Genomic DNA, 72,089 nt, shown 5'->3' on the forward strand with positions numbered 1-72,089 from the left:
ATGTGAGCCATTGTGGGTTCAGTTTTGGAAGCACTTCAAGTTTGCACCTCTCTGCTTGTTAATATTTTATTATGTGTCATCGGTTGTGAACAATGGTGACGAGAGGGCAGATTATCCAAAATACCCCCTTGGATACCTTTTGTCCACTTGGAGTGGCCTCCATATAGGGAGTTAAAGAGAAAGAAATTTATTTATTTCTGCAACACAGCCTGGCCTGAGTATAGAATTGGGGGTCAGGAACAGCAGCCGCTGAATGGCTCTCGCTTCCAACACCATTTTGCAATTATACTTGTACTGCAACTGAAAGAGAAAATGGACAGAAATCCCCTCTACTTTATGCGTCTCCATCAAAATTCTGATTGCAAGAAGTCTCAATGGCAGCCTACCTCAATGACTTTATCCAAACGTTCCTCTTCAAACTCTGATTCTCATTCTGTACATTGTTGATTTGCTCCTCCACCCCATGAAAGCCAATCCTCACCCCAACCCCAACCTCCTGTCATATACACCCTTCACTTTCTCCTCAAGCTCTAGACTGATTCTGGGGCCTCAGCAAAAGGGTTGAAGTCAGGTAATAAGGTAAGACACATGAAATATGTGAATTTTTCCATTGCTCCAGAGGCTGGATTGTATCTCGTGATGGGATTCAGCTGCTTTGCACTGGCTCAGGAAAACCATGACCTAAGTTTTTGTTGAGTTCAGCAAATCGGTTGTCAAAATGACACTTGTAATCGGAGTTCTCTCTAAGATTGGTTTACAACCCAATGTGGAAATCACAAATTTATATTCCTTACTCTTTTTTTTTAGCTTTCATCTGTGCAAGAATAGTGTGCTGATTTGTTGAAATAATAAACTACCTTTTGGCATATCCTTTTTTAAAGCTTAAAATAGTCATTAGGGCAGTGAACTGGTTATTAAAATATTCAATTATCACCACTGGCTGAAGCCCTTAAGAAAAATACATGGACTTCCAGGAGTAGGGAGTACCAAGTGTACATGCCCCCTTTTCTATGTCAGACCTAAACCAATGCCAGGAGAGATTATGAAGTGTCTGTGGACCCAGAAAAGTTTAGAGACAAATTTCAAAAACTAACCCTTAAGCTTATTCTTACCCAGAGAGAGATTGAGACATCCCAATCTTTTGTTTCTCTACTGATGAGAAAAGCAGAACTAGAGTCAAAGCTAGGGAGTATGTGGATGAGATACACAAAATTCATCCCACTTCAGACATTTTAGTACCAGGGTTGGTTGAAGTGTCAGATAATAAACTAGAGTGGGAACGTGTCATGGATGAGGACTTTGATAAGGGCAAGTACCTAGTAACATGCATACTTCAGGGTAGTATAAAAGTGTTCAAAAGCTATTAATTATGAAGAAGTTAAAGAAGTCCAGGGAAAAGATGAAAACCCTCCAGTGTGGTAAAGCAGGCTGTGAGGCGTTAAAGGAGTGTACGAATGTGGATCTTGAATCTGACTCAGAAAACAGTACTCTGCGTGCATTCTTTGGCGCAGGCATATCCAGACACTAGGAGGAAATAAAGGAAGAATGACATGAAATCTGATATACCTTGGCTAAATTAATAGAGAGGACAATAAGGTCTTAAACACCAATGATAAGGCAGAAGAAAAGAGAGGGGACAGGACGCTAGAGAAACAAGAGCACTGCTGGTTGCCACTTTAACTCTGCTGGGAAACCTCAGTTCTCTTCCATTTCAAGACAATCCTTCTGGCTTTCAAAGCAGAGGAAGACGGGACGGATATGGGGTGTGACAACCTCCATTAGTGGTAGAGAATCTCAACTGACCAATGCCAATAGCGTGGACAAAGAGGGCACTGACAAAAGAAGTTTCTGGAACACCCTGATGCAAGTAGAACTTTGGCCCCAATGTCCCAGACTCTAAGCCCACACTATTTCTCTATTCTTCATGTACTCTCTCAAAGAGAAGAGGGCATGGACTGAAGGTTCCTAGAGATTGGCTGTGCTCCTGGTCCAGAAAGCTTTATCATCATTACTACCAAGGCCATAGTTTACAATTAGTATTCCTTCCTTTTGTTTACAACACTCACATCTCAATCACCCTTAATTAACAATGCACTTTGATGGCCTGTTTAAGGGGGAAAAGCTGGAAACAGAGAAGTAGGAACAATAGTTAGAAAGTACAGTTTTGGTGATAGAAATGAAGCTGGAGATCACATAATAGAATTTTACCATGTGGGCTTGTTGATTCTCTGCTAGATGGCCGCATATTTAACTTCAAGACTTTAAGACCCCAGACACTATAAATCTTTGATAGCTGGGCACCATCAGCTTTCTTCACCACATTTGCTTATACACCCATTTTGTCTTCAGCAATTGTGCTGGGAGGGTGAGCATCACAGAATGCCAGGTTGTGGGGAAAAGTGTTCTTGCATTGATGCAAGGCATGTGCAGAGGCCCAAAGTCCATCCACTACCCCATCATATTGCCATATAAATATATGTGCATAGGCCAATTCCTCTATTTTTATGAATTAATGTATTTACATATGCACACACCTATGTTTATACCTCTATCCATAGCTTTGCTTCCTAAATCTTTCTTCTGTTTCTTTTTACCTTCCTCCTCCCCGACCATGATGCTTGCCCTTCTTCTGCCTCTCAGTAATTCCTTTCAGCTAGATTGCTGTTGCTCCAACACCCCAGGAGCTCTATGTCCTCCTTGTTGTTGATTTTAATTCCCTAGTTCTTCCCCTGTCTATGCTGCTGTTCCCTCACCACTCCCTTCCTCCAACCACCTCCTCCCCCAAGTCCTCAGGAACCATCCGTACAAACAAACCCCACTACATTGATGGGGTCAGAGGAGAGACTCAAACCCCATCTATAGACAATGGGACATCCCCTCACAGAAGACTCACAAGGAAGGGATGAGTTAACCAGGGCATAGTACAGCACCAATGAAACACAGAATATTCCTCTGGTTCTTGAGGCTTCCTCACACCCATTATCATGATCCCAGTCCTGCCTTTCACTTCAGGCTAGACTGGAGCAGGTACACAGGTACAGATAAGAGTTAAGAGCTCAGGACACACAGAATCCCAGAACAGGAATGGGAGTAGGGATAACAGGAGGGTAGGAGGAAGGTGGGGAGGAAGAGAGAACAGATTGCAATGATCAGCATATCACCACCGCCACCACCACCACCACCACCCAGGAGGATGAACAACAAAAACCATGGGGAAGGGAGACAGCGGTTGGTGTAAGATATGAAAATAATAATAATGTATAATTTATCAAGGGATCATGATGGTGGGAGGGTGTGATGGAGGGAAAAAAGAGGAGCTGATACAAAGGGCTCAAATAGAAAGTAAATTTTTAGAAAATAATGATGCCAAGTACAAATATACTTGATACAATTGATGTATGGATTGTTATAAGAGATGTTGGAGCCCCCAATAAAATGATCTTTTAATTTAAAAAAAAGTTAAAGAATTTTACAAGACCAACAACTTCATTGACAATATCTTTTTTAACAACATAAATAACAACTGTATGCATGGACATCATATGGAATACTCAAATCAAGTTAACTACATCTCTGAGAACAGATGATGGAGAAGTTCAATATCATCATTCAGTATGATGCCAGGGGCTGGATGTGGAGCAGACCATCAATTGCTCCTATGCAAGTTCATGTTGAAGTTGAAGAAAATTAAAACAAGTTCATGAGATTCACTGAAAAATGGGGTGAGAGCACAGAATTATCCAGGATTCTGATTGAAGTTTGAAATTTCTTCTACTTCATCTAAACAAAAGAAATGGAGTTAGAGTGTTTAAGAAACCAAGAACTCCCTCCCCCGCTCTGTCCCCACAGAGTAGTAGCCCTTGAAACCAGAAGTAATAAGAGAAATCGAGTCATCCACAACGTATTAGCATCTTTACATTTTAAATTTTTATTTTCAAAATTCATGGCTTGTCAACCTTATTGGTGATCCTCTCTACAGCCGTGGAGCAGGGATACCACCCTCTGTAACCCTTTAAGAATATCTTTTTATGTAGCTATACAGCTACCCCTGAGCGTACCCCTGTGTACCCATCTGAAGAAATACATTAATGCAATTTTCATGTTCTATTCTTTTTGTCCTCACTCATCTCTATGCCTGTCTCTGAGAATAGTCATCCCCTCTCAAATTGATTCTGCTTCTATCGCTTCTATAATGAAACCCAAGTCATACCGTAGTACTCAATGATGCCAAATAAACTTAGGAAAGAGAGAACTTTCATTGTTTAGAGAGGCCAAATGGTGATATGGTAAATAGAAATATAAATTCAGTTATTTCATAAAATGAAAATTGCTCAAATGCTATATTTAAAAGACAACGATTTAACTGAATTTACAAACAAACCCCCTGATAATATGTGATTTCGCATGTAAATCATAAAACAGGAAATCTGAAAGTAAATAGCAGGAAAGACCACGAGGCACAGCCAGTAGATGTAAGTAAAAATTATTGCCACCAGGCAGAAGGCTGGCTCATAAAGTGGGTGGCCTTTGGGCTTTTATCAGTGCTAAAGAAGTTTAGCACCACTTGCCCAATCAGGGAAAAGAGCAAGGAAACATTGCTGAGAGGTCTAGGTCCAGAGAGAGACGTGCCTGCCAACATCGCTGAGCAGAAATTCTGCAGACAAAAGAACTTTTCCTTAACATTTTTTAGCTTATCAGCTTGCTTTATAAACCTCATAATCATGAGTATTACTTGTGAGTTCTCTGTTAACTAACCCATCAGAGGAGGGACAGGCAGTACCAGAATGGGTAAAGAATGTTACAGGGTGGAGACATGTCTGACCTCTGCCTCTTAGGATCATCCTAGGGCTGATAGGAATTGGATTTTCCTTCCCCTTTGTGTATTATAATGTTACACATTGGCTGACAACTTCAAGGACCCCAATTCAACATCACAAGCCTATGTAGAAAGATGAAGCTTTCTACTCCGGTAAAAAGTTGCATCTTAGAAACGCACAGGGGCAGTTCTAGCCTGTCTTATAAAGACGCTATGAGTCAGAACTGACTCAATGGCAATGAGTTTGGATTTTTTAGTTCAATCCCCCTTGTCTAACTAGAGGCAATCACATGTGGCCCGCAATCCCATTTCCTCAATAATAACAAAAGTTTAAATTCACCGGGAAGAGGTAGTAATTAGATTTTATATAGCGGTAAAGCACATGGAAATAAGTAGAAGACGCATGGAAACAACTAGTACAATGGATGATGAAGCACACAAATAATTCGTCTCCACACCTTGAGATCATTTTACCAACAACAATCTGCTCTGAAGAGGATCACATTGAAAGGTCATATAAAGAGCGAGAGGAATATGTGGAACATAAAAGCGATCGGGCTTCTCAGTTGCATGGGGCAGGTGAGATCCTGCAAACTAGGACTCTTATCCTTCAAGCCTGGAACTGATCTCATCTTCTCGAAAGAATGTTCAACCATTTAATATGAAAAATGTTAGGATTTACCCAAGGAAAGAAGTTAGTTAGGAAGAAAGGATATGTGTTAATCTGGGTGGACTAGAGAAACAATTTCATAGACACTCTTATGTGTATAAGAAAGAGCTTTATGTACAAGAGCAATTGAATATTGAGAAAACATCCCAGCCTATTTCAGATCAAGTCCATAAGTCTGATATTAACCCATATGTCTGCTACCAATCTATAAAGTCCTCTTCAGACTCAAGAAACGCATGCGATGACACTGAATGCAGGACAGTCACAGGCCAGTGAGTGAAAAGTGTTGTGGATCCAGCAGCGGTGTAAGCATATCAGTGCTGGCAAGGGTCTCCATGTGGCGTCTCCAGCCATCAGCCTGTCTCCATGTGTCTTCTCAACAAGGATGTGAGCAGAGAGAGAGAATGTCTCCCGCCTCCCAGGAGGAAATACAGGAGTTCCCAGAATCCTCAGGAGAAGGTCATGCCCACACAGAAGCCGCATTGGCTAGGAACTGATTGACAGGCCAGACTCCACCCCCTCACTCTTAATCCTCTGAAATTGACAAATGATTCTATAACTACCACAGATGGAAACAGGAAATACAGAGAGGAAGTGAGATAATTGATGGTACATGGAGGGGATTGCAATGCATGAGCTGAATCAGAATTTTTATGAAATGTTAGATATATCCACCCACCTCCCACCCAGAGGATTGAACAACAGATACATGGGTGAAGGGAGACAGTGACCAGTGTAGTATATGAAAATAATAATTTATAATTTATCAAGGGTTCATAAGGATGGAAGGGTGTGGGAGGGAGGGGAAAAAGAGGAGCTTATAACAAGGGTTCAAGTAGAAAGAAAATGTATTGGAAATGATGATGGCAACATGTGCAAATGCGCTTGATACAAGTGATGTATGGATTGCTATAAGAGCTGTAAGAGCCCCCAATACAATGATTTATTTTTTTAATTTTAAATTTAGAACTATTGTCTGCTCTGTAAACTTTCACCTAATTTACAATATTTTTAAAAGAAAATAGTTTGAATCTCTAATTCACCATCATAGCAGGAGATTTTGATATGTAACTTTTAAAAGAAAAAGGACTAGGAAAAGAAAATTAGTAGTATAGTTACCAAAAAATACTTTTAACAAAATTGACCCAATTGATATCTGAGGGGCTTCAAAAAAAACTGTGGTAAAGTGAATGGAAAGATGTGAATTTTTCCATAATTTTTGAAGTCCTCTCATATATGGAACCCTACAAATAGCAATCGTATAACAGATATTTATTTCAAGCATATGTAGACAATCACAGAAACCAATATTCTGTCTTCCTTTGTTGCTGTTGGTAGGTGCCAATGAGTCTGTTCTCACCCATCTAGAATCTATGCACAACAGCATGAAACACTGCCCAGTCATGTGCATCCTCACAATTGATGCTACACTTGAACCCATTGCTGCAACCACTACATCAATCCATCTCCTTGAGGGTCATCCTCGCTTTCCATGCACCTTTACTTTACCAAACACGATCTCCTTCTCCAGGGACTGGTTTCTCCTGAGAACACATTCAAAGGACGTGAGTTGAAGTCTTGCCACCTTTGCCTCTAAGAAGCACTCTGGCTGTACTTCTTTCAAGACAGATTTGTTTGTCCTTTTGGCAGTCCACAGTAATTTCAATATTATTCACCAGCAACACAATGACAACATTTGGATTCTTTTGTAGTCTTTTTTTATTCAATGTCCAACTTTCCCATACATAAGAGACATTTTGAAAATACCATAGCTTGGACCAGACATACCTTAGTCCTCAAAATAGCATCCTTGCTTTTCAACATTTTTAAAATGTCTTGTGCAGCAGATTTACCCAATACAATGTGTCTTTTGATATCTTGACTGCTGCTTCCATGAACATTGATTGTGAATCATGAGCCTTGATTGTGGATCTTGGGAACTTCAACGTTGTCTGCCCTTTATTTTGGTGTTACCTCTTGGTCCGGTTGTGAAGATTCTGGTCTTCTAGACACTGAGCTGTGACCCATCCTGAAGACTACAATCCTTTATCAGTCAGTGCTTTCAGTCTTCCTCACTTGAAGCAAACAAGATTGTGTCATCTGCATATCTACAGGTTGTTAATAAACCTTCCTCCAACCCCGATGCAAAATTCTACATCATAAAATCCAGCTTCTTTGATTATTTGCTCCAGATACAGCTTCAATAAATGTGCCAAGAGGATACAATTCTGACTCACACCTTTCCTGATTTTAAATCTTGCAGTAATCTCTTTTTCTGTCTGCACAACTGCCTCTTCATGCATGTGCAAGTTCTTCATAGGCACAAAGAAGGGTTCTGAAATTCTCATTCTTATCAAAATCATTCATAGTTTGTTATGATCCACACAGTTGAATGCATTGTCAAGTTTACAAGTAACCGACTTTCTACTATGCTCTTCTCTGAGCCAAGATCCATCTGACATCAGCCACGATATCACTTGTTTCATGTCTTCTCCTGAATCAGGCACAAGCCTCTGGTAACTCCTCATCAAAGGAATGCTGCAATTGTTTTGATCTTCAGCAAAAGTTTACTGACATATGATATTAATGATAATGTGCTATAATTTGAGCATTCTGTTGGGCCACCTGTCTTGGAGTGGGTGTAAGTAGGGAACTCTTCCAGTTGGTCAAGTAACTGTCTTCCAGATTTCTGGCATAGACAAGTGAGTACTTCCAGGGCTTCATTAGCTTATTGAAGCACTTGAGTAGAGATTCCTGAATTCCTCCATCAATTGCTGGAGCCTTATTTTTGGCTAATGCTTTCAGTGAAGCATGGACTTCTTCCTTCTTGCTCATACGCCACCTCCTGAAATGGTGGAATGTCGACTAGGTCTTTTTGATACAGTGACTCGGTGTTTCATTCCATATTCTCTTGATGCTTTCAGCATAATTCAGTATTTTCTCCAAAAAATCTTGCAATATTGCAACTAAAGGCTTGGATTTTCTTAGTTCTGTCTGTATAAGACAGCAGTTCTCAACCTGTGGGTAGCAACCCCTTTTGGAGTTGAATGACTCTTTCACAGGGGTTGCCTGATTCATGGCAGTAGCAAAATTACAGTTATGAAGTAGCAATGAAAATAATGTTATGGTTGAGGGATCACCACAATATGAGGCACTGTATTAAAGGGTCAGGGCATTAGGGAGGTTGAGAACCACTGATTTAAGATATGCTGAGCATGTTCTTCTGTTTGGGTTTTATAACTCTAGATCTGTAAATATTTCTTGATAATTTACTTGCCTTTGTTTGATTGAGCTGCCTTGAAAGTATTCTATCAGAATTTAACTTTGTCATTTCTTCCATCTTCCCTAGCAGCTCTGGCATAAAAAGTACGTTTCAGTGTCTCTTCTGACATCTGCTTTGATATTTTCTTTTCCCCTGTCTTTTTAATGACCTTCTGCTTTCTTTATGAATTATGTTCTTGATGTCCTCCCATGGCTAATCATGTATTTTCTCATCAGACTTAAATACAGCAAATTTATTCTTGAGATGTTCTCAAAATTCAGGTGGGATAGACTCCAGGTCATATTTTGGCTATCGTGGACTTGTTTCTTCATCTTCACCTTGAACTTACATATGAGTAATTGATGGTTTATTCCGCAGAGAGATCCCTGCTCTGGTTTTAGCTGCTGATATTGAGCTTCACCATTGTCTCTTCCTTAAGGCGTAGTCAATTGAATTCTGTGTATTCCATCTGGAGAAGCCCATGTACATAGTTGCCATTTGTGTTGTTGAGATAAGGTATTTGCTATGAATAAGTCATGGGTCTTGAAAAACTCCAGCTTAGTTTCTATCAGCAAGACTTTATGTTCCTTCCTCTTTGTTTTCCACTTTTGCATTTCAATTGCAAATAATTGTCCATGTATCTTGATTGCACATTTGATCAACTTCAGACTGAAGAAGTTGGTAGAATTCTTCAATTTCTTCATCACTAACATATTGATTTGATTTCCTCTAAAGTGAATAGATACAATCCTATCACAGACAAGATTTTTCTCAGGGTATATCTTGAAATGTCCTTTTGACAATGAATGCAAATATCATTTCTCTTGATTACGTTACTCCTGGCATAGTAAATCACATGATTTTCTGACACAAAATGGCCTATGCAAGTCCATTTCAGCTCACCATTGCCTAGGATATTAATCTTTATGATTTCACTTTCATGTTTGACTACTCCAGTATTCCTAGATTCATACTTCAGACATTCCACGGTCTACTTGTTACTACATCCTTTCAGCCATTTCTTCTTTCCTTGAGTTTTGTCCCAGCTGTAAATGAAGATCCCGAAGCCACCGCTCTCACAGGCTTACTGCATTCACGGCTCCACTTTGAGAAAGCAGCTTCTCCTCTGTGTGTTCCTTGGAGTGTCTTCCAACCCAAGGGCACGGCCTTTGACGCTATTTCAGACAATGTTTTGCTTTTACTCATTAGACTTTCAGTATCTTATGATGTTTCCATTCAGTGCATAAGCTTTTCAGTGTCTGTTTCCTCTGAAATTGTCAGCTGATTCCTTCTTCATAGTCTGCTTCCAACCTGTTCTTCAGCTGGAAGCTCCAGTGAAACCCATTCACTTTGAGGGCCTGCTTCCATTTGATGTACCAGTGACAGAGCTTCCAGTTTCACAGGGATACCCAACTTCCACAGTACCACAGCATGGCAAATTAACAGAGAAGTGGGGTCTGTCTCTCTTTAGAGCCCTCAAACGAAGGAACGGACATAATACATACCATATAGACTCGAGTATAAGCTGACCCAAATATCAGCCAAGGCACCTAATTTTACCACAAAAACTGCATAAAAATGTGCTGAAAAACAGTTTATACACGAGTATATACAGTAATATATTTACTGGCAAAAAATGCTCTTCATTTAAAGTCCCAAAGCAAACAGATAAATAAGAAATCTCAATATATTTGAAGCTAAACAATTATTTCTAATTAACTAATGAATAAAATAGTCACAATGAGTATTAAGTAATTTTGAATTACCTTGAAAGATATATGTGTCAGTTGCAAAATCTACTGTCAACTTGAGGGGAGGGTGAAGTTTAGCCTGTAAATGAGGTCTCTGTTTGGGCATGACTTTCTCCTGAGGATTCTGGGAACTCTGGTCTTCCTCCCTGGAGGAAGGCCACACATTCTCTCTGCTTGACAGACTGGTATCGGACATATGGGCTAATATTGGGCTCATGGATTTGATCTGGACTGGGCTGAGATGTTTCCTCAATATACAATTGCTCTTTCATATAAAGCTCTTTATTATACATATATGAATCTTCCTGGATTTGTTTCTCGTCTACCTAGACTAACACAATATACATATATATTTGGTAGAAAATATTGAAGGCTGAACATCAGATAATAAAGCAGTAAAGAATAACACAATAAACTCTAAGAAAATGGAAGGAAGAAATAGTTAAGGCAGTGATTCTCAACCTTCTTAATGCCACCACCTTTTAATAGAGTTCCTCATGCGGTAGTGACCCCCAACCATAAAATTATTTTTGTTGCTACTTCATCACTGTAATTTTGCTACTGTTATGAATCAAGAGACCTCTGTGAAAGGGTTGTTCAACCCCTAAAGGGGTCGTGACCTACAGGTTGTGAAATGCTGGGTTAAGGAAATAATGTAACTTATTACATAGAGTGCAATTTTAAAATGTTATTGTTAGGTCTGCTTTAACTCAATAGATCCATGTACAACTGAACAATTGTAAAATAGCTCTTTGACAAAGGAGAGATCACGATATGAAATGAAGAAAAGTCAACAGTGTGGAAAACTTATGCTAACAGATATTAACATTTGGATTAAAAGTACACACACCTTGCCCAAAAAATGTAACGTACCTCTCACATGCTGTTAGAAGCTATCTATTTGGTTCCGACTCTTAGTGACATTATGTACAATAGAGTGGAACACCATCTGGTCCTGAGCCACCCTCCCAATTGTTGTGGTTGAGTCCATGGTCGGAACCAGTGTCAATTCATCTCTTCAAGGGCCTTCATCCTTTTTTCTCCCTGCCCCTCTATTTAACTAAGTATGATGTCCTTTGCCGGGAACTGGTCTCTTCTGATAACATGTCCAACGTCCATTAGATGAAGTCTCACCATCCTTAGAACTGTGGGTTCAAACATGAGAACAATTGCAAAGCTGGTGCAGGACCAGGGGGTGTTTTGTGCGGTCGTATATAGGGAACGAACCCTGTGGCACCAGCAACAACGGTCACTAGTGTCCTTGCTTTGCATGTCTCTTAAGCCATTGCACTTGGCTTTACAGGAGAGGAGAGTCTGTGATATGAAAGACAACTGAAGTATACATTTTACAGGTGTCACTAGTTAGTGTACAATGTCACCCTGCCTGTCATGTTCTCTTAGTACCTGTGACACTCCCTTCCAGGCATTATCTTTGCAACCTGTGACTTCTCCATAAAGTGCCTGCCTTCTTGGTTAATTTCATTTTCATAGCCATTGTTCTTCGCCTCTCGCTCAGCCACATAGTAACTGTAGTAGTGACAGAGATATGGATATAGATATAGACATCGGTGGTTCTGTGGTTCATTGTTTTCTTCGTTTCTCTTCAAAGCAGCCACCATCTATCAGTGAAGGCTTACTTTTTGCTGTGATGCTGATCAGATCGAAGTAGAGCTTACTAAATTGAACTAGGTAAAGCAGCCTGATGATCTACTGAAAATCAGTTCATGGTAACCCTACAGATTACCAGAATCAGATTTGCACTCCTGAGAGCTGCAACTGACCGTGGGGATGGTGCAGCACCTGACAACATGTCTTTCTGGTGTGCGTGGGATTGCAATAAATTGGGGTCAGCAACAACAACTATAGATATAAAGGGAGAGAGAGAAATAGAAAGGGATTTGGTCCATGAGCTTGGTCTTATGTATTAATGACAGTTCATTTGACCGTGTTCTAAGGCTGTATTCTTCACATCTGGTTCGGGAGCTTGAAGCCGGTGGGTAGGAGTAAAGTAAGGCAGAGGAAGAACGAGCTAGAACCCAGACATGCGACCCAGAGTTCACATAGTGAAGCTGTTTCAGTCCTTCTCTTGAGCCATAATGGTAGGAGTGTCCAGCAGAAGCTGAGACTTTTCATATTGGAGCTAAATACACACTTCCCTGACTCAGGTTTCATAGAAACTGTAGAGCAGCAGTTCTCAACCTGTGGGTCGTGACCCCTTATTTCTGATGGTCTTAGGAACCAAGACACCACTCTTCTATCCAACTCTAGGCGGGTCTGCCCACATGCAGATATGGCTACATAGGAGTACTTGGCATGAAGACTGTTACCCATGCTACACCATGCTCCAAGACAAAATTTCACTTATTTGTAATTAGAAATAAATGTTTTACAATATTGAATTATATATTGTTTTTGTGATTCATCACTATGTTTTAATTATGTTCAATTTGTAACAATGACAATACATCCTGCATATCAGATATTTACATGACAATTCATAACATTAGCAAAATTGCAGTGATGAAGTAGAAATGAAAATAATTTTATGGTTGGGGGTCACCACCACATGAGGAACTCTATTAAAGGCTCACGGCATTAGAAGGTTGAGAACCACTGCTATAGAGGGATCCCAAGAGAGAAGAAGCCGTTTTAGGTTTGGCTGCTGTCTCAGCCTAGAGACCAGCCATAAAGGACCTGTATAAATTACAGAAAGGCTGAAACTTCACTGTGGTCTTCAGTTTTCCTACTAGAGCCTTTTGTACATCCCTCAAGAAAGAAGCTTAGTGGTATTAAGTTCTTTCTGATAGTTTCCACATCTTTGAACTTGTGGGTATGTTTCTGTTGGTGATTGCTTATGCTGATTTGTATGTTATTGCCTATGTGCTTCATAAACTTTAATTGCCTTCTGGAAACTTTATTTGGTAAATTCATTTCTGAAGTAATTTGAGAACTACAGGCTTGTTCTCTTGTGTTAGAAATTATTTTATTCTATTTTCTCTTTTCCAGGTTCCTGAGAAGCTAACTGACTTGGGGGAGGGAAATGCCAGAATTTACTGGGCTACTAAGAGGATCAAAATATCATCCAAACTCTACTCTGTGATGTAGCTTTCCAGGGTTCTTACCTGGAAATCTCAACTTCTAAGGAGATTTACATTTAAATCTATCCCCTCAATTTTAGGGGTGTGCTTCTTGCCTCCTGACATTTAATCTAGGTTTGGCAGCTAAAGAGAGAGTCAAGTAGTAAAAGTAACCCTGAGTTTTGGTAGCCAAATTAACTCTGCCTTTAGGGAGATCAATGGTTAGTCCGAGAAGGTCTGGCGGTACTTCTGCTAAGCGTGGGACTGCTAACCTCAAGGTTACGGGTTCATACCTCCCAACTAACCCATGGGGGAAAGATGAGTCTCTCTGCTCGCAGAGAGATTGACAGCCTCGGAAACCCAACATGGAGTTGCTGCTGTTATGAACAAGGGTTTGGATCTATCTGCCACTGTTTCATCCAAATACAGAGATCAGGTTGATTAAAAAAAAAAACTCTTGTTTTTATTCTACAAGTTAAAGACAGAAAGAGGTCTGTTACCTCCAAACTGCTTTCAAATCAAGCAAATTATATACCCTAAACTATGTAACAAATAACAGATTTTTTTCCATGAATACAGGAAATTAGTATTCCACACTACTTAACAGAAACACTTATTTTTCAATGACCACAGGGAACAATGTTGCAAACTACGTGACAAAAAAGCATGTGTTGCAATGCTTACAGGAAACAATGATCTATACCTACATTTCTTCAGAGGTTACCAGACCGCCACTCCCTGAAGCAATACATCCCATCGCTTATCTAAGTGAGGGATGTACTGTAACTGACTACCTATCTTAATGGATCTGTTTACCACATTCCTGAGTGAGAAGATCATCCTAAGGATTAAGCTTAAAAGGAATTTTTACTACGAGAGGGGTCTATTACATTATGAATGTCTAATAACTAAATTTTAAATTATGTTTCTAAAATGTTTATTAACATCAGGCTAATTCTTTCACCCCATCTAGTACTGTGAACCAGAATTGACAGGAGAGAAGTTGGATTGACTTGGGGTTTTTTTTCTCTTGTCAGTTGGCAGTTCATATTCCCGAAGGAAGAGTAGTATGCTGTCTGCTCCCATAAAACTTTACCATCTTGGAAATACTTAGGAGCCGTTCTAGTCTACCTTACAGGGCCGTCTCTACCATTAAGAATCTACTCCATGACGCTGATTACTTTTCATTTATTTCTAATCTACTTTGGATTGGCACAGTGGCTGCAACAATAGGCTCAAATAAACAGTGATGAAGATGGGGAAAGCATGGGCCGTGTTACTTTTTATTGTATGTAGAGTAGTTAGGAATCAGAACTGACTCAATGGCACCTAGCAACTGCAATAACAATTTACTTTGTGTATATACTCCCTAGGTTGGATCAATTCTGATTAAATTCTTTTTATATATTATCTACATCTTTTCTGGAAATTTTTCACTATCTTGCAGATTTTTGATACAATAAAGAATCTTTAAAAACAAATTCTTTTAGTAGTAACTAATGGAGAGCTTAATCCAAATTATCCAGTTGGCTGTTACCCACCACCCACCCCTGCTTTCTTAAAATATCTGTCTTTTCTACTAAAAGGCTCTTTTAAAATATTCCAATAAGAAGTAATTTTTTCACTCAACTTGAAGTTCTTTTAGCCTCAGATTGGGGACCTAAATATGTTCTGACACTCCTTTAATCATCTCTTGAAGATATAAAAATATGTTTACAATCACAGTTACATCAAATTGTATGATTCTTGAAGTTCGCTCACTTTTATAGACTATAATATCAATAACCATAATAATAATGTACTGGTAATAATTAGCCTGATAGTACTGGTAATAAATAGTTGTTATGTATTAGGCTGCTAACCACCAAGTCAGCTGTTTGAAACCACCAGCAGCTCTGCCTGAGAAAGATGAGGCTTTCTACTCCTGTAAAGAGAAACTCACAGGAGCAATTCTACCCTGTCATATAAGGTCAATATGAGTCAGAATTAACTTGCTGGCACTGAATGAGTTAACACTCTTTCAGAAATCTCCATTTATATGGCTCTCAGAGCTTAAGAAACTTGTCCCAAGTCACTCAGTTTAGGTGGGAGAGACAGAGATGGACAGATCTGGCTCCAAAATCTATTCTGTTAACCATTATGCCATTCGTTTATTCAAATTAGAAGCAGGAGTATTTCACTTACCACCTATTTCTACTTTATGGCACAATGCCTTTCATACAGCATGAACACAATGTGGTGGAACCCAAAAGAACTTGGTACTTGGCATAGGAGAGGCTCCTGCCAGTGATACGGGCCAGGCTCCTGTGGTTGTTAAATAATCTGGTGTGGAGTCTGGCTTGCCAATCAAGATATAACCAACGAGGCCTTTGTGTGGGCATGGCTCTCTCCTGAGAATTCAGAGAAATCCTGTATTTTATCACCTTGGAGGCAGGAGACACTTCTCTTTCTCTGCTCACTCGGAGAGATGCTCTACTGACAAGACACATGGTGCTACACCTTGGGAGCTGGAGAAGCCACATAGAGATCCCTGCCAGTGCTGAGATGCTTACAATGCCACTGATCCATTAGACTTCCACTGGCCTGTGATCCTCCTGCATTCAGCATCACTGCATGCATTTCATGAGTCTGAAGAGGACTTTATATATTGGTATCGGACATATGGGCTAATATTGGACTTATGGACTTGATTTGGACTGGACTGGGATGTTTTCTCAATATTCAATTGCTCTTGTATATAAAGCTCTGTCTTATATACATATGAGTGTCTATGAAGTTGTTTCCCTAGTGTACCCAGACTAACACAGCTCCATTTATTTGTTAGTTTATTGATTTTCAAAAATCAGCTACTCAGCATACCTCAGTAGACTTACATTCCTTCCTTCGTTCCTAGTTCTCACACAGCATACCCCCAGAAAGAGCATTAACTTAGGCTGGCCCACAAAAAAAACCCTTAGGAAAAGCTGTTACAAGACTTCAATTTTATGATCAGCAAAATAATATCTTAGATGTTTTTCCATTGTCTTGTCTCTGCTTTGAGTTTTTAAATGTTTACCAATCAGAGTTTCTTGTATGTTCCTGAATACTCTGTATTTAATGTCTATGAAAATTCCCCCTAGCTGCAGTACTTTGGCAAATCCTGACTGTTTAACTCCTTCAATAAACTCTTTAATTTTAATAAATGCTCCAGTCCACTCCAACAGCAGCAAGTGTTCAATAAATATTTTGTTAGATGGACTACATGAATGAGTTTAATAATTTCATATACATGGATAATCAATATAAAACTAAAAGAGGAAACGATAACCGTGTTGACTTATTAAAGAATACTTTATAGAGAAGTTATATTTTTGAAGTCTTTTCTTGAATTCTAAATAAAATTTGACCCCAAGTCAAGCAAAAACTCACTGCCATTGAATTGATTCTATGGTGATACTATATGTTCCTGGAAGGAGACTCAAAAGCGTTGAGCCCTTCCACTAGAATCTTGTTCTGCTCACAAGAAAGATTTAAGGCGAGGTACACTATTCAGACCAGAGTCAAGAAAAGGTTTGAATGCAAAGAGTTTATTGAAGGAGTATATCCCTTCAAAGGGCCCTTAGCTGGCTCAAGAACATGGTGTAAGGCAGAGAGAGAGACCTTTCATTGTGCTCTCTCGTGGTGAACCTCTCCCTCTCACCACTTTTCTGGCCGGTCTCTTGCAATTGGCTGGCTTTTGTCGCATACCTCTACTTTGCAGGTATGTGCACCCTTGCACCCCAGACTTTCGTACTGTGCCCTAGTCTCTGGACCCAAATCTCAAAGTCTCTTCAATGGGGGGTAGTGTAAACAACTTCCTATTTCCCCCCTACCAGCCTATTCTTTATCTCCAGTGTCTTCCATTGATAAGGAGATATGTCTTATCTGCCTTTCACTGTCCTTGGACCTGAGAGGCATCTGGGGAACATGTCTCCATCTCCATTTTGCACTCCGGCAGTGGGCACCGCTTTTCCCTTTGCCCATTTTCTTCTGCCTACCATACGGGACAGGCCATCTGTTAGGAAAGACACTGCCACGGAGGCTTCTCCCCACTGACGCTGACGGGTTCCAGCTACCACCTTTTGGCTCGTTCTCCAGCACAGTAAGCACTGCCCCCCCCCCCAAGTTATTCAGCAAATAGAAAAGGTCCAAGACATCTCTACTAGTTTTAATCATGGAAAGAAACAAAAAATCTAAAAAAGATATTCTGTGGATAAATATGCTTGATGAGGACATGAGTTTCTATTTCTTTTAATAGTATAAAGCTGTTTTTGTTATTGTTAGGTGCTGCTGAGTTGTCTCCAATACATAGCATCGGTGTGTACGGCAGAAAACAACACTGCCATCCTTACAACGGTTCATGGCTGTAGACCTGGAGCAAGCCACCCGATCAGCGGTCTTCTTCCTCTTCACTCACTCTCTACTTTAACAAGCATGCTGTGGGTTTTCAATGACTGATTTCCTCAGTTGGATCCTTCAGTATTACAATGTAAGGGTTGAATTTTTCTGAATCTCTTTTAGTTGGAGATCTGTTGATTGTTTTTTGTTTGTTTGTTTTTTGATTTATAACCCAAATCCGGGTCTTGGCACACTTTATTAGAATGCTTTGAAATGTTTTCCTCACTTCTTTTATGTCAGCGTTTCTTTTATTTACCATAGCTTTTCTATTTCCCAAGAGCAAATTTTAGCCTTATTTGACATTCACTCTCATCTTTTTAATGATCTTTTTTGCCTCCTTTTTGTGGAATGTTCTTCATAATGAAGGTAGAAAGTTTAGGGGGGAAGGAGATTGTCTCCACCAAATGCCTACTACGCTAACTGACAGGTAGCGTCAATGCCATAACAAAGGGGCTACAAAGAAATCAGGCACACATTAGACGCCTCTGGGGACAAATCCAGATCTGAGCCTGCTCAGATCCAGGTCACCTAGTCCCAGGTGGCGGTCAACCTGTCACACAAGGCTAGGCACCAAGAATGTTACGTCACCCAAGTATGCTTGAAATCAGCCTTGAAAATAGGCCAATACCCTCAACCACACTCCCCCAGCCAGTGGGGTTAGGGGGGACAAGACTGAAGGGCAAGCTGTACCCCACTCTTTCAGGTGCTCGCTTGCAAGTCAGAGGGAGGGATCTCCTCTCCTGGGGGGGTTGGGGGGAACAGGGGGCGTGCTGCGTGCCCTCTCTGAGCTCGAATACTCTCTGTCTCTTGGCTCTGCACTCTGGTTTCATGTTCTCCGTCTGGTATTAGTTACATATGGCTTTTCATGCTCCCGGAAGTGGCCAGCTTCAGTTGCAAATGCTTGCTCGGTCCCGCGTGGCCTTCCATGCTTTCCTGAGATAGCGTGCACTTTCTGAGACTGTAATACCTGAAACTTCCCTTCCCTTCATGAAAGTTACCTGGATTTACAAAAGTGCTTCGACCACGTGATTTCTTTCAGTGTTGAGAAGCAAGAAACTAGGTAGACCATCTCAGAAACCTAACAATCTTGTTCTAATAAGACCAATTCCTCTGGTGTTATGCTTGTAGTATTCAATGGGTCAAATCTGTATTTGAGATGTTCCCTAAACTCAGGTGAGTTATACTCAAGGTCATATTTTGATTCTCCTGGACTTGTTTGAACTTTATTCAACTTCAACCTGAACTAGCAAACATCCTTGTCACTGGAACTCACGTTCTTATATTACAAAGAAAGAGACTAAGAAGACATTAAACACTGCAAGGTATTTTTTAGAGAGTCTTCAAAGGAAGGCCTGTTTCTTGTCCTAGCATACATGCCACTCATTCCTAATGGTTCCCGTGCACATGACAGGAAGCTGATGGCTGCTTGGTTCAGGAGCACCTTTCATTCCAGGTTATGTCCTCTAACTGGTTTGAGCACCAAGTTAGCAACTTAGCACTCTTCAGGTGAGAAAAATGTACATTAAGAGTTGATGTCCTGTAATTTTAATTTAATTTAAATTTTAATTTAGGCCTGTTAAGGCAAACATAACCTGAAAGAGTAGGGTCTGGATGATTTCCTTCTCCCTCCTTATAGGAGCAAAACACTTTAGTTCTGGCTTGCTGATAATTTCTCTTTGTGAACATTGCAACAAAAACATATCTACATGGTACTTCACGTCAGGTCTCTGTTAGTTCCTAGGAACACAAAGAAAGGAAATAGAATGTGGCTAAAACAAAACAAAATTGGCGTCCAATATGGTGAGTATTGGTTTGTGAAAAGTAGGCAAAGGATGCTCGAGCTACACAAAAAACGATCAATTAGGTCATTTGGGCTGAAGATTATCAGGGAATGTGCTCTAAAAATGATTGTGAAGCATATTTGATATATATGAGTTTATCTTGAAAAATAGAGCAAGGAAGACCCATTCCCAGTTAAAACAATAGTATGGGTAGAGGCATGGAAATATGAAATGGTCTGGTATCTCCAACTAGTTCTTGGCAGAAGAGATAGCCATGGGGGTCTTACATTCCATGACAAGATGTTTTGCCTTTTTCTTAAAGACTTTTAGAGTCATTGAAATACTGTACTCAGTCCTAGCGTGGATAGCTGTCAATGGCCTTGGTACATGAATTGAAATTTGTACTCAGCTAGTTCATATTAAGAATTTTCTACTTACTTTGTAAGTGGCCACCCCACTTTCATTTACTAGATAGAGTTTCAATTTTGGAGTCTAAATATTTTAAAATTCAGAATTGCTCCTTCCTCCACAAAAGCTGCGTGGAGATGACTTAATGTTCAGTAATCCAAAGTGAAGATGACTGCAGAAGGTGCCTGAATGGGATAAATCACCTGAAGAGTTATAGAATGAAACATAGTGAAGAAAGTAATCATGACATAAAAATAAGACATTAAGAAAATGCTATTTGAAAAATGCAAGAAAAATTCTAGGGTAAATATTGTAGTGTGAAGCTCTAGACCGTACTGAGAGAAAGGAGCTGAGAGGCCCGTGGGCAGAGGGAAAGAGGCCATTGTAATGGGCGGAAACATCAGAAGCGGTAGACTGTTTGGAAGGGTGAACTCAACAGCTTGGATCAATCTCATCTTGAACCTGCAAGCATCAGACCTGCAGGCTGATTCTAAACTCCACGGTTCAAACCTAAGACTTTTCCCTGACCTTCCCCTGCAGGGGGAGAGCAGACTTAGATTTATGAATGGATCTGAGAAATAGGACCATTTCCAGGATTGGTCTGTTCACAACCCATCGATGGAGACAAGACCAAGAACCCCACACTTGATAAAACCCCCAGACATATTCAGTAACAAAGCTATAGCCAGTGGCTTCAGAATCTACCTCTATGTTAGGTAGGGCTCTCTGGATAAACAAAACCAGGACACTTATGATGATATGTGTATAAGAGGATAGTTTATACAGCGAGAAGGAAGATAACAGCTAATTAGTCCACACAGGATTACAGCGGGCTCAGTTCAACTTGTTTCCATGGAACTGTTAATACACTGGACATCCTTCAACTCACATGAGCTGCTGGGTCCAAGGTCAAGGAAGTACACTGTGGAGTCTTCCCGTAGGACTAAGCAGGCAGAGTCTGACCACAGACAGCAAACAGCAGGGTGGGTTAGCAATGGTCAGTAGCTCTGGGGTTCAGCAAACCAGGCCCGGGTTGTTTAACACACAAGCAATGCAAAGTACAGGACCCACCAGCCTCAGGCTCAAGTGAGTGTATGCACCAGCAGCATGGCAAAGGAGCCTCAAGCTCTAGCGACATGATCCACGGCTTGGCCAGGGCCACAGGTATGGCCATGGCCACAGGTAGTCTAGCTCACAGGTGGAGGCAGAGAACTCGCAATCACAGCAGCATGCTGGTCCATCACCAGAGAGGAAGGGACAGGGGGACAGGCCTTATATCGCCATTTATCTCTTTGCCCTCCAATCAAACTGCAACCTGATTCATCCCCCATGTTCTTATTGGCCAGGTTGGCACAATAAACCTAACTATCACAAGCTCCAAATAAAATTTCTCCATTCATAAGGAATCACCAGAATTGCAGTGAAGCACGAATCTTTGCAGCTATAATGGCATCAGTTATTCTGAAATTCTTTCCTTTACATCCCCCATCAATGTGCTCTGCCCACAGTTGAGCTCATGATCTGGAGTTGAATACAGGGAGGATAACCATGACAGAAATAAGAAAAAGCTTGTCATGCATAAGTGTTTATATAATTTTTGTGTATCAGAATGAATATTCTTGCTTAAACAGGTTTTCTAAGGCTAAGAAGACACATTTCCTTATCAATCATTTTTAAAAAGAGGAGATACTGGAAGGGTGTGGGGAAAGGCAGGATATCCGCATCATTTCCACAATGCTTGAAATGACTTGGTTTAGGGCCTGGGGACAAATCATAGCATGAACTCTGGGATGAGTGTATATCACCTATAGAAGGAAGGTGTGCTAGGTAAAGCCAGCTAGTGATGGAAGGTCTATCATCAGTAATATAAGATGTTAATTTTACACCCAGCAGGGGCCCTCAGATTATCAGGGAGAAGGGTATAAGGTTGGGGAGAGACCCGCCTTCAGTATCCCTCTGGTACCTTTAGACCTCTCTGACTCTGGTCTGAATACTAGGCATTGTATGAAAATGGTCTTGCCAGCAGGGCAAGAGCCCAGACAGGAGGGGCTTGAAATATGGAGCCCCTCCCAGGATGGCTGCCGGTGTTATTCTCTGAAGAAGTTGGGCAGTCCCACCCATCAATGGGACAGACCCCAAAGGGGACAAGATCCCTGGTGAACACATTTACTCTCTTATCTTCGGTCTTCTCTTTTTTTAGGATTCCAAAGAATAAAGGAGGCATTTCCTTGTTCGGTTCCAGATATTTGGATGTTTATCAGGGGTCTGGAGGGTCCATCATACAAGGTGAAGGTGCTCCCTAGGGAAAGCCACGAGGAGACAGCACTAACTGACTCTGCTAGGATGCTCGATAAGCTTTGGTAAGCAAGAAAGTGTTCTTGTATAGAGCGGTGTAATAAATGAAACGCATAAAAGAGGTGACCTAGGAATTGACTTCTCTGGCAGTTCTCCTTCCAAGCAATACCCAAACCTACTCCCTGCTAACACCAGTTCTTCCGTTTCTGAAACATGCCAAGAAAAAGATTCCCTTTGGCCACCAGCCAGTCCCACCACGTGGCCCTTTTTTACTCTGCTTGCTTTTGGCAGTTGGATCTGCAATGGGACCCACCTGTGGGAGATTCAAAGATCCTGGTGGTGAAGTGGTTACGCAATCTGCAAGCTCCGGAAGTTTGAAAACGCCAGCCATTCCTCAGGAGAAAAGCAGGGCTTTCCACGGCCTCAAACGGTTACAGTCTCTGGTGGACCTCACAGGAGCACTGATACCCTGTCCTATCGGGTCGCGGGGGACGGCAGTGAGTTGGTTGGTTGGTGGCCCAACCCGAATCTTTCGCCCGGCATGCTTCAGCGACAGAAGAACTGGTAATATCATGGTGTGAGCTTGTGCCCTGTAGGATATGCAGGGAGCAAAATAAGGTTTTCTGTTTCCCTAAAGAATTGCAGTTTGGAAACTCACGGAGGCAATCCTATCCTATCTTTTAGGGTAGCTATGAGTCAGAATCGACTCAATGGCAGCTTTATGTTTGTTTGTTTTTGAGTAGAATGTGCATGCAACAACAACAAAAACGTGTTGTGTTTGTTAGATGGCAGGGGATACTCAGGGACCTGATATTTATTTAAGACATCCCCAGATTGCCTCTGATGTGTCTTTCTGGTTAAGCATTGGTGGAGACGGGGGTGGGTGGGAGGGGGGCAGAAGCCATTTCCTACAATGAGCACGAGAACGACAGGTGCCAGTCTCACGAGGATGGTGGCCTTGGCCTAATGTTTGGTCGAGGGTTCCTGGGCTCCTTAATCTATTATCCTCCTGCTTCTTTTTAGACCCTGTGTCTTTAATGCCCTTGTCCATTTCGTCTCTTCCCCTTTGAAAGCTGTGTGACTACAAATGATTTTACAGCCAACGTCTTCTAGTGTACCTCTCGAGTACCTCTGATTAGAGAGTACTGAACCCTAGATCAGGCTGCTACCAGATCCCAACAAATGCTTTCCCCATAATCCCTTGCCCAGATAGTGACAACAAGTGGTGAAATCCAAATCAACTGTAGGCTTTAGTCAGGCAGGAAGCAGCTATGGAAGGATGATCTTGTCCTTCAACTTACAAATAATGTATATGGAAGAGAGAATGCCAGGGAGACAGAATGGGGCAGGGGAGAGATGGAAACAATGGAAGGGTTAGGGAGGAAGAAACAGGGACAAGGGGTTGTCTCTCACCATGCCGGAGGCCCTACCCCCCTTCACAGGTTGAAAAAGAATCAGGTGAGCCCTCAGCCAGCCATAAAGCCCACTGGACATGCGCTAATTCCAGCCCGAGCCAAGTGGGCGCCACACCTGTGCGGCCCAAAGGAGGCCCAGGTGGGCTTAATTCAGCCAATGGGGTCAATTAGTGTCTTCAGCCACAGTTCCCAGCTAGAGGCTTCAAATCCCAGGACCATGAGACCTGGTCCCTCCCCTCTCCCTCCTCCTGCCGCCCCTCCGCCTCCATGCCAAGGTCTCTCTGGCCTCAGGCTACGCCTCTCATGAATAGCCCTACTCTGGTCTCTTTCAGAGTTCTTTTCTCCTTGCTTACTGAGTATGTTAGATCTTCGCTGAGCAAAAATAGCCCATCTCTAGTAGATCCCAAGACAACAGTGATCTGCATCATTGCAGTGCTGCGAAACCTGTCCTGGGTGCGCATTTACTCAAGCATTGCTGCTTCCTGCCTTCTGGCCAAGCTCCTAATGGAAACCAGGCAGGTTATGCTTGATGCCCTGCTGTCAGACATGCTTCCACATCACCAGTCCAACCGTGCAGAGACAGCCGGGACTGTGCACACGTGCGGCAGTTTATTGGAAGTGTACATCATTGTAAAATACAGTCAACCGAACAGGGAGATGATTCAACCAAAGCAGATAAACCGCCAGCTTTGGATAGCACCACATTACAACAAACCACTCCTGGTCAGGAGAGGGAGAGGGGGGAAACAAAAACAGAACAGGAATCTTATTACCTGGAACTGGTTTTTCAGACTCACAAGTGTAAGAAATGCCTCTTTCAAGGTGCACAACTGCAAAAAATGAAATAAGTGATAACTGGAAATTTAACACAAAACAGACTGAGTGTTGTGCTTAGAGAGACTGAAGTTGAAGAGAGTCACACTGTAAACCACATATGAGGAATGTGGGAAATTGTCACCATCAATTTCAGTGGCTTTGGAAGGCATTTGGCAGCCCGTGCAGGAAGACCAAGTAATATCAAATGATGGATTTAGCCCTGTTGTCATTGCTGAGCTGATGGATACAAATCACTCGCCTGTTAAACTCCAAGTTGCAGAAATAGGATGCATTGAGCTGTAAGGGGATCAAACGGATGAATGTCAGACACCAGTAGATCAGAAGGTGCACCCCTCAATGAAGTCTGGATCAATTTTCTTAAATCTGTTGCAACAAAGGAAATTAATGTTCTCACTGCATTCTAAAGCCTGGATTCGCTTGTACTAATAGTTTTGTAATAATGGTGGATAAGAAGGGAGTGTGGTTGATGTTTCTGGTAAGAGACGTGTTATCCTGCGCTGGGTGATTGGGCTGGTTCCTTTCACAGCTAAAGCACTCAGTGATGGACAAAGGTGAACCATGGTGCTGGGACCATTTACCAGCCACATGACTCGGGGCCAGCCACTTACTTCCTCTCTTGGAAACTCAGTCTCTTCCTAAGGAATGGTAAGAGGAAAACAAAAAGCAAAAGCAAAAAATATATATTACAATCTTGTCTGAGTTTGGGTAAAAGCAAATGCTATGGAGCTGCACTGAACTGTGTGTGCTTGAGGATGGCTGTTAAGGGGAGGAAACAAATCCTGCTTCGTCCCCAAATCTCTTGGAAAGAGCAAAACCAAAATTTATATTACACATTTGGATTAGCACTGGGAAATTGGGTTTTTCATTAAAACAAAACAAAGCAAAAAATAAACAAAAAGTTTTTTTTAAGGATATGTAAAAGTAGAATTAGGTTATAGAAACCCATTTAGCATCAACTGATGGGAGGGATCTATAGAAGGGACCTTTTTCACCAGTGCCCTGGAATATATAAGGTTGACGTGGCATGAGACGGCATTTGAAAGGGGAGCAAACGGATGGAGCTAAGAAGTGGCCAGTATGCCATTCATTGCCATTTCTCCAAGGGCTGTGACACGCCCCAGGAGAAAAGCATGAGACTTGCTAGAGTGCGCTCCTAGACACACAGACCTGTGGGCTGGAGAAGGTGGGAGTCAGCCCCTGAGATGGCTGAATTGTGTCCTACTAAACATGTGTTGACTTTCGGGACCATGTGCCTGTGGATGTGACTCGACTTGGGAGTACATTTTTCTTTCTTTCCTTGTGTTGATGGGGACAGTTTAGGATAGATCTCAAAACTAATCCCTTCTAAATTGTGAAGCGATTGGAATAGACGTGGAAACACACACACACACACACACACACACACACACACACACACACACACACACACACACACACACACACACACACACACACACCCTCACCCCCAAGTAAGGCACCATCTCAAAATGGAGGCAGATGAATACACAAGCCTGTAATAATAAGGCGTGTCAGTAACTAGAGGCTGAAATAGACAAAACAAACCAAGAAAAGCCCCGCCCACAATCTTGCCCTGAATTCAAACTTCTTGCTCATCTGCAAATCAAGGAATACGAAGGAATCGAGGAATGCCCAAGACAAGGAAGGAATTTTACAGGGAGGGACCAGGATTTAGAATTGAGCCTCCCAAACTGAAAAAATAAACTTCTAGTTTAAGGCACCAAGGAGCCCTGGTACCATGCTGACTACACAGTCAGCTGCGAGCCAAGAGGAAAATTAAGGTATAAAATCAAGTGGCAAACGTGCTGTACTCTTTTGGAAGATTGTAGCATAAGAATTAATTTAGGGGAAAATAATATCCTTACAAATAGAAAACGTTAAAAGACCAGAACTCTGGAAGCAAAAAACATAAAACAAGGAAAAGCTTCAGCTTTACTAAGAAATTTGTGTCAATGGTGAAAATGTTGGGTGTTCAATGTGTAGCAGAGAATCGGACCCCTCAGCCAGTTGCTTCTGTGACTCCATATAAACCATATCTGGGCATTTAGAGTTGTGTCGACATGCACCTATTGCAATCTTTTGTAAGAAAAATTATACTTTCCCACAACTATTCCCCAACTGGTTGGGATGAACTCCAGCAGGGACAGTCATTGCACGACTTTATGTACTTTCTCATGTAAGAGATGTAACATGCCAGGTACTTTCCAATGGGGGGTGGGAGAGGTAAAACAAGGAACCAAGTAGACTGAAGCCCTTCCTCTTTCAGTACTCACGCTGTAAACAAGCTTCTTGCCTGACCATGGGAAAATTACGTCCCATACTGTGTCTCCTGGATCACAAAGGCTGCATCAAGTAGCACTTCACCATCAAGGACTACCATTATTTTTTTTTCATTTTTCTACATCTACTTCCTGAAATGTGCACAATGAGGTCTCTAACAACTGTACCGTGCTGCTGAAGATTAGACGCACTTGCAGGCAGAGGCAGTGCATCAAATAAGCATCTGAGCTGAGGAATTGGAGCATCTAGCTTTGAACTTTGTCTTCATCACTGAGAGACACTTGCTACAGAGTCCGTTTCCTTTTTTGTGATGTTAAAGTGATAGGGTTTGCATCACGAAGTTATTGTGACCATGAAATAATAAACAAACGAAAGGATTGAAAGGAATATAAGCCCCCTCCCAAAAGTATAAAGCCTCACAGTTACAGTTAGCCCTTCCAGCTAAAACACTTGTCATATCCTAGCATTCTTATACAGTGGCATCCTTTTTGCAGCAATACTAATGTGTTAGGCCGAGTTGGTTGACAGAGAAACAAATCCAGCAACACTCATGTATGTTTAAGGAAGGGTTTCATATCAAGGAGCAAGTATAGATCAAGAAGACATCCCAGTCCAGTCCAATTCAATTCCTTAAGTCTGATGAGAGCCCATAAGTTCCTTTTCAGACTCACCCAGTCACAAGTAATGACACATAATACAGGGGTGTCACAGGTTAGTGGGTGCAAAGTCATGGGGAGCCAATAACATCTCAGGGCTCTGGCAGCATTCAGGGTCAGTCAGCAGAAGGTGAAGGCAGAGAGAAGGGAAGTTCGCAGGGCCCTCCTTATGAGAAGGTCACGCCCACAAGGAGGCACCATCAGCGATTAACAGGTGGAATACCGCCCCTACACTTTTATGTATCTTCAAGGGGACAGGAAATTATGTAATTACCACAACTAGCAATTGTAAGCATGAATGAACAATAAGCCATTGCTTCCTGATATTTAAAATTTACATGAACTTTCCTCAGAATTGTGAAGCTATAAAAAGTGATATTTCATACAAGGGGGCTTTAAAAAGTTGGGGGATATTTTTCAGTCACATTTCATTCTATTTTTCCACTATCTGAAGCCCCCTCCTAGAACGCATGACAAGGTGAGCTAGATGATTCTGCTTGTAATATTTGTCAGTTATTCCTGTGCCTCCAGGTGTTAGGCTGGGTTCTCTAGAGAAGCAAGCCCAGTGACGTTTGTATGTGTTTATCTAGAGAAAAAGATTGATATCAAGCAATGGTTTACACAGTTGTAGGAGTCAGTCCATCCAGTCCTGTTCAAGTCAGGCTTCTCCTGACTTGTGAAAGCAGATGAAGGCAGGAGGGTGGATGAAACAGTCAGGACACTGGCTGGCAGATCGGAGGCAATATGAATCTGAAGTCGGCCCAATGAAGCCATGGACAGTAGTCTGTTGTTGGCTCTCGGGATCCACAGGCAATGCAGCAGAGATCAAGGGACCAAACAGAAGGTCGGCTCTAGCAGAAGTGCGAAGGGCCACACAACCGTTAGACGCAGCCCTGTCTAGAAGGTGTCATCAGGTTGCAACTGGGTTGATGGGTTGGGCTCTGCCCCTATCCTTATCCAGATATGTCATTATTTACTCCCTAACCATCACACTCCTCACTGGAAAAATGATCTGCCTCTCTGTTAGTCCAATCCAACTAAATGAATCCTTTGGAACAATACAAAGTCTATGAGCACATTGAGCTGAGCATCTCTTACAGTGATATGTTTTTCTTTTTTTAAGCATCATAGTGATGCTTTTCTTTTTTCGTTTTTAATCATTTTATTGGGGGCTCATACAACTTATCCCAATACATACATCCATCCATTGTGTCAAGCACATTTGTACATTTGTTGTCACCATCATCATTCTCAAAACATTTGCTTTCTACTTGAGCCTCATTTCCCCCCTCCCTCTCTCTTCCCTCCCTCATGAACCCTTGATAATTTATAAATTATTATTATTTTTTCATGTCTTACATTCTCTGATGTCTCCCTTCACATACTTTTCTGCTCTCCTTCCCAGGGAGGGGGTTATATTTCAAGGGATCCTTGCAATCTGTTTCCCCTCTCTACTCCACCTTCCCTCTCCCAGTATCACCACTCTTACCACTGCTCCAGAGGGGTTCATCTGTCCTGGCTTCCCTGTGTTTCCAGTTCATATCTGTATCAGTGTCTATCCTTTGGTCTGGCCGGATTTGTAAGGTAGAATTGGGATAATGATAGTGGGGAAGGAGGAAGCATTTAAGAGCTAGAGGAAAGTTGTTTGTTTCATCATTGCTACCCTGCACCCTGACTGGCTCATCAGCTCCCCGAGACCCTTCAGTAAGGGGGTGTCCAGTTGCCTACAGATGGGTTTTGGGTCTCTATTCCACACTCCCCCTCATTCACAGTGATATGATTTTTTGTTCTTTGATGCCTGATCCCTTCAACACCTCGTGGTCACACAGGCTGCTGAGCTTCTTCCATGTGGGCTTTGTTGCTTCTGAGCTAGATGGCTGCTTGTTTAAGACTTTTCCAAAAGAAAAGTGCAGTGTAGAAAGTGTCCCTCTGTCATGATTGGACATAAAAATAAACTGAAGGAGCCCCTTATGGGATAGCCATGTCCTCCGAGAAGAATGTCATGTGTCAATCACTCACCGAGAAGAGCAATCACTTGAAAGGGGTCCTCCTGTCAGCTCTCTGAGAGTGAAAGCAAGACCAACATGTGGACAAGCTGCAGACCCTGAGGCCCCACTGGTTAACATTTCAGTTCAAGGTGGCACGTGTTCCACAGCAGGCTGCCCTAGGGGGTTTTCTTGGCTGAAATACCTGTCGAAGCAGATTCCCAGGTTGGTCTTTCTCAGTGTCCTTAACCTGAGATCACCAACCTTTACATGAGTAGCAAAAAGTCAATAATTGTGCCACCCAGGAACCCTGTGTCCGAAGAGAGCGAGTCTGAACGTGCCCTCTAATTCAGTGACTCTTTCCTGTTTGTACACAAGTGCCATCGTGATTGCTTTTTTGAAGCGATCACATTCCATTTTCGCATTAATGAGGTAGCCACTATTGTTACTCCTTTTCTCTACACGTGAATAATGAAGCTCATAGAGGTAAGCGCATTTGTTGAATATGATAAAAGTAGAATTGCTTACTAAATGAAAAAAGTTATTATGAATCAAACTTCTTGACTCAGAATTCACCATAGCTATCTTTAATTTTTTAATCGAAATCAGTTGACATTTCTAAGCATGGGATTCCATTGTCTTTTTCATCATTATCAAGGCTTTTTTAAAAGTTCATGAAATAGATATAACTATTTGCTTCCAGCATCCATCCAACTGAGAAATGGTGAAGATGCACCAAATTTCACTTATAAAACTACCCTTTTCCTACCTACCCCATCAACCATATACTTTTCTCCATGAATAGACTTAGATTTAAACCAATCAGAGATCCAGTCTCCAAGGCCAAAGTAATAAGTTTAGGAATATGTAAAGAGGCATGTTTATAGATACATATATTTCCACCTGAAAACAAATATATATACATATATTTGAAATCATGACCTAGAGATTGCAAATGCAAACTATGTAAAATATGTAAGCAATTCACCGAGGAAAACAGATATAAGAGACTCAGAGAATCTGATGCTTACAACTTTGAAACCAGATAGAAATCTGTTACTGATCCAGTGGCCAATTAACTCTTCATTAGATATTGTCTAATATTAATCATCTCTCAAAATCAAATTACTGTTTTCACTCCTTCTGGAGTGATTATGTATTTCTGTATTACAAGTAACTTCACCAGAAATAAATAAAATTATGTCCACAACAAGTTAAATGTAGAGTTATTAGGGGAAATATTACTGTGAAGTCATAAATTTACCCAAACTCATGTTGTAGTCTTCAGTCTTATATATCTAAAAATTGAAATGAATTGTATCATGAAACAACAAAAAGTATATCTTAAAACAACCAGTCTTTTTATAAGGACCAACATATTAAAAATTTTGTAAAAAGCTAATATGTGAAAAATTAAACCAATTTTGTAGTGAATAATTCTATTACATGTAATTTCAAGGTATATGATGTCTCTGATTATGGTATCTGTCTTTTCCAACGTGACAGTGATGTCATACATTTCTATTTTTTTTGAGGACATGGACATAAACCCAAGAGAGGGCATAATATTGAGATATATTTCAGTGATATTTAAACAAAAACTACAGCTCTCTATGTCAAAGAAGTTAAACTTAATGATGATTGGTGGTATGTGTGGATTTAGTCATCAAAATAAATATCAGAAGACTCTGAAACTTCATCTTAAACTCATATGACCTCAAGTGAATCTAAAAAATATCTAAAAGGATTAAATGATGAAGTAGAAGAGATTATAGAGGGCAACCAAATAAAACAAGACAGTGTTTTATGAATGAAATGTGTCAAGAACCAGAACTAAAAAATCACACAGAACAATACAAATGCAATTGGTATTTCTCAAGCTGAAAGGACTAGGAAATACAAGTTTCAAGTTGATTTTTTGAAAGAGTCTGTGGACTTAAATGTTGCAAGAAGCTTCAAAGAACGAGAAGGAGACACAGAAGGAGGAGGAAGAGGAGGAGAAAAGGAAAAGTAGTAGTGGGGGAGGGGGGAGGAGGAAGAAGAGGAGACTGTACCCAAAATGCTCAACCTTTCAGAAATAACATGATCAAGATATTCGAGTTGCCCAGAGAATATTGGCTAAAAAGAAGGCTCCAAAAATTGACAGAGTGCCAAACAAGATACTTCAGCAAACAAACTCTAAAAGCACTAATGTATTTATATGAAGAAGTGTGGAAGACGGCAACCTATCCAACTGATCGGAAGAGATCTATATTTATGCTCGTTTCAAAGAAAGGTGATAAAGTGGAATGTGGAAATTATTGAGCACTATAATTAGTACCGGAACAAACAGCATGGGGCCATATCTGGCTGCTTCTGGCTACACCAGAGAAGTCCTCATATGGAAGGCAATTGCTACACAACTGATGGTTACGAAACTTGCCCTGTTATGTGAGGGGAAAAGTCCGAGATGTATTACTGATCATAATAGACCAATATTCTGAAAATTGAAAATAAATAGGTCAAACATTTATATATATTTTCTTCTACAAATGTAATTTCAGGATGCCTATGTATGTGATGAGGGAATGTTATTTCCCATATAATTCTTGGAAAATACAGATGGAATGAAAAGCCTGAAAAATAATTTTTCCATCCCTTATAAAATAATATAGTAAAATATGAAGCTCACAATAACCTACCTGAATTTAAGAAACTATCTCAAGAATAAATTTGATTCACTGAACAATTATAATCTCATATCAAATAAGTTGTGTGATGATTTCAAGACTGTCATAGATGGCGCAATCAAAGACCATTAAAAAGACAGGAATGAAAGAAAAGACCAAGATTCTGGAACTTTCACTAGAACAGAATAGCTAGCACAAATGGAAGAAATGATGAAGTAACTGATGAACAGAAAAACCCAAAGGGCAACTGAAGGAAAAGAAATGATAATGAAATAAGCTATGACAATTAGAATGAAATGGGTAATGACCTGGAGTTAGGAAACCAAAAGGGAAAAACAAAACAAAACATGCTCAGCATGTCTCAAGGTGAAAGACCTGAAGAAAAATATTCAAGTCTAAAGTTGTAATATTCAAAGATTCTATGAGCAACATATCTTGCAAGAAGCATCAAATGAAGATGGAAGGAATACATCGTCACTGCATGAAAGGAGAAATAGGTAACATTCCACCACTTCAAGAAATAGCATGTGATTAAAAATCTGTCAATGAAGGAAAAAGTTTAAGCTGCATTGAAGGAGTTAACTAAATAAATAGATAAGCCAAGTCTTCAGAAGTTGATGGAATACCAATGGAACTATTTCAACAAATGATGTATAACTGGAAGCATTCATCTGTCTTTGCCAAGAAATTTAGTAGACAGCCACCTGACCAACAGACTGACAGAGATCCCTATTTGTGCTAATGCCAAAGAAAAGTGACCAACAGAATATATAAATATCGAACAACATTATTACCCTTAAATAAAATTCTGCTGTTAATAATTCAAAGCAGTTACAACAGAACATTGACAGTACAAGGTATAGCTTGAATCAGATAAGGACATGAGATAATAAATATCATTGCTGACGCCTGAAGGAACTTGACGGAAACACATCAGAAAGATGTTTAGTTGTGTCATATTGACTGTCCAAAGGTACTCAGCTCTGTCGATCATCACCAGCTTTAGACAACCTCACAGAAAGAGCAGGGGTGTGTGTGTGTGGCAGTCCAAGAACCCTTAATGGTACTCTATGAAACCTGTAGGCAGACCAAGAGGCACTTTTGTGGAAAGAATAGTTTAAAATCAGAACAAGGTGTGTGTTAGGGTAGTATCCCTTCACCATATTTATCCTGTTTGCTGAGCAATAATTCAAGAAACTGGGATCTATGACGAAGCACCTGGCATTAGAATTAGAAGGAAGCTTATGAACAACCTCTGATTCCCAGATGACAGGGCCGTGTGCGCTGAAAACAAGTCAGACTTGAAGCACGCGCTGATTAAGGTCCAGAAACACAGCCTTCCATATTGATATAATTCAATGTAAAGACAAAAAAATCTTCATAACTGTACTCATAAACATGATAAGTGAGAAAATGTTAATGTTCTCGATACCATTTTACTTGAATCCACAATCAGTGCTTGCAGAAGTAGCAGTCAAGCAATAAAGTAAATGCACAATGCTGGGTAAATTTGACACCGCAAGACCTTAAAGTTTTAAGAACACCAATGTTACTTTGAAGATTAAAGTGAGCCAGAGTCAAACTATGGTATTTTTAATCATCTTATGTGCATAACAGTAGAACTGCCCCTTTGGGTTTTCATTAATTTAAATCTTTACAATAATAGACAGTCTCATCTTTCTTCTGAAGAGCCACTGGTGGGTTTGAACTGCTGGCTTTGTGGTTATCAGCTCAATGTAAAAGCCACTGTGCCACCAGAATCAGAAGTGACTTTATGACAGTGGAGAGTTTTGGAGTTTTTCATACATATATTAATGCTGGAAAATGAATAACAAGACCAAAGAAAAACTGATGTATTTGAATTATTATGTTCATGAGAATACTGAATGTATCATAGTTATCCAAAACAACAAAAAAGTCTGTCTTGCAGGAAGTGCAAAGAACTGACAAGCATAGGTAACAAGACTTCATGGCACATGCTGTGGACATGTTATCAAGAGGTACCATTCTAGGAAGGATATCGTGACTGCTAGAGTATCAGCCCAAAGGGGGAAGAATCTCAAGGAGATGGAGTGACAAAGTGGCTATAAGAGGGGACTCACACATAGCAACAATAATGTGGGTGGCAAAAGACTTGGTGATGTTTTGTAATGTACATAGATCTCTATGAATCATAATTGACCCCATTGCACTTTACAACAACAACAAATAATAAAATAAGAGATCTTAGCAATTGTAGTTGTTACATAACTTCATGTGAACTTGAATATATATAAAAGTGTAGGAGTAATATTCAATCTGTCAATCAGGTCACAACCTGATGGTTCTTCCTTGTGGGCGTGGCCTTCTCATGAGGGCCCTGGGAACCTCCACTTCTCTATGACTTCAGCTTCCTGCTTGCTATCAGAGCCCTGTGATGCTTTCACTGCCATTGGATCCGCATGACTTTGCACCCACCAGCCTGTGGCATTCTTGCATTCTGCGTCATTGCATGTGGCTGCATTGGACTGATGGACTTGAGTTGGACTTGGCTGGGATATTTTCTTCATATATACTTACTTCTTGATATAAAGCTCTTTTTTACACATATATGTGTATCACTGGATTTGTTTCTCTAGTCAACCTGGCCTAACACAAAGGGATATCATTGCTGATGTCAGATGGACCTTGGTTGAAAGTAAAAAGTACCAGAAAGATGTTTACTTGTATTTTATTCACTATGTAAAGGCATTTTATTATGTGGATTATAACAAATGATGGATTACCATGAGAAGAATGGGAATTGCGGAATACTTCATTGTGCTCCTGAGGAACTTGTACTTGGATCCAAAGGTAGTTGTACAAACAGAAGAGGGAGAACGTCATGATTTAAAGTCAGTAATATTCTTGTCTAGATCTTGTTTTGAACAAACCAACAATAGATAACTTTAAGACAATCAAGGAAACTTTTAAATGGCTTACTAATTAGATGGCATTAAGAAATGTTTTCACATATAATAGTGTTATTTTTTTCAAAAAGCACTGTCAACATAAGAAGTATATTCAATGATTTATGATGAAATGATGTCTGAAAATGCTTGGAATGCTCCAGAAAAATAAGACATTTCTGGAGGAAGAATAGTAGCTTTAAGACTGGCAGCATGTTGATCGCTTTGAAAACTGATCAATAATAATTGATTTTTATACTTTTATTTAAATTATCACTAATAAAATACCCTTTGAAGTAGGAAAGTACTAGAGATTTATAGCCCAAGTTTGTTTCTCTGAGTTCCCCTTTTATTTTATTTTCCCAACCCACTTCATTAGATACTTTTATACTATTTAAGCTAAAATTTTCAATAGTTCCTATTGCCCAGGTCAAGAACCTGAATATCATTCTGAAGTCCCTGTTTTCTTTATAAACAAAACTTGTTGGCTCCACCTCTGACATAAACACTCAATCTGTTTCCTCATCATCACTTCTGTGCTACAGTCTTATTCTAATCAACTTCATGTCTTGTCTGAGTACGCCAAAAACTTCCCTGGCATCCATCCTCTGTGCTTCTTGTTTGTTTTCTCAACAAGGAAATAGGAGGAATCCTGTCAAAGGCTGAGTTATGCCACACCTCTGATCACCATCTTTGTTTCCACCATGACTTCCATTTCTCTAAAAATACCCAACAAAGTAGTCTATGTGGCTCTACGTAGTCTAGGCCCCCGCTGTCTTCTATTCCAGCCACACTAGCCTACTTATCATCTGGAATGTGACAGCATGCGCCAGCCTCGACTTAATTATTGGCTCTCAATTTCCCTCAGTTATCGCTAGTGTTACCTTTCTCCCTTCTTTTAGATCTTAATTCACATGTTATCTTCCTAGAATTCCTATAGTAAAATTTAATTCTTTACCTTTCTCCATTCCCCTTCACTGCCTATTTTTTCTTATATTTGCCACAAACATTGAGCATATTACATATTGAACACACACACTTTTGAGTCTCCCTCAGTTATTTTCTCTGAGGAATTTATGACTCTTGTTCTAAGAGGAGTACCATGTACACACTAGTATTCAATAATTGTTCATTAAATCAATAAATTAAGCTACTAATTCAATAGCTTTTTTCTGGTCCTGGAAGTTCATTATGCTCCAAAGTTCATTACTGTGACTAGTTCTAATTTTTAAAAGGTGACTTTATTCTTTCCTTACTAATTCATTGATTCACAATATATACTTTGATCTCCTTATATGCGTGTACATTAAAACTGTGGCTTCAATAACGAATAGAAATAAATATATTCTGCAACCTGCCACAATGTATCGATTGTAGGGGATTGGTTAGGTTGACTGGAGTTGTTGACAAGCTTCCTCCCCAAACCAAATCAATCTCACTGCCATCTCAACAGGTTTTACATCTGGGAAACCTTTCTCATCCTCCAGCAGCAGCCAAAGAGGGATTCAGCCATAGTGCAACACCTGGTGTTTTCCGGTGGTAAGTACTGTAAGCAACAAATCTTAGTATCTACTTTGCTCTGTCCTCTTGCACAGAACCAAAGAGGCCCTCTGCCTTTGGATGAAAGGGTCATGCTATTGCTGAAGGTGCTCAAGAAGAACCACACACACAGGCAACTAGGAGAGGCTGCTACCTTCTTATGGTTGTATCTGAATGCAATCAGGCACCATTGACGTCTTCATTTAAATCATAGTAACCCTGTAGGACAGAGTAGAAACAACATTATGAGTTTCTGGGAACGTAGCCTCATCTTTCTCCCATGGAACGGCTGGTGGTTTCAAACTTCTGACCTTCTGACTTAGCAGCTAACCACATAACCCACTAGTCACCAGAGCTCCTCTGGTCACTATGAGTCAGCATTTTCTCAGCATCAGTGAGTTTGGCATTTTAGTTTTGACATAAATCAGACATTTCTGGCTATTTGAATCTTTTTAATTCTGCCCAGACTACCACAATGACTTTTCTAATATACACATCAGCAAATTAGATTTTCATCTTATTTCAAAACACATGGATTCAGAATCCTGTCCCCTTATTACAAGAAGTTTCAACATTGTATTTGTCGATAAAAAGAAGGAATACTGGTTATGTTCTTCTAATCTAATTTAATTTGTGGTAAATTCTTGAATGGCTGTAACACTGGTTTTAAATATTTGATCACCTGCTTGTGAGAAGAAGGTTTCTTGTTGATGGTGACTAATAAAATGTTTAAGACATTGTTATATCTTAATCAGAAATTGCAGTTGGTCATATAATTCTAAAAGACCAAGGTTAAATTCACTGAAGCAAGCTCTCATTGGAATTTAAAGATTTTATTTGGATGTATAATTCCAATTAAAAGTTTACTGGTCTCTTTTCTAACAGTTTGCTTTATAAGGAGGTATTATTATTTTTATCACTGTGCCCTATATAGAAACTCCCACATTTTCTTTAATTTCCTCCAGTAAGTATCATCTATTTCTTTATATTGCTTTACATGGGGAGAGGGGAAGATAAAAGGTTGGGAAGCACTCCTCTCGAGAAACATGTATGCCCTGGGCGAATCCATTTGCCTCTCATATGCAGGCATTTCCAGACAGCTAAGATTTCCCAGTGGTATTTCAAACCCCATTCTCTCCTGGTTTCATTCGTGTGCAGACAGAGACAAGCACTGGTGACAGGAATAGCCTTCATCCCTTAGAACAAGATCAATAAAATCACTCTTTTGAAGGAAAAATTCTATCACTGTCTAGAATGTCACTAAAAATGGTATGTGCATTCAGAAAGATGATGCGTTGAGCGTGCAGATTTCCAGTGTCAGTTACAGTGACTATTCAGGGTCAGAGAAGGTCCAAACATTCCAATCTATACCCAAGTGACATTTGCTGCATTTGGTATACTGTATTTACATAAGCTGTAGGAAGTGCAATAGAAGAAATGTCATTTTCTGTTCTCAATAACTTGAATATCTTTCAATGGTTTACTTTTGCTAAAAACTTAAGTCTGTTTTTAAGAGCTTTTTTTTTTTTACTAATAATGGCATCTACTGCTTGATTATCAGAGTGTCATATAATCAAAGCTTCGTATTTTTCCCTGATGAACATCTATCTATGAAATTTACTGACCACATGGTAGGACCTGTTTCCATCTGTGAGTCTTCTTTTTTCACTTATGGCTGAAGCACCTTCTATAATCGTATTGTTATGTGTTAAGTTGGTTGCAACTCACAGAAACTCTAAGTACAATAGAATATAACCAGGGTCAGTCGTACCAGGAGCTATCCCTCTTTGTAACCTAATGTAAGTACTGTATATACTCCAGTATAAGCCGACACTAATATCAGCCAAGACACCTCATTTTACCACAAAAGCTGCATGAGAGATGTGCTGAAAAACTCGGCTTATACATGAGTATACATGATACAAAGTCTAGGCATCCTTGTTTCTAAAGAGCAATCTGATTGTACTTCTTCCAAAACAATAAAAGATTTATCTCTTTCTGGCAGTTCATGGTATATTCAACATTCTTTGCCAACACCATGATTGAACTGCATCCATTATTCTTCATTAGGCCTTATTCAGTGTCCAGCTTTCACCTACATATGAAGCTACTGAAATCAAACACGACTGAGTTCTCAAAATAACATCTTAGTGCAGTGGTTCTCAACCTGCGTGTCATGACCCCTGTGGAGGGTCAAATGACCCTTTCACAGGGGTCACCCAATTCATAACAGTAGCAAAATACAGTGATGAAGTAGCAACAAAAATAATTTTATGGTTGCGGGGCACATCAGTACCTATGGAAACAGCAGGGGCACATCAAAAGAGATGGAAGAAATACAGAGCCCAAAAGAATTGGTAGATGTTCAATCATTTCAAATGATAGCTTCTGACTCTTGTAATTATTTTTGAATGATTTTCAGAACAATTTTACTTGAATGTGCCATTAATGATATTTTTAATGATGTCTGTAATTTATTGAACTACCTTTCCTTTGGACACAAATATGGATTCCAGCCAGTTTGCCAGATAGCCGCGTCCCACATTTCTTGGCATAGATGGATAATGCCTTCAATGTTGAATACATGCAGAAACTGTTCGATTGGTTTACTTCAAAGTTCAGTGCAAGTTGGACATTTTCATTCAGATTCTCTTCTGACATCCATGTTGACCTTTTCATTGTTTCTTGTCTTGTTCATGATCTTTTGCTTTCTTCTTGTATGGCATTTTTGACGTCATCCCACAACTTATATGGTCTTCAGTCTTTGGTGTTCATTGAGTCGGTTTTTTTTTTTTAGATGGTCTCTAAATTCAGATGGGCTATTCTGTTACAATAGCACTTCGGCTTTCATAGTATGAGCAAATGATCATCTGTTCCCGATCACCCCTGACCTTGCAATTTTGTCTTATGATATTGAGTTTCTTCATTCCCTCTTCCCATAGAAGTAGTCAGTTTGATTTGTCTATATTTCATCTGGTGATGTCCATATATATGGCTGTTATTTTTATTGTTGACTAAAAGGTATTTACAATCAATAAATCATTGTCTTGGAAATGCAGTCGTGTGATATATAGCCTCATCTCAATCAATATTTCTACAAACACTTTCATAACTACTGATCCTTCCTTTTTCAACTTTTGCATTCCAATCACAATTATGAAAGTATTTTCATTGCATTTTTGATAAATTTCAGACTGTGAATGTTAAAAATCTGTAATTTTTGCACCTTTGGCATTAATGGTTAGTATGAGAATTTGAATAATATTCATAATAAGTGATCCTATTTATAGGCATTTCACTGATAGAGTTATACTTTATAATATATCTTTAAATTTTCTTTGTGTATATGAACGATAGGAAATCTCTCTTCAATTTGTCATTGACTACCTATCAAAGAGGCCAATTTCATATCATTGATGTCTAGGAAGTCAGTCTTTGTCTTACTCATTTCATTTCTGACAACTTCCAATTTTCCTACATTTATATTTCCTACCTTCCACCTTCTGATTAATAACAGATATTTGCACTGTTTCCTTTCATTGAGTCATGCACATGAGCAAATGAAGGTCCTACAAGCATTCTTCCATTCAGTCACTAAGGTGAACTCTGCGTTGAGAAGGCAGCACTTCTCCAGTTGTATTTGGAATGCCTGCTGACCGGAGGTGCTCATCTTCCAAAATTCTATCAGACAATGTTCGGTTGCTATCAATGATTTTTTTCCAGGTCAATTTTTTCAGAAATAGATATCCAGGTCTGACTGTCTGGTCTGCTACCTGGAAACTGCTGAAACCTCTGCACCCTGGATTTCTCTGCTGATATTTGAAATATTGGAGGCATACCTCCCAGGATCACAGCAACATGCAAGCAACCACAGACCTCCAATTTAGAGATGAGTGGGGGTCAGTAATCATAAGTAAGGCTTCACTTTTCTCCCTATCTGTCATCACATTGGCTGGTCCAAAAAGATATCTATGAGTAGATGCATGTGTATCTGTTAAAAATAAATGTTACTTCTTGAAAATAATAGTTATATTTGGAAAAATAAGAATCATACATATGCTGATGATGCTAGGCTGGGGAGCTGGGAGCTGAACTTCCCCCATCCTCTAGTCTCTGATTGCAGTCCCAACGGGTAGTTCTCTTTGGTGCCGTGACTGTGTGTATTCCCATCATCTTTGGATGATGAGAGGCGCACACAGCGTCACTGCCCAAAAGGAACTGGTGTACATTCAGCCACTTCAAGAACCAGCCTGTGATCGAGGCCTGGTTACTGATAGGCGAGATCCAAGCTGCGCCGAAGCATAGCACAAAACCAGGTTCCAGGAATTGACTGAAGACGAATTAAAATGATCCAACGAGCTGATAAAGCATTGGAAACACTAAGTTGTCTATGCCAAGAAATTTAGATGTCAGCTTCCTGGAAAACTGATAGAAAGAACTTGTGCCCGTTCCAGGAAAGTATCTATTTGAATAAAGGAATTATCACCATTATTATATCATCTCATATATCATCTCATCTATATTATAGTAAAATTTTGCTTAAGATAATTCAGCGATTTTTGCAGCAGTACATTGACAGGGAGCTGTGAGAAATTCAAGCTGTATTCAAAAGACGATGTGGCAGATAACATCAGATATCTCGCATCAGATGGATATTGACTGAAAGCAAAGAGTACTTGAAAGATGTTTATTTGTGTTTTATTGACTACACAAAGCTAATTGTATAGATAATTTTAAAAATTTAAACTTTGGATAACATTTCAAGGAATGAGAATTTGAGAACACTTAGCTTTGTACATGTGAATCCGCATGTAGACTGGGAGGCAATTGTTCCAACAGAAGCAGATGATTCCCCGTGGTTTCAAATCTGGAAAGGCGTGTGTCACAGTTACATCCTTGAATCCTACTTCTTTCATCTGTTGAGCAAATACTCTGAGAACATGGAGAAGGACGCAGCACCAGAAGAAGGCTTATTAGTACCCGCACTACGCAGATGCCGCGACTCTGCTTGCTGAAAGTAAAGAGGACTTGAGGTACTTACCAATGAAAAGCACAATCTACAGCCTTTTGTCTGGATCATACCTCCCGTCAGGAAATACAGAACCCTCACCACCAGGCCAATAGACAACACCAAGATAAATGGATAAAAGGTTAAAAATGACAAATATTTTAATTTACTTGTGTCCAAAATCAACAGCTGCTGAAACAACAGTCAGAAAATCGATTGTCATATTTCATTGGGCAAATCTGATACCAAAAAATGTCCTTAAAATATTGAAAAAGTAACAGTGTTACCTTGAGGACTAAGGTGCATCTGACCCAAGCCATAGTAATTAAACTAGCCTCATATGCATATGAAAACCAGATAATGAGGAAGACTGGTGAACAATTGATGCATTTGAATTATAGGGTTTGTGAAGCATATCAAATATTCCATGGACTAGTAGAAGAAGGAACAAATCTACGTAGGAAGAAGCACAGCTAGAAAGCCCGTCTGACACAAGGGTGGTGAACATTGGTCTCGTATACTTTGAACATCCCCGTACTATCAGGAGCGTCCAGTCCATGAGAAGAATGCCATGCTTATGAAAGCGGGAGGTCCGTTGCAAAGAGGAAGACCCACTCAAGGTGGATTGGCACGATGAATGAAACAATGGGCTCAGAGTGAGGCTTTCGTAGGGTACCTATGAGTTCAAGTCGACTCAACAGCATCTAACAACAATGACAACACGTTAATGATGACAATGTCGATGGTAGGATGTTTCTGAATACAGTCAGGCATTCTGCTAAATGCTTCTTGCACACTGTCATGTATGCACCAGAGTGCTTTTACATAGGAGATCCTTTTAATATCATCACTATTTCACCGATAAAGTTTAGAACGCACTTCTGAGCCCAAGTGTTTGGTTCTAAATGCCAAGCTCTCACAATTGGTTTTCACTAACCCCGCAAACACAAATGCAATGCCTTACACTCCCTGCATAATTTCTAAAATAAACATGAAAACTATAAAACTTTTCACTGTTTAATAGGCCTGTATTAACTACATGATGAATTGCAAAATCTAGGTTCATCTTTCCTAAATTCATAGGTTAACATTTAGTGCTAAGCTAAAGTAAATAAGATCTGGATATTTTACCAAATATTTGAAAAAAATACTAATTAATTATCATTAGGATTGCAATACTCAGATACTTGGGTACAGAAAGGTCAAGAAGGCATTTCCCAGGTCATTGGCTCTGCCCAGAACTGCCCTAGTGAATCACGTCTCACGTATCATCTCAGTGCTGAGCCAGCATCTCTGTAGATCAAAGCTGTGGCAAGAATGGATAATCCATGCGCTGACTCCAACTGTCAGGATATGTTGAACACAGATTCTGTTAGATAAACCACACTGAAAACAAAATAATCAAATAAATTACTACTCTCAATTCAGACTTGTTGGTTTTCATTTATTGCTCTAAGGAATGGCCAAACAGTAAAAGCAATGGCAGAGTAATAGCCTACCTGGAAAAAAAGTGAGGGTCCGTTTCTAAAACTCTTCCAGGAAAGACATGTAAAAAAAAGTAGTGAGATTGATGAAGCATCAGACAATGAAGCCTCATGGTGCTGAGGTTCAGAACCGATGTTCCCTACAGTCTTTGCTAGTCACACTGAATACAAATGCATTATTGGAGGAATAAGTATGTAGATTAATGGTATAAATGTGTTCCATGTGTCAAGCCATCTGTTCATTTTGAATCTCTCCTGTCCTTTGCCTCACCCTTCTTTTTTTGTCTCACTCTAAATGAGGAATGCTTTGAGACTTGAAAAGTGCCATAACCCATGATCCCCACCACTGCCACACGAATACTCCCTGCCCCTTAAATTAGAACCCTAGCTAAACAAAGTTATAAATCCAAAGTAAAAAAACAAAACCTGTCTCCCTTTCAATTTCTCCCTTAGAATACAGATCCTTGGTGTTCATTGTGGCTTGCATTCATTATAACAATAAATTTCTCCACATCTTGTCTAGAGCCCCTAGAACTAACCTCCCGAGCCATCGAGTCAATTTATGCACAACAGCACCATATGGTAGAGTAGAACTGCTACTTATGGTTGTCTAGATTGTACATCTTTACACAAACACACCACTGACCTTGCAGCGAGCATCCACCAATCTCAACTTGCTGTGTCATCAAGGTGTTACACCGATTATTGTTCCAGAAATATCAGTTCTGATTGCAAAACATGGTGAGAATCCTACTACCATCTCCCCCCCTTTTGACTCACCTTGAGTAAAGGAGAGGAAAAAAAGTGAATGCTAACTAAAGAGATAATTCAATGTGACTGGCAACCAGTCAGTTATTTGTAACACTGCATGTTCTGTGGGATAATGCAAGATTCTGGAATGAAGGATGAGAGTTGCTGTTCCCAGCCCTCCTGTTCGTGTCAGTTTTTTTCTAGTTCTAGATAGACCAGCGCAGTATAATTAATTGTGAATTTTCCAACAACACAAAATCGGGTATTTCACTACATTCCTTGAATTTCATTGGAACTTCTATGTACCTCAACTAAACATCAAAAAGGGAAGGGAAAAACTTTAAACATCCAATAATATCCAGAATGTGGAATATATGAAGTATGGATCTAAGAAAATTGAAAGTCGTCAAAAAGGCAATGTGGTGCCTAAATATTATTTGCCTACTTATTAGTGAATTGAGATGGAACTGTAGTGTCCATTTTGAATGAGGGACATTCATTAACCAAAAGAATATTTCAAGATCTACCTTGAAGTTACAGTGTGAAAGGATAATTTCTCAATACAGATAAGGATTTCAGTTAATACAACTATCATTAAAATTTATACACCAATAATTAAGACAATGAGGATGAAATTGAAAAATTCTACTAATTTCTTCCATCTGAAATTGATCAAACATACAAATAAGATTTACTGAAAATGACTGGTATTTGGAATGGGAAATGTGGAAACCAAAGGAAGGGTCCCCATGATAAAACTCAAGCTGGAGATTATGTGACAGAACTTTGCAAGAAGAATCACTTCTTCATTGCACGTATTTATTTTTCAACAACAGAAATGGAAACCAAACACACGAACCTCGTGGGATGGAATCCACAGGAGTAAATTTGACTACGCCTATGAGAAACTCAACAGCACAAACCAAAGCAAGGCCAGATGACTGTGTTCATAGGCAACTGCAGTTTGGAGATGGAGAAAATTTTATCAAGTCCATGAAAAACCAAATAGGACCTTAAGTATATTCCATCTGAATTTAGAGACCATCTCAAGAACAGATAGAGATATTGAATACTAATGACTAAAGGTCAGATCAATTATGGCATCATGCATGAAGAAAGCAAAAGTTCATTCAAAAAAGAACATATCAAAGTGGATGCCAGAAAACTTGTTCTTGAACATAGAGTAAGAAAGAAGGGGAAAAGCTGAAGGGAAAATTTTGAAAAGCAACTAAGAAAGACAAGGTAAAGCATTGTGATGAGTTGTGTAAACAATGAGAACTGGAAAACCCAAAGGGGAGAACTGGAGTAGCATATCTCCAATGAAAGAACTGAAGGGGGAAAAAAATCAAGCATCAAGTTGCAGTATACATATATCATTTTATTGGGGGTCTGTTACAAATCTTATATCACTCCATCATTCAATTGTATTAAGCACAGTTGTACATATGTTGCCATCAACATTTCCAAAACATTTTCTTTCTACTTGAGCCCTTGATATCAGCTCTTCTTTTTCCCCCTTCCTCCACACCCCTCCCACCCATGTGAATCCTTGATCAATTATATATTGTTGTTGTTATGTTGTGTCTTACCCTCTCCATTGTCTCCCTTCACCCACATTTCTGTTATTTACCCCCCTGGGGGGTGGGCTATATATCTAATCCTGTGATGGGTTCTCCCTTCCTCCCCGCCCCTCCCCCCCTACACTCATGATATCACTGTTCTCACTACTGTTCCTGAGAGTTTTCTCTGTCTTGAATTCCATGTATTGAGCTCTCATCTGTACCATTGTGTGTACTCTGGTCTAACTGGATTTGTAAGGTAGAATTGGGTCACAGTATTGGGGGGGGAGGAAGCATTCAGGAACTGGAAGAATGATAAGTTGCAATATTGAAGTATTCCATGGGCAAAATATCGAAATGTTCAGGAAACATCAAAAGACGATAGAAGGAATGCACGAAGTCACTTACAAACAGGAACCGGTCAACATTCAACTGTTTTAAGAGGTAGAATAGGATCAAGAACCAATGATATTGAAAGAATAAGTCCCAGCTGTACTAAAAGCAATAGAAAAATAAGGTTTCAGGAATTGGTGGAAAGTCGATCGAAATGTTTAAATAAAACTGAAATAGTGCTGGTAGCTCTCACCAGTTTACATCAAGAAATTTGCAAGACAGCTACCTGGCTAACAAATTGCAAGACATTTATAATTGTAGCCATTTGAAAGAAAGGTTACCCAACAATGCACAAATCACAGGCCAACAAAAACAAATTTTTCTTGGTGTCCTGGTTTTAGACCAATTCCTGGGGTTACTTGGGGTTCTAATTCAGTATATTGCATCAGATAGACTACATCAGCTTTATGTCCATTACAAATGAAGGTGATGCATCAGATTGTGAAAATTACCAAACAATATCATTAATATCCTATGCAAGTAAGATTTTTTGTGGAAAATACAACAGTGATTTCAGTAATACATCAACAGAGAGTTTCCAGAAATTTAACTGTTAGTCTAGGTAGACTAGAGAAACAAATCCAGGGAGACCCATATGCATATAAGAAAGAGCTTTATAAAATTAAGAAAACATCCCAGTACAGACCAGATCAAGTCCATAAGTCTGATATTAGCTCATATGTCCAATACCAATCTATAAAGTCCTCTTCAGACTCACAAAACACATGCGATGCTGTCGAATACAAGAAGATCACAGGCCAGTGGGTGGGAAGTCTTGTGAATCCAGTGGCATTGTAAGCATCTCAGCACTTGAAGGCATCTCCATGTGACTCCTCCAGCTCAGGGCACTAGCGTAGCTCCGTTTGTCTTATCAGCTACAATGTCTCACAGGGAGTGAGTCTGTATCCTGCTTCCAAAGAGCTATTTATCTCCTTAGTGCCTCCAAATGAGGTCATCATGCTACAACCCGATTGACAGACTAAACTCCACCCCTTCACTCTTAAGTTTCAAATTGACAACAGACTATGTAACTACCACACCGACGGAATTCAGAAAAAGATGTGAAATGAAAATTCTAGTTGCTGATGTCAGATGGATCTTGTGTGGAAGCAAAGACTATACGGAAAATGTTTACTTGTGCTTTCTTTACCATACAAAGGCATTTGACTGTGTGGATCATTATGAACTATGGATAGCATTGTAAAAAATTGAAATTCCAGAACACTTAACTGTGTCCATGCAAAATCCTTACATAGACCAAGGGGCAGTCTTTCAAATAAAACAAGGTTTAAAATTAGCAATGGTATATGGCAGGTTTATATCACTTCTCTATGGGTAGTCAATCTTTATGCTGAGCAGATAATCTGAGAAGCTAGACTCAGTGAAAAGATTAAATAGCTTCACATATGAACCAGGAAACAGTCATGATAATAGAAGATTGAGGTTGCTTGGATCCAAAATCAATGCCCATGAAAGCAGCAGTCAAGAAATCAAAAATGTATTGCATCGAACAATTATGCCACACATGACCTCTTTACATTCTTAATAGATGTTGTTTTGAGGATAGGGTGTGCTGACTGTAGCCATGTATTTTCAGTCTTGTCATATGCATGTAAGAGCTCGACAATGAATGAGGAAGAGCAGAGAAGAATGGATACATTTGAATTCGGGGATTGACAAGGAATATTGTAAGTACCCTGGATTGCCTGAAAACTAACAAATCTCTCTTGAAAGTACACCAAGATGCTCCTTAAAGTGTGATGACAAGATCTCACCTCTTATACAGTAGATACATCATCCGTATAGACAAACAAACAAACAAAATGTCACTGCCATCGAGTCAATTTGGAGTCATGGTGACCCTATAGGACAGGATAGTACTGTCTCTGTGCGTTTTTGAGACTGCAGTTCCATACGGGAGTAGAAAGCTGATAGTTTTAAAATGCTGACATTGTGATTAGACGTCCAAAGCATAACCACTATACCACTAGGTACCTATAAAAGACACCATGCTTGGTAGAGGGTCAGCAAGTAAGAGGAAGACACAGAACTGGGCAGTTTGTTTTTCTGTACATAAGGTTGCTATGAATCAGTGCTGACTCAGAGCCACCTAACCACAATAAATGGACATTCATATATTAATGAATTAACTGGTGTGTATTATTTATATGTATTTTCAATAAAGCTCCTTAGCTGATCAATCTTTTATTTTTATAAGCATGATATCTGTCTTCTCTGATTACAGCTGCGGGCTCTGGCAGACCGAATTATAAAGGGAAAATGAAATGACCAGTTTGGCTTCCAATAGAAATTCACTTTTCTTGCGGTGTAATCTAGAGACATGTGATATAAAATAGTGCACTGAGGAGGCTGTAGACAGCTGGAAGAAGGAATGCTGATTTGGTTATTATTTGCATCAGACTGGCACTGAGTCAATTTCCTGAAATCCTGTTGGATCTTGATACAGCTTTTCCAGAGATGTAAACTATCCCCTGGGTGCAAATTGAACACTTCCAAAGCTGCATTCACTCTCTTCGGCTTCTGTGGAAGTAAAGTCATTAAACCGGAACTCCTCACTAGTCTGAAATACCAAATGCAGATTTTGTAGGTACTCTTTAATAAAGAAAAGATGACTTTTTAAAAAAGCTTATTGCTCTGGCCACTATCCTGAATACATTTACACAGAGAATAAGAAGAGGACTCTGTATCTTCCCAATATCCCATTTCCACTGGCGATTTCTAAACTACAGACATAGAGTAAACAAGCTAGGGAGGCAAGCCTGGGCAAAGCAACTTAAGGAGAATTTGATAGCATGGAGCACGAGGGTTCTTATCCATCTCTTTCCCTCTTGGTCTTTTTGAAAAACAATAACAATAGAATGAAGCCTGAACAGAATGGAGGGCAATTGGGAAACATGGACACGAAGAAATAATGAGAAACTGTAGAAAAAACACATGGAAGCAACACAACTATGTGATTAAAGGTTGGTTGCAAATCCATCAGTGAGTAAAGGGGTCTAGCAAAAAAAATATTAAATCTGGGTTATGATAAACATCTAACCTTTCTTTAATTACAAATATATTAAGATTTAAAGGAAAGGTCTGTATAGGATCTTGAACCAAAGGCAAAGATAGTAAGTTTACTGAACCTGTAGAAAGTGATCAAACACCCATTGGAGTTGAGACCAGCCCACGGGGTGCTTCCACATGAACATGGAAATGAACTGGTGGGGAGATGCCAGCAGCATGAACGCTGCTGCAGGAAGCCTTGGACAGAGATCTGAGAGGGTTGAAGTCTCATGGTAGTTGCACCTAAAAGCTGTTGAGGGTCTGAGCTTGTACACCATCTATTTTCAAAGGGACCTTTCATAAAAGGGGTTGATGTAAGTGGCCTTAGAAACAGAAGAAGATTGTGTGGGGGACAAAATTTTGGAGTTTTTGCTGCAATATTAAGTGTCAATGTTGGTAGTTAAAAAGTTTACAAGGAAAAAAAAACACACCAAAGTATTGCCTCTTGGGCTAAAGCAATAAGTCTCAGACATAAGTACAAATACATCTTAAAGTGGTAAGATAATGATTAGGATCTAATCCATAAAAGCCTTCTTATGATACAATCATTCCCTTAACCCAGAAGGTACACTTGCAGGGCATATTGTAAAATATGGCATATACGTTCTGCACATAGACACTTGCTAGAAAATTGCCTAAATGCTCAGAAATGAGCAGATAGTTAAAGGAATGAAAATTTTAAGATCTGACAATGATTATTTATAATTCAGGCAGTAACATGGAAAAATGTTGAATTTTAATGCAGGCTACAATATGTAGATAAGGCAAAATTATCATTTCGGAAAGAAGAATGCTTGACTCTCAGGCCCCCAAACAGGCAAACGCTGGCATTGGACTGGTCAAGGCACTGGTTTTTTGATGCCTGCTTCATCTCTTCCTTCTCTGCTCTCTCATCTTTTATATTTTTCCAAGTGTTATTAATGAATTCATGTTCTTTTCAAATAATTAAATAAAGGCAGTAGGGTAGGAAGGAAAGTCCACCTGAGGTTATTCATGCAGAAAATGGCTTGCCTAAGGCTATCAAACTTAAGCGTGCAATGGGATTTCCTGGCGTTCATGATTCTGCACCAAACCAGTAATTTGGGTGCAAAAGGGGAGATCTTTCAAGAGCTCTAGTTCCCCAGTGACGCTGCTGCTCTTGCTCTATGAGCATCCCTTTGAGCATGAGTGCTCTAAAAGACGTGCTTTTTTCAATCCTCATGATTCTCAAGAATCTGCCCAGCTGCGCAGTCATTTTGCCCAAGAACTCTGTAGGTGCAGCCATTTACTCCAGCTTCTGCCCAATCGCCTCTACAAAACTATGACCTCACGTTTTGCCCTTCGCTTTCATCCAAGGTCAAAGTAAATGTGAGACTTTTCTTTTTCTTTTAAAGGCCAGATGAGGACACCTTATGTGTTTCAATAGATCTTTAAAAAGGTACATGTGCAAAACATTTGTGATGACAGGAAAGGATTTATTTGTGTTCATTATTTTTCCGTATTAGACAGTGGTGACGGATTCTTAACTATGCTTTTGCAGCTCTGCTTTGTTCTCAGATTCAAAATGATTTACAAAATATAGGGCTTGAAAATATTTTTAAATGTTGCAAAGAAATCGATAAGGAAATTAGGACACGTAGACTCTCTAACTACAATTGCATAGGGGGTCTTTGTTACCTTGACTATTTCAGAGTCCAGGCGCACTTGCCATTGCTTTAACTCTCCTGAGACTTGGTTTTCTGTACTTAATCCCCCCTTTCTCTCTCCATGGAAGCTTTGAAATTTTTCTCACTGATGTTTGTTTCTCGTTAGCCCTCTATAGCTACTTCAAATGACTGGAAACTATTTATATTCTTCATGTAATTGACCTTTGAAATACTACCAACAACTATGAGGGGAAAATTTCCACCTCCTTTTTGAAGCCCACTCATACAAGGTTATGTTCAACTAGCGAGATAGCTGAAATTAATTTTTAAGGACAAGAACAGTTAAGTCTACAGTCTTTGACATGGTATTAAATATTTGTTTGAATACTTCAACAAAGCCTTGAGAAACAAAAGCTACAGAAATATGATGATCTCTTCAATTCCATGTCAGATGCAAGTGCTACAAGCATTGTAATGAACTTCACTCAGCATCTCAAATGTAATCAGCAGAAAGTGTTTGTTTCTCCTTTGCAAGCAGCCTTCTATTCAACTTTTAGAAATAGGAATCATGTCCTACAGTGGAAAACACAGCACAGTGTTCTATAGATTGAACAAAAATGTCCTTGGCTTATTTATCCTGCAGAAAGCTGCTGCCTTTGGTACCAGGAATTGAGCATATATTAAAAGAGCTGATTCCAGTAATTTCACCTCACGGCTTAAAGATCAGAGACTTTCTTTGGCTTACCATTTAAAAATTAATAAATCATACCCTTTCCCAATGTACTATTTCTGCTTAACTAACACTGGTAATACCAGCCCCCTACTATATATGGTCAGTTCCCTGCACCTAACCCAAAGATCATGAGTTGAAAACTCCATAAGAGAAAAGACCTACAGATGGACTCCTGATGACGTACAATGGACAAGGCAGTTCCACTCTGTCACCGGTGTCGCTGTGAGTCAGAATCGACTCCACAGCACACAACAACTGCAAGGTGTTTAAAAGTTCAAGTGATAGGGAAGGAGAAAATGCGGCTCCAGGAGCAAGTAGACCAGCAGGCCGCTAAGGTGAGCCGTAATGCACTGCAAATTCTTGCTGATTTCAGGCACATATAATAACCCAAACAACACATTCAAACTGAATTTGGCAAGTCCCCCGAAACAATAGAAGCCTGTTAAAGACGCAACGTTTTGTTCCTTATTTTTTAAAAGCAACTCACATGATTGGCATTTGCTTACTTAAGAAGGCTGTTAAGAATAATGCTTTCAGGCTTGACACATTATCAATTCAAATTGGTCATTCAAGATACAGAGAAAACTTGTCAGTGATGTTGATATGGCTCAGCATTGTTTGGAATCCATGGGAACTCGGAATGAAGTGTTGATGGAAATTACTTTCAGAAAGTACTTATTAGGCTCTCCTTGGGTGCAGAGGCTTGAATAAGACCCCAGAGAGACAGATAAATTATAAACATCTCTGAGAAATACTGTATCCAAGGATAAACCAACAGAGCTGCAACATGGAAAGAATTCCATGTGTTTGTATTCCATTTTTTAAGCGATCTATTATGACGTAATTGGTTCGATGTTTTCCCACTAGGGAGTTCTGAGCACTCCCCAGGGGTCAGAAGCTGCCTATAAACATCACCTCGTTTAATCCACACAACATACTTGAGAAGCAAGAAAGGCTAATGCAGGAAAAAATGAAGCTCACTGTTTTTAAGCATAGTTTCAAAATAGCCTTCGCAGTGGGTATTAGAATCAAGTTCCCAAGACGTAACTGTCTGATTCAAAAAAAAAGAAAAAAGAGAGAGGCTATGTTTCTTGCCAAACTATAACCTCCCCCGCGTGTTAAAGACTCCAGCATGCTGTTCCTCAGCAAGTCCTCCTTCTAAAGGCAAAAATCATCATATTCTTAAGAAAAAAACAAATATAATTTTCCTGAAGCACTAGATGGACTCAAGCAGCTTTCCAACCAAAAGATGCTTTCTACTGGCTGCTTTTGGGAAGCCTTCCGTTGGAAATTAAGATGTACTTTCATATTTCCTATCAGTAGAAGCAACGATGTGCGAAACGCCGTAGAGATGCATAAAAGCAAGCTGACCCCAACCGTCTCAGCAGTGGTGGTTGCGCGTTAGGCAGCGATTCGCAAGTTCAGCAGTTCTAAAGGAGGCTGTCTGCTCTTGTAAACAGCCGCAGTCTCAGAAACTCACAGCGGGCAGTTCTCCCAGGCCCTCTAAGGTCATTGTGAGCCGTCATTGATCCAGTGGCACCGAGAGACTTGTTTCTAAACAAATTGAATCCTGGATGGATGGCATCATAGGAAGATCGGTATGTGTACGCATGCAGCAAGTGTCCTTAGCACCCTTTATGCGAGTACTTTTCTACTTATGTCTCACGTTGTCAAATGTATCTGAAGCGTTCCACTGACCACTAGCCACGGGGTCTACTTGCGTCTCTATGGGGAATGTCCTCACTCATTTTGACGTCCCTCAGGAATTTAGTCATTCTCCTATTTTGATTGAATGCTACTTCACCCATGAAATGGCTCCTTTTATCCCTAACCAGATGTAATATTTCCATCCCTCCTGGCACTTTTCTCATCCCCAATAGCAATTATTATCGAACACACACACACACACAAACACATTTCCATCCAAACCAAAGCCTAAACTCATTGTTATTGAATCAAGAATGACTCAGCTATCCTTTGGGGCAGAATAAAACTGCTCCTTTGGGTTTCCAAGGCTATAAATCTATATGGGAGCAAATGTCTCTTTTTCAACTGAGGGGAACTCACCAAGAGCTAAGTTAGCGGTCCAGCACACAGCACACTAATTGCTGCATCTACAAAAATTAAAGCAATGTAAAGATGTTTCAGCTTGAGTTTGAAGCCTCGTGTGACAAAAATGATAGTTATACTCATCTTTCTGCCTTTTGTAAGACTAAAAGTTTTTTGATGCTTTAAATTGTATCTTGCTCCTTTCTGTTCTCTACGTAATCCAGTGCGTGACCTTCCTCCTCCTACTTTCAAAAGTAGTTGTTTAATACAGTGCTTGCAGTGAAAATGATGAGAGTGTACTGTATGTACAGGGTGGACAAGACGCTTGCTATATCGGGGTACATGTAAGTAAGGCTTCTCTCTTTTCCACAGTACCAAATTAGGAACCGATGGAGTAGATGGAACTTCATGTTTATAAGTATATGCCAAAGATAGTAGATCCTGGAATAAACATAATTTGACATTAAATCTGATTTGCATTTATTATTGGGTAAATTGAATTCCAAGAAAAATTAAATAGATTTCATAATGACAACGTCTTATGCAGTATGCTTTCACGGAATGCCCACATTGACAGAAAGCACACTATTTCTGTCACTGCTACAAACGGATCCCTCTGTAGTTTCCTTCAGTTGGAAATGATCAGAGTGAAGCTGATTATAAACTTGACTTAAATCTTGTGTGCATCCATAAATGGATTCCACATTACAGCCTGCCTATGGTACCTTGTTTTAAATTCCAAAGTGAATCAAATAGTACTTTTCCTGTATGCCTAAATGTGCGTTTCTTATAGCAGATTCTTAAATCTGAAAGTTTGCCTATTTTTAGAATCATCTTCGACTACTTTCTTACTAGAAGACCACATGGGTGGAGTACTCTTTGGAAAAGTTTTATGTCATCAGTATCACCTGGAGCAGGGTAGAAGGTCTAGGATACTGGGACTGGGTTGTTGTTTTGCTTTGTTTTTAAAGTCTTTTGTAACAAAAGGTAGGTATTCTCCAAAATTCAAGTTGTTTAGGAATTAGGAATTCATAATGTCAGTGACTTCATAGATTACTCAAATCCTACCTTTTATAACTTATCCACTTATAATAATTCTCTAATCAAGGAAGTAATCAGAAATGAATAATTTAAGCTTAGTAGTTCCCTGCTGCAGTTTGAGCAAAAATAAACTAAATGATGAAGATGGGATTGGCTATATGTTCTGAAATCTAAAACACCAACAAACTAAGTTGAGAAATCTATTTCACAAAAGCATGTAGATTTTTTTAAAAGGATCTTCTTGTAACCTTTGAGGTAGAGTCTAAGTAAGAAGTGAAAGAGGAGGTAGAAATTATATGTATAATATATATAATGTATATGTATTAGATATCATATATATATATTTACCCAAAAGAACTAGTTGACAGCCCACCATTTCAGCAGGTAGCATATGAAAATAGTGCTGAAGGAAGAAGCTCAAACTACAGTTAATGCATTAGCCGAAAACAAAGCTCCAGGAATTGACGGAATACCCATGGAAATGTTTCAGAAAGCTGAAGAAGCACTGGAAGAACTCACTTGTTGATTCCAGAAAATTGGAAGACAGCACCTTGACCAACTGACTGGAAGCCATCCATTTATTTGTGTCCATTCCAAAAAAAGGTGACCAAACAGAATTCTCATACTATAGAATGATATAACTGATAATGCACACAAGTAAAATTTTGATTAAGTTCCAGCAATATATTGACAGAGAGCAGCCAGAAATTCAGGCCAGATTGAGAAGAGGATGTGGGACACGGGATATCATTGCTGATGTCAGAAGGATCTTGGCTCAAAACAGAGAATAACAGAAAGCTGTTTTCTTGTGTTTCATTGGCCGTGCAAAGGCATTCGACTGTGTGGGCTAGAGGAGACTGTGGATGACCTTGAGGAGAATGGCAATTCTGGAACACTTCATTGTGCTCATTTTTGTAACTTGTACATCGAACGAGAGGAAGTTGTGTGAGAGAACAAGGGAATACTGTATGGTTTAAAACCAGGAAAGGTGTGTTTGGGGTGTATTTTCTCACCATACTTATTCCAGCTTTATGTTTAGCAAATCATCAGAGAAGCTGAATTATATGAAGAAGAATTTGGCATAAGTTTTGTAGGAAGGTTTCTAAGCCGACCTGCAGCTTGTAGATGACACACCTTGCTTGCTGAAATGAGTAGGACTCGAAGCCCTTGGTGATGAAGCGCAAGGATTGTAGCCGTCAGTGTGAATTACAACTCAAGGTGAGGTGGATCAAAATCTTCACAACACGACTCATAGGTAACATAATGCTAAATTGAGAAAAGTTTGAAGTTAAGGATTTTGTCTTACTTGGATCCACAAGCAATGCTCATGGAAGCAGCAGTCTAACGATCAAAAGACATACTGCATTAGATAAATCTGCTGCTGAATGAGACTCCATCAGAGTACTGAAGAGCAAGGATATTACCGTGAGGCCTAAGGTACCACTGACCCAAGCCAATGTACTCCCCATTGCATCATATGCGTGTGAAAGTTTGCCATTGAGTAAGGAAGACTGTAGGAAAATGAATTCACTTTCAGTGTGGTGCTGGAGAGGAGTATTGGAAGAACCCTAAACTGCTAAAAGGACAAACTGACCTGTATCAGAAGAAATAAGGCCAGAGGACCCTTAGATGCAAGCATGGCAAGACGTCACCTTATGTAGTTCAGACATATTGCCAGGAGAGAGCAGTTCCCGGAGAAAGAGCATCATGTTGGGTAAAGAGGAAGGATGGCAAAAAAGAGGAAGGCCCTCAATGAGATGGGTTCACACCGTGGCTGCATCAAAGGGCTCAAACACAGGAGCAATGGTGAAGATGGTGCAGACCATTCAGTGTGGTGCAAAGGCTCGCTGTGGGTTGGAGCTACCTTGATGGCACCTGACAAAAACAATGTGTGTGTGTGCATGCACATCAATATACTGAGAGAATGTGTATAATATAGATGCTGAGAACATGCATATATAAGTCAGCATGTACATATATGTACAAATACATATGCTGAACACTAAAAATTCATTACAGAACTGAGTCCCTAATTGTTATATATATATTTAAATCTGGGATTCAAAGAATGTGGAAGCAGTTTGTCTAATTATCTTTTTAGCCTCTTTTAATTCTGAATTCATATGCATTTGAGGTTTGTTTGTCTTTTGTTTTTATATAGTCCCAGTTTCCTTCTTACACCTTCTCATGTGTCTGTTTTCCTTTGCCTTCATCACTTTTTGCTAATCTTTATTACAGAGGCTTCTATTTTATTTTTCTTGACATCAATTTTTTTTTGAGGAATTCAAGCAAGTTATTTTGTAGACTGGACTACAATTTGGATTTTCTGGTTATTTCCTCTTAAGGCTAAATGAAGTTTGGGAAAATATTACATAGGTGATGAGAGCTCTTTTTATTATAACACATTCAGAGATACATTAAATCATATTGTCACACTAATAGTTGCAGTCAGTTCTGATACATGGCAGATAAGGGGCTTGACTTCCTAATATGTGTATAAGAGTAAATTATGTACCCTACAAAATTAGATTAATTAATATGTAAATGAGATTCATTGAGTTCGTGTGAATGTCTTATTTTCCAGTCACATTTCATTTAAATGTTTATTAGCCATTGGGGATTTCTACCAGTGATCATTCCTTAGTAGTGGATTTTCTAATCCACTCTGGGTTCCATTGGGACTTTCCTATTCCATCACTTCTTCTACATTTAGTGGTTGACAGCTCTCTGAGAAGATGTGCTTTCCTTTGAAACCCTCCCTGCCTCCCTCATACATACCAAGACCATAGTTTTTATGGCATCAATTTTGTTGTCATGTCTTACCGTAAAAATTGTTGACGCTCAAATGGTCTAAGATGTGTGTTTATGTGGTGGTGGTGTGTGTCTGTAAGATTTTTGAAAAGTATATTTCTATTTCTACATTGACATAGTAACATTGTGTTCTCTTACCAGTCATATATTAGAAGGCTTAGTTTTCCACACTTTTTACAATAGGATATGCTGTGAAGGTTTTATAATTTTGCAAGCTTGATAGATGAGATTTGACATAAATATAACTTCTCTGAAAAGTTTGAATTTTGATGTCTCTTACTGAGAATTAAGACAAGAGCTTGGAAAAGTCTACCCTATATTATGTTAGATTCCAACTATCAGAAATGTAAATGAACACTTGTAAGCAAGCATCAGAAAACTTTCCTTTATTTTAACAGCAGTTGGCCAATGCCTTCTTCTCAATACCAGTCTCAAAGTACCATCAGCAGTTTTCCTGCAGCTGGCAGAGGCAACAATACACTTTCACAACTCTCCCCCAGAGGTACATCAGTTCTTCCACCCATGCCATAATTTAGTCTAAAGGGACCTGATCGCTTGTCTATTCCACAAAATGTCACATTAGTCCATTAATTGATGACATTATCCTGATTGTTCCCACTAAGGAGCATGTATTAAAGATTCTAGATTCATCGGTACAATATCTGCATACAAGAGGTTGGGAAATTAACCCAACGAAGATTCAGGCACCCTCCACCTCAATAAGATTTCTAGGGGTCCAGTGGTGTGGGACATGTTGAGATATTCCTACAAAAGTGAAGGGTAAGCTATTGCATTGGGCACCCACAACAGCTAATAAGGAGGCACAACGCCAAGTGGGTTTCTTCGGATTTTGGAGGCAACATATCCCTCACTTGGGTGTTCTACTTTGACCTATTTATTAGGTGACATGAAAAGCCTACAATTTTGAGTGGGGCCCAGAACAAGAAAAGGCTCTTCAACAGGTTCAGGCTGCCTTGTAAGCTGTTTGCCACTGGGACCATATGATCCAGCTGACCCAATGGTCCTAGAGGTGTCAGTTGTAGATAAAGATGCAGTGTGGAGTCTTTGGCAGACCCCTATTGGTGAATCACAGCATAGACTATTGGGATTTTGGAGTAAAGTGCTGCCATCCTCTGCAGACAACTACTCCCTCTTTGAAAAACAACTGTTGGCCTGTTCTGGGCCTTGGTGGAGACTGAATGCCTCACCATGGGCCACCAAGTCACCATGAGGCCTGAACTACCCTAAGAAGAGATTCTCCTTTCAATGTTTCAGCAAGACAGGCTAAGAGAGGATCTAATTCCTTATTTGGTGGATTCACTGAAGCATGGACTGCCAGATGGCCTATATTAGACCAACTTGAGGCACCTGCCCTCTCTGAATGGGCCAAGAAAGCAAAGGTAATCATGTCTCACCAAAGGGTTCTGAAGAGGAGGACTTTAACAATCCAATGGATAAGATGACACGCATTGTGGAGACTGGTTCTCCTTTCCTCTGTCACTTCTGTTATCACCCAATGGGCACATGAACCAAGTGGACATGGTGGCAGGGTTGGAGGTTATGCATGGGCGCAGCAATGGACTTCCACTGACCAAGACTGACTTGGCCACTGCCACTGCTAAGTGCCCATTTGGCAGCAGTAAAAACCAAATGGGACCATTCCTTGGAGAGATCAACCGGCAACTTGGTGGCAGGTTGATTACATAGGACCACTTCCATTATGGAGGGGACAGCGTTTTGTTCTTACATGAATAGACACCTGCTCTAGATATGGATTTGCCTTCCCTGCATGTGATGCTTCTACCAAAACTACCATTCATGGGTTTACAGAATGCCTCATCCACCGGCATGGCATCTCACATAGCATTGCTTCAGATCAAAGAACTCACTTCACAGCAAATGCAGTGCAGCATTGGGCCCATGCCCATGAAATCCACTGGTTGTATCATGTTCCTCATCATCCTGAGGCAGCTAGCTTGATATAGAACGATGAATGGGCTCCTAAAGACACAATTATGGTGCCAACTAGTTGGTAACAACTTGAGGGGCTTGTGCAATTTTTTCCAGGAAGCTGTATATGCTCTAAACCAGCGGCCAATATTGGGTGTTGTGTGTCCAATAGTCAGAATTCATGGATCTAGGAACCAAGGGGTGGAAGCTGGAGTGGCACCACTCACTATTACTCCTAGTGATCCACTTGCAGCATTTTTGCTTCCTGTCCCAGCAACCCTATGTTCTTCAGGCCTGGAGGTCCTGGTCCTGATTTAATGAACTCTCCCACCTGGGAACACAGCACAATTCCACTGAACTGGCAGCTGAAAATGGCCCCTGGCCACTTTGAGCTTCTCATGCCTTCAGAACAACAGGTCAGGAAGGGTGTCACTGCATGGAATGGTATGATTGATCCTGATTACCCAGGAGAAATTGGACTGGTGCTACATAATGGAGGTAAAGAAGAATATGTCTGGAATCCAGGAGATCCCATAGGCCGAGTCTTAGTGCTACCATGCCCTGTGCTTAAAGTAAATGATAAGTTGCAGCAACCCGATCCTGACAATTGACAATCTAAGAAAAATATTCTCAATTAACATCTCTAATTTACAAAATACACCTTAAATATTAAGAAACAACCCAATGGAAAAATTGAACAAAAACCAGAGTTCACAGGAAATAGTACCAAATGCCTCTAGCTATATACATATATGTAGCCATTGGTGATGTTCCTGATTCAGGCCTCCAGAGAGTTCTTCCTTTACAGGGGGACATGCAGACATTCCTACTTCCTATAAAGAGCTAGACAGACTGGAAGGAGCATACCTCCAAGTTTATGGTCAAAGTGATGAAACTGTGATCATGGAGTACTGTAAACTCAGTAGGCTTTGCACATAGGATTCTTTTATCCTTAGACATCAGAGAGAAGACAGAGTATACATTTGTAAATTATATGAGCGCTCACACTCCAAAAACAACCAAATAACTTGGGCATTTACAATCTACACTAGAAAGTAAAACTGCAAAGAAAATCAAATAACAGAAATACCAATTAAGAAATACTCTTAAGAAGAAAAGAGAGATAGTAATTGAAACACTCAAGTGAAATTGTTTTAAAAATCTTAGCAAAAGTTAATTAAAATTTATTTAGAAAATATGGAGTGTTACAGAAGAAAACAACTTCAAAACTCAAACAAATATAAATCCAAAGTGTTTATATTAAAAGACGGTGGATTATAATAATCTCTGCTTTGTTTATCATGTTCCAGTTGTGGGGATTTTTGTTTTCGTTACATTGGGTTATAATCCCTACCAAAGACTATAGTCTTTAATCCTCTTCAGCAAGAACTTCAAGTTCTCCTAGATTTCAGCAAGCAAGGTGGTGACATCTGCATGTTCCAGATTATTCATGAACCGCCCTCAAATCCTAATGTTCAATTAGTTTGCGTATACTCCACTTTCTCAGATTATTTGTTCAGCATACAGATTGAATACGTATGGTGAAAAGTCACAGTCCTGACATACACATTTCCTGATGAGTCCCCACTATTTCCACCCAAATTATCTTCCACTATTGAGAAATAAGATTTCTAGACTGACATGGTCAAGAAATCAAAGTAGAGTCAAATGTGCACAAAATCTGTTTGATGTGTTAAAGAGGAAAGATAATATTCTGAGGACTAAGGTGCACCTCACCCCGAACCATGGTATGTCCCATCACCTTAAATGCACATGAAAGCTGGACGATGAATAAGGATGACTACAGAAGAATCGATGCACTATGGGCTTTCATAACGCACAAATCAGCTTTAGAAGAAGTACACCCAAAAAGCTCCCTAACATCATCTCCCATCCTTTGGACGAGACCAAGCCTGACAAATGACATCATGCTTGGTTGGTAAAGTAGAGCATCAGTGAGAAGAGGCAGGCCCTCAATGAGATGCTTTGCCACAGGGACTGCAATGAGGGGCTCCAGCATAGCAAAGATTGAGAGGCTGATCCAGGACTGAACAGTCTTTCATTCTGTTGTACATAGTGTTCCTACGAAGTACAACCAATTTGATGGCACCTAACCTCAGGATTCTCTTCATAACAACAATATTGAGACACGAAGAAAGGATGAAAAGCTAAAACAAAAACAAAGCAAAAACAATAAAACACTGTCCTTGAGCTGATTCTGACTCATAGCAACCTTATATAGAGTTTCTGAGGCTCTAAATCATTATGGGGGCATACAGCCTGCTGTTTCTCCCGCAGAGAGGCTAGTGTCTTTGAATCATGAACCTTATGGCTAGCAGTCAGAGTTACCCAATAGCACCAGCAGGACTCCTGAAAGAAGGGATAACATGTCTGAAACGTACTCTTGTACCTGAAAGCCACAATTGCAAATGTTCCAAGCATCAGAGACTTCCAGATGCCCATGTAAACTGAGAAAGAATGTCTTCTCTAATAATATAAAGCTTAGGCTCCTAATGATAAAATTATATAATCGAGATACAACTGATTTTAAAACAAATTTTTATGGGGAGAAGATGGTAGGCAAAGCCTGGGAAGGCTGAATTCCCTTTATTTTAATAAAGTTAATGATCAGACATGTCTAAACACCACATAGATTATTTCTAATTATTTAATGATAGTTTCACCTATGAACCCTTCACAGGTGGTTCCAAAACAGCCAACCCTCTGTGTGGTTGCTGGCACGAGCCCACGGGAGCAAGCAGACTTCTACTTCTCAGACTTTTAATTGCTGCCACTTGTGACTGTGAGACATCATACCCTTGAATGTATTTTATTATAAAGCCAAGAGACCTTTGCAGATGTAATTTGGGTTACTAGTCAGATGAATTTAAAATAGAGAGTCTATCCTGGATTGTCATTTGGCCCCAATGTAATAGCCTGTGCCATTAGATACAAAAGATGAAGTCAAAGGTTCTCCAAACCTAATAAGGACTTGATGTGCCAGTAGTCTCTAAAGATGGACAGTCTTTAAAGGGACCTTTTGAGAAGGAATGGATGCGGGTGGTCTTTAGGAGCTGAGAGTGGCCATTTCTGGGAGCCTTGGCTGTACAATTCCAAGTAACTAAAATCTGATCACTGAGATGAGCTTGGAAACAATTCTTCGATAGGGTCTTCAGAAAAGAATTCAGCCTTTCCAACCTCTTGATTTCACACTTCTTAATCTAGCTAAACTTGCCCAGATGTATGAGCTACAGATTGGGAAACTAATAAATCTGTCCCATTTAAACTCTTTGTGGTGTGATGGTTGTACAAAACGAAAGCTCCAAAGCTTTTGCATTGATTTCAGCTCACGGAGACCCTGTAGGACAAAGTGGACTTTCTCCTTAGAGTCCCAGAGTCTGCAAATCAAAAGGGGAGCAGATGCCCTCACCTTCCTCCCCTGGAGTAACTCGTGGGTCTGAAGCTCCGGCCTTAGGGTTATTAGCAGCCCGATACTTAAATCACTACTGCCACCGGTGCCCTTATTTCATTATACAGCAATTGGAATGAATGCCCCCACAGCAATTGATTCTCTCCAAAATCACAAGAGTCAATTGCTCTCTCCGTTAATCTATTAAGAAGTACTCCTCCATCCCCAGTATACACACCTTCGCAGTCACTTCCTAAGCAGTAATATTTTATTTACCAGGCATCAAGCAGCTGAAGTATATTTTTTGAAGTCTCTCTAGTTATCCTTTGCTGAACTATTGCAGGCTAACTCCTGAGCACCTCGGGGTCCTAAGTAACTCAGTTCTCTGCTTTCCTGCTACTACCTAGGGCAACTCCTGGAAGCCACCCTTCTCCTCTTATCTGCCGTAGCATCTACCATGCCTTCTGTTCCAGTGAGTGGTTTCCAGTACCAAGTCTAGTCTCTCTACCTTTACCCCTGGTGTATCCAACACTGTTAACCATCAGCTTATTCTCTCCCCTGGCTTCCCATCTACATATCAAATCAGGGCTATTTCAACATCTCCATCTGCTATCGGCATGATATTTCCAAGGAAGTAAGATGAAGCCTTTTACTTTCCATGAACAATTTCCTGATCCAAAGTGATGGGCATTTCCCTAATGGGCATGATTGATATTGCTCTCTAACATAAAATGGCAATGATATCTCTAAGATGAACCAGAGACATATATAAACTATAGATACATGAGTGGATGTAGAGCTTGCACTTAATTTTAGCCCCAATTTAAGAACAATTAGTTCTTGCCCACATGAAAACTGACAAACAAACACTGAACATAAGGGTGCTATAGTAAAGTGTAGTGAAGAGACTAGACTGTGCCCAGCTATCAGAGAATAGTGCCCAGGGTCTTAAAGGCTTGTTTTCTATCAAGCATCTTAGTGAAGTATCACCTAAGTCCACATGGAGGAAGCACACCAGCCCATGTGATCCAAGGATTGTAAATAATATTAATCCAAATCTAAAAAAAAGGAATATCGTCATAGTTTAATTGTGAACATCTGGCTTGCAGAAGACTAGGGATGAAAATAGAAGACCAGAATCCATCTGCAGGATCCGCACATGGAGGAAGACTCAGGAATGCCCCCTGATCATAGTTAAAGGAGCTAATAAATAACGTTGTTGTCAGAGCACATAGTAAACGTGATTATGGCAGATGTAGTTAGCTCAAAATGTAATATCATTTGATTTACTTTTTAACCCATTCTAAAGCTCTTTCAGTGTTTTTGCTTTGTTTAAGCGAAGGGGTAATACGCTTGGATTAAGCCCCTGGAGAATCGCCTCTGACCATGGACCAAGGATGTGAATAGACTTGCTATCATGCACAATGCATTAGAAAGTGGATGGTTGTGGGTGCAGCTAGGTAAAAATTCTGCAGCCTATCATATGATCTCAATTATGATCCATTTAAATCTAGTCTAGTTTTTTAGAAATGGTGAAATTTTATTGCCTTTATTCTTTTTAAAAATCAAACATTTAAAACACCTAGTAACATTGTTTTGGTTTTAGCATGAATATTCTTTTATCCAGCTTATTCCCATTTGAGGTTGAAATTTTTTTATACCTGTAAATATTATAAGAAGCCTTGTTGGAGCTGTGATTAAGTACTGGGCTGCTAACAGCAAGGTTGGCAGTTCAAACCACTAGCCCACTTCTCAGCAGACAGATGACGTTTTCTACTCCTGTGAAGAGTTGCAGTCTCAGTAACCCACAGGGGCCATTCTACCCTGTCCTATAGAATCTCTATGAATCATAATTGCCTCGATGGCAGTGAATTTGGTTTTGGAGTTGTTGTTTTTTTCTAGTTTTTAATGTTTTCTGCTTTTCATTGAGATTTTTATCTGTTTTAGTTTATGTCATTAGTTTTGTTTGTTTTTAATGCTTTTCTGTATATGAAATCCAATAAGGTAAACCTATATAGACAGTAACTGGATTTATGGTTCCTTGAGGGTATAGCTGGAGAGATTTTGGGAAATGGGGAGCTAATACCAATGAGTACAAGAACAAAGAACATGTTCTAAAACGGATTTTGGTGATGAAGCAGCCATCGACAATATTTAAACAAATAAGCATGACTGTGTTCCAATAGAGTCTTGGACACTATAAATAGAATATTACGTGATTTGTGTATGTCCGCAAATCATTCTCCTTTTGATGTTATTTTCAATCACTTGCCAGTGCAATGATCATCCTTGAGCTTGGGTCCGTGCAAAACCGGGCAGGAAGCCACTTTTGGCTTGCAGCTTGCATTTCTCCGCCCCTGCCATGAGTCAAGGAAGGGAAAATTCAAAAAGACCCCAAATCCTCGATTCACTTGTTCCTCTCTGTCATTATTTAAGAGTTTGGCCATATTTAAATGCTCCTTTGCGACATCAGCTGGTCGATTGGGAATTCTATCTCAGCACAGTCTATCCAGGGGAGCGCAGTGTCTGGAAGGCCAAACTGGCGCCCGCACAAGCCTTCCAAGGAAAGTGCGCTTCGAAGGCAAGGCGCAGCCTCGATGTTAATTGCAGCTCTCCACACAGTTTTTTCTTTCTGTTGCCATTTTGGAGAATTCGTGTTTATGTTGCTAAAGGGAGAGACAATGTCCGTTTTTATTTTTACACATACTGGCCTTTCCTTTTTAGCGTTCTGACTGGTTATTGTACGCAGCTCTTTTCCCTCAGGTCCCACTCCAAATAAGAAGGCACAATTTACTTTCGCATTGCTTTATTTATCTTCGCCTGGATTTACCAAGGAGTCCCTGAAACTGCAGCGGGCACTGGCTTCATCATAGGACTGGTTCATTGACTGTCTTTGGAGATGCAGTTTTCACTCATATTTTTGATAGGATGGCTCTTCATATATGTATATCTGTGTATATGGCTGTGAGGATTCAAGTGCCACTAATTTTAACATACTCTTAACAGCGACTGATCCTCAGAACTTTCCTTTGATCCTGAAGCTGTACCATAGCTGACACTGAACAATCTGGATTTGAGTCCAACTTCTCCAATTGAGCTCTGCAACATTGTGCAAAATACTTATATTTTTGGTTTTCATGGCTCAGTGAGAATAAGAATGCTCTCCCTGCTTATATCTGGAATAAGTGAGAGAAGCAAATATATGGGGGCTTCAACAATTTCATATAAATATTCTATTATATTTTAATTCTATTTCCCACGAACTTTTTGGAGTGTCCTAATATATGTGTATATCTACTTATAATTTATACACTATATATTTGTGAGAAGCTTGATTATATAAATAAAAGCATGGCACCAGAATTGGAGAAAGACTTATTAACAACCTGTATATGACACAGCCTTTCTACTGAATGTGAAGAGGTCTTGATGCACTTACTGGTGATGATAAAATATTACAACCTGTAGTATGTTTTCTACTTGAATGAAAAGAAAATATAAATGTTCACAACTGGGCAAATAAACCACGTTATCATAAACCAAAAGGATTGAAGTTTTCAGAGATTTTATTTTATTTAGATCCACAATCTATGTCTGTGGAAGCAGTAGTCAAAAAAATCAAATAATGTATCGCATTAATTAAATTTCAGTTCTCAGGAAAATAACTGCCTTCCAGGATATTCTAACTCCTATCAACCTGGTATGGCAGGGCATCATGGCCCCTGTGCATTTCTGAGAGTGAACCTCTTTACGGTAGCAGAAAACCTCACCACCTCCTGTGACATGGCTGATGATTTCAAACTGCACACCATGAGGTTAGCAGTCCAACATATAACCACTACACCTCCATGCTGTCCCCACAATGCACAATTAACTCCAGTTAACACAGATTGACATAGAAACCCTTACCAGAGTCATCAAAAGAAGAAATAGACCACATCTTTAAAAAAATTATAAAATCCAGGGCAAGATGGCTTTAATTGAGAATTCTACCCAATAGTCAGAGAAGTGTTCACACCAATTCTACAAAAATTATTCCAGAGTATAAAAAAGTATGGAAAATTCCAAAAATCATTTGATAAAGTGAGCATAACTTGGACACCAAAACCAGGCGAAGATCTAACAAGCTAGAAAACTGCAGCCCAATATTCCTCATGATCAAAGATGTGAAAATTCTTAACAAAACACTGTCCAAAAAATACCAAATATAGAATATCCAAATGATAATAGATGATCTAATAGGATTCATACCAGGCACAAAAGGATGATTCAACATGAGAAAAACATCCCATGTAATGTGCCACACAAACAAATCAAAAGATAATCATATTATATAAATTGGTTCACAAAAGGCATTTAATAATATCCAATAACCATTCATGACAAGAATAATCAGATAAATTCCTCAAGACAATAAAGGCCATGTAAGCAAAACCAATGGCCAATGATGCAATCAGTGGGGAGAAGTTGAGAGCCTTTCCCTTTAGACCAGAACTAGACAAGAATGCCCTTTGTCCACACTCTTATTCAATGGGCTAGAAGTCTTGGGCAGGGCTATCAGACAACAAAAATAAATCAAAAGAATCCAAATCCGGTAAGGAAGAGGACCTCTCACTATTGACAGATCTGAGTCTATTTCAGAAAGGATCAGCAATGTGGCAGGGTACAAAATTAATGTTCCCAAAATGTGGATTCCCGTATTCTAATGAAGGAGATCTGAAAAAGGAAACCAATAAGTCTCTGCCACTTACAAGAGCCACAGAAAGATTAAATGCTTAGGAATGGATCTAACAAGAGAAGCAAAAGACTTGTACAAAGAAAACTACAGAACACGAAGAGACTAAAATAGAGCTACCCAAATGGAAGAATATCCATGTTCATGAATAGGAATGCCTAACATTTTGAAAATGCCAATGTTACCTAGACAAATCTATGAATACAATGTAAGCGCTATCCAAATCCCAATTGCATCCTTTAAAGAAAAAGAAAAATGAATTCCTAACTTTATATGGAGTGGGAAGAGACCCAGGATAAGCAAAGAATTTCTTAAGCAGGACAAAGTACAAAGTCTTTCACATTCTGACCTCAAAACACATTACATAGCCACAACCATTAAAACAATATGGAAACGGAGAAAGGCTAGATACTTAGACCAATGAGACAGAGTAGAGAGCTCAGAAATAAATGTATCAACCTACAGACAACTGATGTTCAATAAAGGACCAAAATATATCAAATCGGATAGATCCAGTGTCTGCAACAAACCCTATTGGCAAAATTGGAGTTCCATCTGTAGAAAAATGAAACAGGACCCACACCTTAACCCACATACAAAAATAATCTCCAGATGGATCAGAGGCCTAAATGTAAATCCCCAAACTATAAAGGTAATCTGTAAGAAACAGGAGCTGATTTAAGGGTGTGATTGCAAGGCATAGACATACTATCAAATATAACGAAGGAAAGACACATGGTAGATGACAAAATAGATGACTGAGACCTACTTAAAATAAGACATGTGCATCAAAAGGCTTCATCAAAAGTGTCACAAGAGAACCACCGAGAGGGAAAAAAAGCTTTGACAAGAATACAATGAACAACGGACTGACTAATCTCTAAAATCTATATAAACTGTAATACCTAAATAAGAAAATAATGGATAACCCAATCAAGAAGTGGGAAAATGAAATGAACAGACAATTCACCAAAGAAAACATCCAAATGGCCAATAAGCAAAGAAGAAATGCTCATGATCATTCGTTATCCTGACCCTGCAAGTCAAAGCAAGGATGAGACACTGCCTCATCCCGACCATGACAGCCAGCTTCAAAGAATTAGGAAACAGCAAATGTTGGAGAGATTGGAAACATCGTAGATTGGTAGTTTGCCAATAAATACGTACAAACTACTGTGGAAAGTGATGGCACTCTGTCCAACTACTGGCACTAGACATTCCTTATAATCCAGCAGTCTCTCAGCTAGATATATTTCTTAAAGAAGCCAGAGTCATAATAGGAACAGACATACGCTTGCTTATGTCCATCGTAGCACTATACACAAGAGTTAAAGAAAGAACAACTGAAAACCCATCAGTAGAAAGAGGAATTTTTAAAATTGTGGTACCTACACATAATGAAATACTACCCAAAGTTAACAAACAATGAGGCAACCATGAAGCACCTTGTGCCCTGGACAGACCTAGAGAACATTGTGCTGAGTGAAATTCACTGATCACAAATAGACAAATAATATATGAGACCACAAACACATACATGCATGTACATACCAATAAAGACTTTCATATTAAGTGGAACAGATTTGGGAGTTTTCTAAAGCAGGGTGGCAATAAACTAAAAAATATATATAAATGAAATTTAAAAATAGGTTGATGGTTGTTAATTTGGGTGGAGTGGAAGATGGTGGGCCATGAGAGGGAGAAAATGCATCAAGGACCAGGGTAATCAGAAACTACTTGAGCTATTTCATTATTAAGACTGGTGAACACAAAGCTGATCATCTGAAATGTAAGTCTCCACCTAATTTACAATTAAAAAATTGTTATTAGAAAAGAAATTAGTGTGGGTCTTACACACAAGGTGCAGAGGCACAAAAAATTGAAAAGGTCGCTCTTAAAAAATAAATCAAATATGCTACACAAGACCTCTTTAAAGTACTAAAAAGTAAGTATATCACCTAGATGATGACAGTGTGCCTGACCCAATCCATGGTATTTTCAATCTCCTTGTATAGTTGTAAAAGTTGGACCATGCCACATGGAAGAAGCACACCAGCCTGTGTGATCACGAGGTGACAATGGGCTCAGATATCAGGCATTAAAGACACCGAACAAAAAACTATATCAATGTGAATGAGGAGGAGCGCAGAGTGGAGGTTGGAAGCTTTACTGGAGTAGATAGGCTCATATTTCTCCTGCTGAGCAGCTGCTGAGTTTCAACCCCTGACTTCTGGTTTGCAGACCACCACCACTTCACTGACAGTGCTGCCCTTGATGCTTCCCGTCTCCTTGATTGCCTTCAACAACAAGGTCCAATCAAACTAGTGCATTCCAAGAGAATCTTCTGGAGCAATTTAATGTCAGGCAGAAAGTCAGGTCAGAAAGGATGACGACTCGTTTTTGGAACAGCTCATAGATAATGTTGATAGTGTCTCAGAAGTCACAGAGCGTATAAATGGAAGAGTGCTGAATTCCTTACCGAAGGTTTAGAGAGGAAAACACCACTTTCAAAAGAGTCTAAGCCTAGATGGAGGGTATGCTGAGAAATAATAGCTTCACATTTCGTCGTCGTTGTTGTTGTTGTTGTCAGGTACCACTGATTCACTTGAGACCACAGTGACCCTTTGCACAACAGATTGGAACACTGCAGAATCCTGAGCAATCTTCACAAGTGCTCCTGTATTTGAACCCGTGGTCTCCACAGTGTCCATCCTTCTTGAGGCTCTTCTTTGTCTCTGCCCCTCGACTTTACCAAGAAGGCCATCCTTCTCCAAAGCTTGGTCTCTCCTGACAACCTGTCCACAGGATGCTCTTGCCTCTAATGAGCACTTTAGCCGTGCCTTTTCCAAGACAGGTTTGTTTGTCCTTTTGGCCGTCCCTGGTACATTCAACATTCTTCCCCAGCACCACAATCCACACACAGTGATTCTTTTTTTGTCTTCCTTGGTCAACGTCCAACTTTTACATGCATGTGAGCCGATGGAAAATATCATAATTTAGGTCAGGCAAACTTTAGTCCTTAATGTAACATCCTTGCATCCAAGCATAAAATCCTTGACAACGTCAATCTTTTCTCAATGTATCATGATATTACCTATTGGTCCAGATGTGAGGATTTGGGTTTTCTGTACACTGAGTTTAAGTCCACTGGAAGACATCGATCCTTGATCTTCATCAATAAGTTGTTCCAGTCCTCTTCATTTTGAGTAAGCAAAGTTGTGTTATTGGCATATAAAAGGATGTTAATAAGCTTTCTTCCCAACCTGATGCCAAATTCTTCTTTATATAATCCAGCTTCTCTGATTATTTGCTCAATCTACAGATTGAACAGGTATGGCGAGAGGATACAACCCTGACACACACCATTCCGACTTTAAGCCATGTAGTGTTCCCTTGTTCTCTTTGCACAATTGTTTGGATCCATATACAAGTTCCACATGAGCACAATGAAATGTGTGGAATTTCCATTCTTCTCAAGGCTATCCACAATTTGTTATGATCCTCACAGTCGAATGCCTTGGCACATTCAATAAAACACAAGTGAATATCTATCTTTCTGGTCTTCTCTGCCTTCATCCTGGATCCACCTGCCATTAGCAATGAGATCCCTTTTTTCCAAGGCCTCTTCTAAGTCATGCCTGCACCTCTGGCAACTCCCTGTGGTGTACTGGTGCACATGTTGTTGAATGTTCTTCAGTAACTTTTTATTTTATATTCTTGTTCAAATAAGCTTTCTATGAGTTTGTATCAATCCTTTCTGATTTACCCTCATATGTGTGTGTGTATACACACATATATATTGTTTGAAAGGTGTATGCTATGAAATTATTGAATATTGAAATATTGGACTTATCAATATGTTTTATTATCAATATATAATATTGGAATTGTTATTACTGTGTTAATAATCAATCTGATATTTTGATTTTAAAACATGTTCCAGATATTGTTTTATTTTGTCTCTGTAATTAAAATGTTTATGATCTTTTACTCTAGAAAATATCAATGTAGCATGACAATGCAATGTAATATGGTCAGTCTTCTCAACTTCTTACCAAGTTAAAAACTCTGAGTTTTGTAGTATACCGTTGCCTGCAGAACAGTGTGGTATTGGTTGGTTTGGACTATAGAAGTTTTTGTTGAAAGCCAGCCTTTATCCCCAATCAGCAAATTAAAACCCTTATAAGATCTCTTAGTTCTAGTACTCACAATAAACATTTAATCACAATGCAGGCCATAGGACAGATTATTAACATATGATTATTTCTATACCACACAAAGGTGTTACAATCAAAGCTATTGTTTATATTTCTAAAAATATTCTTCTGCTTAAAGTGCAAATTATTCCCCTTTTTAATATTGTTTGAATAAGTGTGGATAACTAGTTTGCAAAACCTGATGAAATAACAAAAGCAGCCAGCATGAATCTCAGACTCCTTACCATGTAATCCTGGAGAAAGTACCACCTCACATCCTTTCAATGTTTTGATCAACTCACAGCTCAGTCTTAGATGCTGCCCGTGCACACTAGGAAAGGCCACATTCATGGAGAACTGAACTGGAAAGACTAGACACCTGAATGTGGAAGAGGCACATAAGAAGCCTGTGTCACAAAAGATGAAATTGAGATTCTGTAGGAAGTGTTTTGCCTGAGTTCAAAGTGAAAGTAGA

This window comes from Tenrec ecaudatus, chromosome 17, assembly GCF_050624435.1.
Source record: "Tenrec ecaudatus isolate mTenEca1 chromosome 17, mTenEca1.hap1, whole genome shotgun sequence".
Lineage (NCBI taxonomy): Eukaryota > Metazoa > Chordata > Mammalia > Afrosoricida > Tenrecidae > Tenrec > Tenrec ecaudatus.